Below are 53,546 nucleotides of genomic sequence, written 5' to 3'. Positions count from 1 at the left end.
TAAGATCTTTTTTATATATATATAATTTTCTCTTGTTTATTATGTATTGCTGGCAGCTGTAAAGCATTCTGAACTTTTGTAACTTAAAATATGATATATATAACTAAAGTTTTCCTATATCAATATGAAAATAACACATTGAAAACCTATTTAACAAACATGATAGACAACATATGATGAGATCAGGGCTTTATTTTTAAGTATAATAGGTTCAAAATTATTGTAAATTAACTAAGAACTATTTCCATTTCCGTTTTTATTTGGAACATATTTACAATTACATACCAGGGAGAAATCTATTAGCATTTTATCCCTCTTATAAACTTGATCAGCTTTATGATTTTTCTACTGGAATGAAAGCAAAAGACAACTTTGACTTGGATTTATGGTATATGGCCCTTAGGGGGGCAGAAGCCTGAACCAGAACAGCACCTAGTTCAATAATGGATGCCTAGATGACAAAAAAGGACACTTGAAATAATGAAAAAGTAATGTTCTCCATTATTTTTGTATTTATTGTACTGCATAGCTTTATTTTGCTGGAAAACTAAAAGCATTCGTTCCAGTTATCAATGGACTTGATAACTTGATGCAACTTTCACCTTTGAAGCATTTCCAGCTGAAAAGTTTGGGAACAGCTTTTCTCAAACAAAGGCAGCATCAAGCAGTAATGAGCAAATAAGGAGGGGGACCATCTGCTCCTCCTTCACAGCGGGTTTGAGTGGGAACAGGTACAGTTGTGAAATCCTCTCTGGATGCTCAAGAAAGGCTGACAGCATGGAGCTTAAAACAGACACTAACAGCACAAATATCTCTGTTTGGGTCCTAGACTATCAATGCTGGTTATCAGTAGCTGTGTACACCTATTTATGATCATCCTGGATTTTAAAAATGCCTCTTCAGGAATGACTGATAGAAGAGGCATTTACTTCTTTTTTCTAAAAGAATTAGATTTATTGCCACTCAGAAAATACAACTCAGCATGAGTCTCCAGGAGTCAGTTTTCATGTTCACATTGTTCACATGATGTTTCATGACTGTCCACTAACCCATAATTAGATTATATACAATCCAGGCCAGTGGAAGGATAAAAACAGTAAAGATAATCTCTTATGTAACTTTTGGAGTATTAGTTTTAGAGCTCTCTTAGAGGAAACTGTGACTGTCTAAAGCCAAAGGAGCATGAAATGTGTTTTAAATAAACGTTTAATGATGGACACTTCCAGAGGGGGGAAAATGAGGGGTTAATCGATCACGCTGGTTGGAAAAGGGAGATTTAAAAATGTCTACAAGGATTTAGCATATATTCAAACATACTGTGACTGATGAGATTAGATTGTTGACAGAAATGCAAAAAAAAAAATGGTCCAAGAACAGCATTGGTGTTCATATTATGAAAATAACCATGTTTTGTTTTTCTTCCACTGAGTGTTTTATCTCATGAACGCATTGGTTTGTCTTGTGACTGCTTCACCGGATTCTTTCTTTGAGAAACAGCGGAAACAACAGCCTCCGTCATCCACGTGCTACAGCAGATCACTAATGTATAAATCAGGCATAATACCTATTAAGAACTTCAATTTATACAGAGATATGTTAAATAAGAAAGTATGTGTTTTATACAGCACTTTAGATGGATAGAAATTATAAACTCATTCATCAAGACAGCATCAAAAATAAGTATTTCCCCTGGGTGGGGGTAGAAGTATAACAAGATAAAAGAAATACCACTGGTGTTGGCATATATGAGTTACTGGTCAGGCTATGAGCAGAAACAAAACAAAAATTTAGATTATTGCACATTATTTCAAAATGTTTTATGCCTTTAATGTGACTTTTTCTGTACAATCTACCTGTAAAAGGGCAGAAATCCCCAGAAGAGGTAAACGTTATTGCATGTATCCCTTAGATAAAACTTGATTAAAGCACTTTTTTCTGTGTTGACACCTGGCATCTTTGCTTTACGATAGATATTTTACAAATAAATAAATCCAAATTTGTCTAAATTTGGACATATCTATTTTTACAGTTATTGTCAAGTGACCCCTACAGATTTTGATCTTCAAACCTTTTTTTTTGTTGTTGACTTTTTGTGCAAGATGTCCATTTGGCCGTTCCCCCAAACAGTGCAGAATGTCTGGTCATAATTCTCAGCCAGCAAATATAACATCTGGATTGAAAAGTACAAGTTTATTCATTTCTGAACTTTATTTTATCTTTTAAAATGTGCCTAATAATAAAAAAGTCTATCATAATGATATTGCTTTTTTAACACGGGTATGTCACTTTTCATCTACTTAATGTTCAGTTTCATTTTTAAAAGATTTTACTTCACCTACTGCATCTACAAATCTTGTATCTCGATCAGTGCAGCTGCCAAAAAAAATTTATAAATACAAAAATAAAGCTCTGCCAGAAACAGCATCAAATTAAAACCCTTTTTTAACCTCATGCTTGTTTAAGGGATCCTCTCTTTAAATGCAGTCCACAATATTGTGTGCGAAACAAGCAATTACATGATTTTCCTTTTATCTGGTTCACATAGGTTCACATACTCTCTCAGAGGGAGATGCTTTAGTGACAGAGACATATGGATGTGTATAGTAAAGGCCCCATCAAGCTTCAGTCTGTCTGCCTGCAGCTTGCTGTAATCTGCCTGCAGCACAAAGCCTGCGGCTCAACACATGTTCAGCTGCATGTCTGTTTATGGTGTTTTATAAGCTCAACTAAAGCCTCAAACACAGGAAAACTACTGCTTCTGATCAGTAGCTTCTGATTTAAATAACAGAGCAGTTCATTTATTTTTTATTTATGTTTTTCATAATAATATGATATAAAATAAACATTTTGCTGATCATTAATATTTTTATTTTTCCTGAGTACACGCATGTTTCAACATAAACATAACAAAATAAGATTCATTAGTTTGCTTGACAGGCTATGGCATCGTAGGATTAAGTTGGAAAAAACTCTGAATCAGTCAATTAAGTGCTGGATCTTCAGAAGAAGTGAACTATTAAAGTTGTTTTCAAGCAAAGACTCTGAACATTTCCGTTTTTTTAGTGTCCTACAGATGCAGTTAAAATTGAAATCTTTATAATCTTTTATAAATTAAGAAATCTAGCTGTACATCACTGAATCTTTAGGCATTACTTCCAAACAGTGAGATATTGAAGTCTACCTAAAAAGGTTTTAATCAAAATGTATTTTTCTTTCTAACACAAAGAAAAGGAAAAAAAAAAAAAACGTTGGGGCTCTTTTTCAGCCTTTTTTCATTAACCCAAATTAGCAGAAGGAGTATTTAAGCTGAGGGTATTCTATTTGTATTTAGTTCAGTTTTATTCAATTCAATGCAAAACTCCAAAACTTCCTGAAGATAAGGCAGCTTATTTGTTTCATGTTTTCTCTACCATGTGAACTGATAAATCCAGGTGTGCCTGACCTTAGTTACCATGACGACAATGGCAAGACACATCTGGATTAATCGGTTAATCTAATAATGAAAGACCAGAAACAAAGAAGGTGCCTTAAGTTCAGGAATAAACGGAGTTGTTCATTTAATAATTAACACAGCATTAATTCACAACACATGTCATCTCCAGACCCTTTAAAAAGAAAGGTCAACCAGATCATGCAGTCAGATTGCTTCAAAGTATAGATATGAAGTCTAATGAAAACAAGCTGATTGCATCAAGTCACTGACTCTACAGCAGTCCTTCACACCAGTGCCGTGCTCAGACTTTTTGAAGGGCACAGGCAGGAAAAAAAAAAGCACGCATATAGCATGTCCTCACCACTATAGAGGGCACTTTATCACACATTGGCTACTGAGAGCGCACTTTAGCACACATTTTTTTTACAATTGGAGTTGGTTCCACAGGAGAGGAGCTTGATAACTAAAAGATCTGCCTCCCATTCTACTTTTAGAAATTATAGGAACTACTCTTTACTCGTAAACCTTCAGAGTACGAGTGAAGTGCTCTGTTAGGGATATAAGGAACAGTCAGATCTCTTATATAGGATGGAGATAGGCTACTTAGGGCTTTATATGTGAAAAGGAGGATTTAAAATTATTCTCTGGATCTAACTGGAAACCAATGAAGTAAAGCTAAGACAGAAGAAATACCATCTCTCTTAATTTCAATCAGAACTCTGGCTGCAGCATTTTGGATCAGCTGAAGGCTTTTAAATGCTGTTTGTGGATGTCCTGTTACTGTAGTAAAGAATTACAATAATCCAGCCTTGAAGTAACAAATGCATGGACTTGTTTTACAGGGTCACCCCAGGAGAGGATATTTCTAATTTTTGTCATATTCTGGAGATGTAAGAAGGAAATCTTAGAACCCTCTTTCATATGGAATTTAAATGACAGGTCCTGACCAAAAATAATACCAACATAAAGTCATTCTCGGATTCAATTACTGTATGAGGAAACCTCTCCACTTATTATTCTTCATTGCTAAATGTCAGTCAGATTAGATAGAAAAATCTTACAGCATGATGCCCCATGATGTTTCACTATAGTAATGGTGTATTCAGAAAACTTTTCATTTCATAAAAACAAAAGAAACAGTAAAATACATTTAAATCTGTGTTTGTATGATGATAAAATGGGTTTCCAATGTTCTATAAGTTGAATAATTCATTTAACTAACAAAGACAGGATTTACTACTTTGCATCTAACAGAAAGGCCATAATATTCCTTTTTATACTTTTAATTTCTGGTATTTCATCATTAAGTAATGCATTCACTGGATCTGGTACAATTTCATTCTCATAGGTACTGGATCATTTTAAAAGAACAGTTGACCATGTAGATATATTGGTGACAATTGAAACAAGTCTTGACAAAGACAGGCGATATCTTTGTGAATTTGCTCCTACCACCACTCAAAATTGTAAATATTTTTGGTTGTATCTGCACAAAAGCACATAGAAAAATCAATTTCAAGCTGGATCTTTGGAGATTTTTTGCTAAAAAATATTTGATTCAAGGTTGTTGGTTGAATAGGTGAAAATTGCCAATGATAAAAGAGTGCATCAAGAATCAAATGGTATTTTTCAGCAGTTACAATCCGAAAGAGCTGTTAGCAAAGTGTTAAGAGATCATACATATACTTATCCAGGTCTTTGATGGAGATCAGTTTTTTTCTGTTTCTTAACAACTTTTTTGACTATATTGTTCCTGCATAGATTTATAAGCCTAACAACACTTTACTTTCTTTACCGTTTCAGGCTAAAATCACACAACAGGAAAGTACAAACATTGCTACCTGACAGGCCAGGCAAGAAGGACAAATAAAACAGAAGCAGCCAAGATAGGAACTATAACTTCAGAGGAGCTGCAGATATCCACTGTGCAGGAATATGTTATGAGGATAATCATGATAAAGCAATCTACAGATCTGGGTTTTTGGAGGAGTAGAATGGAAAAAGAATTGTTGAAATAATAGCATAAAAAGAGTACCTTCCCATGGTTAAATGGGTTAATGATCTTTTCGGCTACTTTAACAACATTAGATCCTGGCAACATTTTAGAGGCTGCAAAGAACTTAGAAGACAGGCATGATTAGTGTTGCTTCGATCATAACATTACCCTAAACATAGAGTTAAAGCAACAATGGAACAGTTTGGATTAAAGCATATACATACTATGTTACAGTCTTAAGATGAACCCAGACAAAAAAATATTGGATAGTTTCAATTCTCTCATGTAAATTAAATAAAGTTTTTCCTTTCCTTATTTTAAACTTGAAAATTTCAACAACAAAAAAATATTAGTTAATACATCCTGTCTTTGCCTCTGCATTTAACCCATCCCCTTGGGGAGCAGTGGGCTGCCATCGTGGGGTGCCCGGGGAGCATTGTGGGGTTAAGGGTCTTTGCTCAGGGACCCAGAGTGGCAGTCTGTGGGAGTGGGGCTCGAACTCAGAACCTCAGGATTCCAAGCTCTGTGCCATGACCACTAGGCCGCTACTCCCCCTTTCTAGGCTGCCATTCCCCCTTAGGTAGCAAATTGTTAAAAGGTTCCTATGGTATGGACACTAACAAGGTAATATATTGCACCATTCTGCAGTAAACTAAATTTCTGTGTTCTTTTGTTAGACTTTGTGCATTCTTTAGTATCACCTCTGCAGTTTAATAATGGAGTAATTAAACATCTATTGATTAATTGTTCACAAGGGGAATGTTTGTCTCTGCCCTCTCACTAAGATAAAATGTTTGCTTTGAGTTTGCAGTTTTAATTAAAATGTCAAACCAAATATGAAATCTCTGATTGTTGCCATGGCACCACATCTCAGTAGTATTTTATAATGTTTAGTTAAACAATAACACTCCCAGTTATTACTATCAACAGCAAAGAACAGCCTATTCCTGAGCAAAAGGAGGGACGTTAGGCAAAAATCTGAACTTCAAGCTTCTCTGCTCTTGCCGAAATCAATGAGCCTCTAAACATCTTTTCCTCCTGCGCATTGCATCGTCTTTTAGCTCATTTGTGAATCTATAAATACCACCGCACTAACAGAGCGGTGGAGGCTGTGCCTGCAAACTATTGACTCTTGATCTGGATGGCACATAAAGACATTTAGTCTCAGTGAACATGATGAGGTTTGCTGTGTGCAGAGCTGAGTTGACAACATCTCTCATCCTGCCGGTGTGAGAGAGTTCAAGCTGTTACTACCGCTGGGGAACACTGTATTCTTTTTTATAAGCCGGGGATGAGGGGAAGCATATTTAGAGTCAGTGTTTTAGCAAGTAAATCCAATCAAGCAAAACTTTGTGCTGCACTTTAGATTGAAACTTCTGCTCAGAACAGCCTGTTCCCTCATGATTAACTGCAGCAACTGTTATTATTCTGTAAACTAGACACACATATTTAGTAGTACAGAATTTTCTATATTTAGCTATTTTTGCATAAAGTGTTTATACCCCTTCAGCATTTTCACATTTTGGCTGAGTACAATCACAAAACTCTGTTTTTTTTTCAACAAGATTTTCTGTCATAGACCACCACAATGTCTACAATTGAGTAAAAATAAGAAATATGTTATTTTATTTCTATGCTTTCTTAACAAAAATCTAAAAAAGTATTATGTATAGTTGGTAAAGTATATAGTATTGTTTTTTAAAGACCCCAGAATTAAATAAAGAGCAACTAATGGTGTGACACTATTAAAGAATGTCTGCCTCCTTTGAATTACTGTGAGGATGGTAACCATTTGCTATGGTTCTATTAAAATAGAAGTACTCTTTAAATGTGTGAGGTTAATGTATTCATGTTTTGTTTTCCCAGGAGAACTTGGGGGTTAGGGCATTGCGCTTGGAATCCAGAGGTTTTAAGCAGTATTGCACAGATACCGATACCAGTATTGAATGGGGCCCCGATACTAAACTAAAATGGTGGTATCGGCGAGCACCGGTGGGCACCGATACCATTTTGAGAGCCAAAAGTTTATTTAACTATTGTCACCCATTCCAGGTAGGCAATAAAAATTCTACTGGATTCACTTTGGTAGGCAGCAGCTTGACAAAGCCATTATTTTACATCCAAGTAATATGCAGTTCTTCATATATATAAGCATACACATCAATTTCAAACAGATGGTATCGATATTTGCCGGTACTGCACAGCCAGGCATTGGGTATCGGTATCGGAGCCAAAAAATGGCACTAGTTATAAGTTCAAGCCTCACTCCCAAAGACTGCCACTCTGGTGTCCCTGAGCAAAGACCCTTAACCCCACACTGCTCCTCAGGCGCCCCACAATGGCAGCCCACTACTCCCCCAGGTAATGGGTTAAATGCAGAGAGTGAATTTCGTTTATCTGTACTTGTGACAGTGTAATGAAATTTTTTTTTTAAGCTGAAAAAAAATAATAATTAGATTATTATTATTACTTGTTATTTGTCATCAGCCTACTTTCCATCAACTTTAACCAGTGTTTTCCCTGCTAAAAAAAAAGAAAAGAAAAAAAAAACCAGCATGATGCTACCATCTTACAGCGGGGATGTGTAGTGTTAGTTTTCCACCAGACCTAGAGGTTTGCATGTAAGCCAATTCTGAGTCCTGTCGTCTAACCAGAAAATAATTTTCACACATCATTTACATTACTTGAGGTAGGTTCAGATGCTAATGGCTTTTTAGCTATTTTTCAACAGATCCTTTTACATGAACTGTAGCTCAGTGGACCTCCCATTAATAATTCTCAACCAGCAATGCAGACCCCCAGATGCCAGTTCAAGCCTCTTTCTTTTTTTTTCCAAATAATGGACAGTGATCTGATGTGTGTATACTGTACATATGCAAACCAAACCTATCAGAATTCTTCATAGAATGTGTAAAACAATGCTAACTTCCACTTCAAAGCCTTACTGAACACCTTATGCTGAACAGTGGAAGTTAAAATAAAATCTGTCATGTCAGTTTAAAAGCTACAGCATCTTACATAGATGAGCCATCCTCGGAGTGACACTCTAACCTCCCCTGCTTTGTTCATTCATTAGCCTTCTCTGTCTGACAGTCAGGTCTGGGAATATGAAACGCCTCCTTATCTGAACCCTGAGCTTCTGCATCGAGTGCCGCTCCAAGAAGCCCTGCAGCTTTTCAAAGCTGAAGCCAAATGTGTATGAGCTTCAGGGAGCATACGCAAGGAAAGGTTTTTTTTTTTTAAGTACATGCTTAAAATGTGGTGCTTATATCAGTGGGCCTGTAGTGGAACAAAGAGAGGCAAGATTTTCCAAGGAAAAGATGTCTCGCTTCTTGGATGTTACTAATAATAGCTTCAAGAAAGGGGGTTGGGGGCTTTATGAAAAATCTCATATGAGCTGCGCTTTTAGTCTAACAGACAGAAGTGTTAGAGATAAGAAAATACATTGAAGGCACTGTAAAATATGACCAAAATAAACCCAGTTGGTGTAAATTAGGCTTTTTTGCCTATGAGAGGTCAACTTGTTTAACATTAACTGGAGTATGTGAACCTGAAAACATCCAGACATCTGTACGCACAAGACAAGCTTTTTATCTGTATGGGGACAACGACATGTGAAAGGAATTACAGGAGCAAACAGGCCAGATCATGACAAATTAAGCTGGTCTTTGTTTCTGTCTCCCATATATTCTTCTCCTCTTCAGTCACTCTTTCCTAGTTTGTCATAATTTCTTTGCCCCCTTGTTGTGAGTATTCCTGGTTCTCAGTTTTTTGTGGATTTATTTTTTTGGATATTTGCTTCTGTTACCCTTTTTTTGTTATTAAATCTTCAAGAAACCACTTCAGCTTCAGTGTCTGCATTTGGGTCCTGTCAAACCTCCACTCCACCTTGAGACTGAGGCTTTTCAGATTGAAACACATTATTCACCGCTCTCAAGGGAAATCAACAACAGATGAGATATATACTCACTGACATCCATCTGTCTGGAAAGGGTTAAAAAATAACTGTGGGAATCCAACAAACCTCAATTAAAGCCGTTTTAACACACATAAAAAAACAAAAAACATAGGACAGTGGTGAACCCTCTTAAAAGTAGCTAGCCTAACAAAATTACTCCAAGAATGAGTCAATAACTCATCCAGAAGGCACAAAAAATAACATCTTGGGGTCACTGTTAGCAATTAATCAAAAAAATCTACTGGGCAAAAATAGCATGAATGGAAGGGTTTGAAGATGAAAACCTCACCTGACAAAAAATGAACATAAAGCTCTGAATCGTATTTTCATGAGCAAATCTTGACATCCCAGGCTTTTCTTCAAATTATTGTGAATTGATGAGAAAAAAGGGAAACTTTGTGTCTGGCCACCATTACAGAAAAATAGCCGTATAGCAACAATTAAATATGGTGGTGGTAGTGTGATGGTCTGGGGCTAATTTGCTTTAAAAGCTTGACAAATTGCTATAAATGACAAAAGATTCAGTTCTGCTTCTCTGTGCACTGGGGTCAGTGATCTTAAGAACAGAAGCAAGTCCAGCTCTGAATTGCTCATAAAACAAGAACAAAGTATTTACAAATTACATACTAGTATCTGATTTAGATAAGTTTTCATTATAGGAATAAAACTAACAGGATTTGGTCTACAAAGAGGAATGGACAATATTTCCCCAGAGCAATATGATGAACTAATTGCAAGCTATTGAAAAACTTTATGGCTGTTAGGTTAAGGGGCAAGTCTTTTTAACATCTCTTTTCCTTTAAGAAATGAAACCATCATTTAAAGACTGCTTTTGTATTCACTTGAAATGTCTGCAATAATATGATACACAATTTATTTAAAAATCAGAAACATCAAAAATCTGTACTAGGTAAAAAATATTTTTTTTATTGTACTGTAGGTCTATATGAACACAAAGCAAATTTTAAAAAAGTAAAAAAGATTAGGCATTAAATTATTTCCATTTATTTAGATTTTATAGGTGTCAAATTACTTATCTTTTTTAGATGAAATTTTCTCTTTTGAATTAAGTTAATATGAAGGGTATTCATTTAAATTATGAGTTTTGTTTTCTAATTACTGTTATCAAGAAAGATGTGGGAGGATATATGTGAGGGGATAATTCAAAGATGCAATATTTCAGGAAATGCAGTGACTGTGTAGATGGTTCATCCAAAAATAGGATAAAAACATCTGTATTACATCTGACTTGGTCTACTAAAATTAGGCTCTGCGTGGTTAATCTAAATTTATATTTTCTTTGATGAATTAATTTACGTTCTAAACAAACACACAGTGTTTTGGGCTTCCAGCATGATAGAACAATGATTAAGCTGATTATGTAAGTTACAGGATGGCATGGTTTTGCAATGTTTTTCAAACTATTAGTTTGAACATATAATGTTTAAAGTCTACATAATGTATAAAGAAATGTCTGGTCATATACTGCCCCCTACTGTATATCTTGGTCAGGTTTTTATAAAGAAAACATACCCTTGTTTCATTTTAATTCACCAGGTCATCAGTGAGTCATATCTGCCCTACTTTGAGAATATTTAATATGTTTAGTAATATTTTACCATAGTTTGGTAGACAATGTTGGACAATAGAAAGAACATGTGTCACCATTATTTAGGGTTGTTTCTAGGCAATGGATCTTCTGCTCAGATTTCTTTGTAGGGGAGTTCATAGATGTTGGAGCTTGAGCCATTTTTCAGTGTAGTCCTGTTTCTCTGAATGTGACTAACTGTATGTGCTCTATTTTATCCTCTGACATGGGAGCTGGCTTGGAGCTCATCAGCCTGACTGTGTCTGTCGTGGATGGGGCTACCTGTTTAGCTAGTTGACAGTTACTTTTTGTATCTCTGATTCATTTTGAACCCCTTTCGGCCTTGAGGTTCTGGAGGTTTTTTCCTGTTAAAGGGAGTTTTCCTCTCCACTGTCTTTACATGCATTCTTGGTGTGAGGGATTGCCGTCGAGTCAGTGTATCTATGCAATCAACTGGTTTTCCTTAGATAGAAAACTTTGAACCAATCTGACTGCATGATCTGGTGGAATTGTCTAAAGTGCATTGATTTGACATGTGTTGCAAATTGTTGCTATATAATTAAACTGAATAAAAGATTGAAATTGGCACTGCTGCCCTGCAGCAAGAAGGTTCCAGGTTTGATTCCTGGCCCAGGGTCATTCTTCATGGAGTTTGCATGTACTCCCTGTGCATGCATGGGATTTCTCCAGGTACTCCGGCTTCCTCCCACAGTCCAAAAAGCATGACTGTTAGGTTAATTGGCTTCTCTAAAATTGTCCTTAGGAATGCGTATGCATGGTTGTGTGTCTTTCATTGGACATTTTGATGCAAGCTTCTCTCCAGAAGGTAATCCACACCCAGAGCCTTCACCATATCTCAGGCAAGCCCAGGGCTCTGAGCTGAATGAGCCCCACAAGGACAGTACATTTTTTTATTGTTAAAGGCATGCTGTGTAAATTTTGTACACTAGGGGCGTTAGAGCTGTAACTACCCATATTTTGCTTATACTAAACATCTGTTATAGTTCCTTATTTTCTGACCCACATGAAGATCACACCAAGGAGATAGGTAGGGCAGATTTAAGATTGTTTATTAAAAAAACACGACACACAGAGTTTCCTTCAGGGCGTTTGGAAAGGAAGGGAGCGTAATGCACACTGCAACAGATAGCTAGTGTTATGGGGGTATGTGTACGATGAGAACAACAGAATTAGAATTAGACAGAATGATCTACTGGGGGGGGGAGTGAGCGGGGCTGTGGAGGTCTGCAGGCGCGAAATGCAGGAGCTTGCAGCAGGGAAGGTGGCTGCCAAGCAGGAGGCGGCTGGAGGGTTAGGCAGGGCAGGCCGATCAGTCTGCGGGGTGGCGGCAAGTGACAGTCAGATGGGTGTTGCACGCTGTTTAAGCACTGGCATGATGGCTTCAATCTCTAAAACTTGGCAGAGATTTGTGACTGGCAGAAGTTGCTCTGAAGTGGGATTCGGAGCCGAACAACAACGTATCGCTAACGGGACAAAAACAAACAATGCGCTGGCACAGAAAACACCACAGCTCCTGACAACATTGAAAATAATAACAAAGACTGTATACTAGGAGCAAAGTGTTAACTTACCAGTCTAATAATAAAGTTGAGAAAAGACAATCAATTTGACATCAGGGTTCTTCTTTCAGGCTAGGCCAACAAATAAACTTCTTTCCATGATTGACTCTTATTTTTCCTCAGGCACGATCCCTTTTACGTTTTCTCCTTTGAGCCTACTGAGAAGGTTTAAACTTTTTCCTTGCCTCAGCCATGACCAGCAATCAAGCAGGCAGAAAATGGTAGAGCAAACAGTGTGAGCAGAGGCTTCCTGCTGCCCTCTGGGAAGAGGCTTCGCAGCATTCGATACAGGTCCAGCAGATTCCAAAACAGCTTCTTCCCCATCGCCGTCAGATAGCTGAATGCTGAAAAAACTTTCAATCATGTCGCAGTCTCTGCATCAACCTGACCATATTAATGCATTTTTTTCATCATGTTTTGTTTTTCTCCCTCAATGTTTACATTTGATCACTGCTGTACTTTAAGAAATGTTATGAGAACTGTACAAAACTAGAACATATTTCTTATACAAAATGACAACAAGATTGGTCCAAGTCTAAGTCAACTCCCAACTTAAATAGTTGGTATTTCAAGAGGGGAGCCCCGCTTGTAGCATTGATAGTGACAAGTGCTGTATATTCAAAACATCATTCAAAATAACTCATTTGTGTCAACTCCTTAGGTCACAAAATCCGCCTTTAACTATAATCATACACAATGTTACCTGTAAAGAAATGCAAACAAATCTTTCCAAAAATGAAGGTTTATTTGTAATTAAATAGGTTTGAGTCCCACATACTTCAGCCCCCTAAAGCTGGTGCTGCACAATGACAGCCCACTGCTCTCTAAGAGCATGTGTTAAATGCACAGGAGAGATTTGTTTGCAATATACAGATAAGAATTAGCAAAAATATCTGCCAAAAAAAAAATATATGATACTAAATATCTGTATCTGTTACAGCCAGTTCAGGGCCTAAAGCAGCAATGCAGCCCCTCAGGATTACACTACAAGGACCATGTTAGAGTCTCTCTATGACAATCCCTGATGCTATATTTATTTTATCCTAGATATCCGAAGCACTCGATTGAGAAGGTTTCCCTTTTGCCTGCAGTCCTCATAATATTTTTCACCCTTCTGTGTTTTGGCAAATTCCTTTACCTCTGAACTCTCTAATGGAAGCCATCCTTAGTGTTCAGAACCTTCGACTGCACTTAATTGAGGCCAGTGATATTTGCAATGATTTAGATGTCTTTCTGAGTTCTTTTGTGACTTCCTAATGATGAGGGTGAGTGTTAAAGCACTGCTTCCATTTTCACTTTAGTTGAGGAGCATGGTGGTGGAGGGGATTGATTACCCTGAGATGATCCCCTGACTGATCCCTAGGCTGGCAACATACATTTGGTTGAAATCAATAACTGCAATGACAACAAGAACATGAATTATTATTATTAAAATTATTTCAGACCCTGTTATGGCCCCTGTACCGAAAACACACTGCTGAAGTCTATTTTTCTTCACTTAAGGGTATTTTCCCTTATTTAAGCAGGTAAGTAGTACAGTTTGCCAATATGATAAAATTACTACATTTAAGGGGTAAAAACCAGTTATCTTATTTCAATTGCATCATATGTGATTATCTTATAGGGACAAAAACAGGAATTTCTTTGGAAAATCATATTTTTTAACAACTGATTAAGGGCATCGGCTTATTTAGATTCATTTTGCTGTATAAATCTAAATCAATTTCTTATGTTGATACGTGCTGATGGAAGAGACTGCCACTGATTTATCCTTTGGACCAATTTAATATATTCCCTATACTTTTTTAATTTTAATAGTTCTTTAGAAATGACAGTCAGCTTTAAGCTCCAGTCATATTAAAAAAGGATCACCTTTTTTCATCTGCTAAATCAGTGGTGTGAACCACTGATTTGTGAAGATGTTTTATTTCCGGGTGGATAATCTAAATAAGTGGTCCTCCTAATTGTTATTCTGGTGAAATGTATACGTAAGGCTTTTCTATGTGCTCGTCCCATTAGCTATCTTTTTTTGTGTATATGCGCATTTTAAGCCGCATATGTGTGGTGTGCTACGGTATCAGGCAGTCATTGAAACGTACCTTTCTCATTGCGGTTATTTGGAAATGGTCGTAAGAGAAAAAGTGTCTACGAAGTGTATGAGAAGAAAACAAAGGCATCAGAATAGGCAGATATATCCCAGAATGCTTTGCACAGAGAGATCTCCTTGCAAAGCATTATGGGAGGTGCCATAGGCTGTCTCTACTCGATAGCGGTGACTAATAACAAAGATGATGCAGGCACAGCTCGGAGGAGGAGGAGTTATGTGACCAACAGAGCAAAGAGTAGTGATCATCTATCCAAACGGTAAGTTAACTGAGATCCTCCTCTATGTGGACACAGTCAGCTTGTATGAGCTATAAGGAACAGCAAATTTTAAACAGGGCGTGCACAAAGAGAAATGGGCTCATGCATACTGTTGTACACGCATAAAAAAAAAGGAAAAGTCAGCTTTAGAATACAAACTTCTGAAAGTACTTTAAGTATGAAATTAGTACATACTTTTCAATAACTTATAGGTGTTTTAAGAGTAATTTCATTTGAATGTGCTTTACCAGAGACTTCCATGTATGTCTAAGAGCACTACTGCCACCTACTGGTTTGTGAGGTAATGGCGCGGTATTGGCTGTTGAGCAAGTCCCAATGCTGTATCTGGCGTTTGTTGCAATGCTCTAATATCCATGATGGCGACGACAGGCGCAATATGCAAAGCAGTGAATAACCGATTAATTACGTGTTTTTTCTCCGTCCAGAAGGTCGATGGCAAATCCTCCCTCTTCAAGTTGGCAATCCAACGGTGAACCCGTCCTTGCAGGATCATAAATCTGAAAGGTGATAACAAAACATTTTTAATTACTTTTACCAGATGTATTACAACATGCAACTGCCATGCACATGGGCATTGTCCGTTTAACTACAGCTCTCATGATTTTCAGTGGTGAGGTCCTCTGGAAATCTTCAGTAATTATTGTTGATTTCATGTGTGTCTTGTTCCCATTGATTTTGCTTGTAAAGCGGGGAGAATGGCCCTAGAGCCCAGGCTTACCGCACCATGACGTCACTGCCGGAAGATGTCAGGTGTAACCATATTTGGGCAAAAATGGCCATTCCAGGACCCAGTGATTGCGACGAAAATGACCCATTTATTATTCCATGCTGTGCTGACTTTTCATTTAAAGTGGAGAGGGTGGGTTTTTCAAAAAAAAAAAAAATCCTCCACAATACCTTTATTAAAATAAACTATGTGCTCTTGTGCTGTTTCTTGTGTGTGTCTGTTATTCTTTTGTTCTGTGCCCCTGTGAAGTAGCCACTACGGAAGAGGATTAGGGCCACTGGAAAAAAAAAAATTTAACGGATTTTTAGAATTCTGACTGTATTCTGTCAATAAAAAAGTCAGAATTCTTAGATAAAAGTCAGAATTCTGAGATTAAAGTCAGAATTCTTAGAAAAAAGTCAGAATTCTGAAAAAAAAAGTCAGAATTCTGAGATTAAAGTCAGAATTCTGACTTTTTTCCCAATTTAAACTGAAATGAAATTTAAAAATCAGTTAACTTTTTTTTTCAGTGGCCCTAATCCTCTTCCGTAAGCCACAACAAAAGCATAGAAATTTTATTTTATTTGTATTTTTATTTTATTCTAAATAACCACTAGAGGGTGCGGGTCGCCTCTTTCCCACGCCAGCATACGTTCAGTGTGCTCTGTGTGTGTGAAAAATCGGAGCTTCTGTTTGACTCCGCCCACCGCCTGTCAGACAACGCTCAGGGCGTCAATTCACACACATTCAAGGTCCACGCTTGTAGCCATGGAAACCTGTCGATGGCAGCATCCAGCAGTCTGCTCGGACAGACAGCCTCAGAGGTGCTGAGTGTGAGCAGCTGTACGGCGTCCCCTAAATGAAACGCTGCAAGATGGCGATGGCGAGGCTGTTGGCTTGCTTTGTTCTGTGCTCCAGCCTAGGTGAGTTGTTCGTCCTTCCCGGTGAGCTCTGCAGGCAGGCGGGATGGAAACAGAGCGAGGATGGAGCTCTCTGTCCGTTAACCGGGACGTTAGCTTGATGTGAGCAGGCTGGGGAACGCCACGAAACGCTCGGATGATCCGCCTATTGAAGCAGTTATTATTTCATGGTTGTTATAAAGATATATATATATAAAATATTTAACATTCTTAAATATAGGGTACAATTTGGATTAAAGAGCATGGAAGAAAAATTATTAAAGCGACCGTTAATGATACAGCAATGATAAAGAGCGAAAAAAAAACTGCATCATTTTACTGTAGGAGGAAGCATCATCTGTGTTTGCCTTTCTTAAGCAGATGTCTCTGAGGATTTTTTTTGTGTGTTTTTCCCAGAAAAAGAACAAATGTTTGGTTAGAAGCAGTGGGACAGGGTGACCTGTGGGTATTTGAATTCCCAGGCCTGCAAGAGCAAACAGAAATCTGCTGTATGCAATTAGAGTTTCCCATATAATGCACTCCGAGTAGATTATTATAATTACAAAAGTTGTTATTATGATTATATGGATATTATTATAGTGAATTAGAATATTATACTTGGCTTGAAACAATTTGATGTGTTTATTTTGGTTTCCTTTTCAATGATCAAGAGTTTTTGCATGTCTAAGTTGGCAAGAGATTAGATTTTGATCCAGTTGTATTAATTATGGTCATAAACAGTGACTGTTAACACCTTAACGAGTGCAGCTTTGTTATATTTTATGTCTATGTAAAAACTGAATCCAATATCTGTTTTAATACTTCCAAGCTAAAGAAAATACACAATCCAGTCAATGCATGCATCAAACTTAAAGAAAAAAGGAAATGTCCCCGAAAAAAAGTCTAGAGTGTGCATCTGTAATTATAACAGTTCTTGTAAAAACCGACCACTGTGTTTATCAAAGGGGAGCTGCATAAAGGAATAAAACAAAAAACCTGTTAAAAGTTAATTGCTTGATATATAAAGTGAACCACAGGGCCATTTGCAGCTTTATAAACCTCAGATCCAGCAGATCGAAATAATAGTTTAAATCATCAGTAAAATAAAACAGTAATACTAAAAATGTAAATTGGTTGGTGGGATCTTTCAGTTGCTGTTTATGTTCCAGGGCATATCATAGTTTATTTATCATATATTTGTTTTGCATTATGTCTTTAATACAGGGGTCAGGACCAGTTCTATAGGGGCGCTTGGCCCATCTAGAACCCCCCCATGTTTAAGAAGGATATCGGATTATGTTTTTTTTTTTTTTTTTTGTAGTATTGAATATGAGTCAATGTTTTTCCCTGAATTCATTAATGTACACCAATGTTAGAGCTGGAATGACCTCTGATCCATGTTGGGAGGTAGAGCTGGAAGCAGCAAGACAAGAAATGAACATTCATGCTTTTAAATTGAAGTAGATTACAGTCAAACCTCCAAATTCTACATGCTGAATAATGAATAAAGAGAAAATCAAGCATTGTTAAATTCATCCTTGAGGCACAGCTGGAGCTCATAAAGCATAATTGTTTTGGTTAAATGAAGCCTGAAAGATGCTCCTACTTTTCTGTTCCAATTTTAATGAAGAGGATGTAGGTGCATTTCTTTACCTACTTTAAACAGTATCCTTCCTTGCTGATTTTTTTCTTCTTTTATATTGCCTTTTAATATTAAAATTTCAATGTATCAGTTGAGGCAAGTAGAAAAATACCTTTAGAATAATTTGTTTTATGTATCTATCTTTTATTAGAAATATGTTTTATTTTTCATTCTTGTCCTTTTTTAAAATCTAAAATCTAATGTGCTGCTCTTCCATTAATCCAGACAAGGCAATCAGACCCACCATAATGTTAAACTATGCTACAACAACAGAAAAAAAAGGAGAAGCAAATTTTACTTTACATGAACCTCAGATTCTATGTATTGTTTGTCTAAATTTAAACTAGTTTTATGTTTTTAATTAAATTGAAGAAATTTAAACTGTTTTTTAAATTTTATTTATAGAGCCTAGACTCCATGAAATCAATACAACTGAGTTTCTTCACAGTTAAATTTCTCATATCCTCTGTTTGTTTCATATCAAAACTTTATTTGTTCTTTGCATCTTCTCCAAACTGTGTATGTAGATGCAGAGGTACAGAAAACTGCAGCTGCATTTTTTTGCTTTAAGCTCTCCCACATAAGTTTTCTTCAGCCCATGTCATACTTGTCGTTTCCCATGATTTAAGAAGACCAAGGTAAGGGTAAAGCACAGTTCATCTGCCCCTATCATACGCATCCCTGTAGTACTAAATAACAGGTTGACTGTCTCTGTGTAATCTACTGGAAGGAATTTTACAGTCGGTCCAGTATGCTGTGAATCCCAGTGGTCCTGGCTCTGTCCTCAGCCTTCAGCATATTTTCAGCGACAGCACTGGAATGCCTGGGAATAGGCTTTTTATAGAGGCACAGGATCAACAACTTTGTAGCAAAGGATGGGGACGGCTGGTTGTTTTCATACGCTGCATGTAAGAGGATTGCAGAATTCTGCTATTTAAAACAGGGGATGCCTTCCGAAAAGGCTACAGAACCCATTTCGTTTGCGCCTCACAATAAGAGGGGGATTAAATCAGGCTGCATTTGCTTTTTGGCGAATGCTGAGATTATTTCCATAAACCAGAAATGCTGTCTTCTCTTTAGCCTAGATTGTGACATCAAGGGGACAAAGCACATTTGTTTAGATGCTTTTATTATAAGCATGCATAAATAATTAGCTGCACATTATAGTGTTAATTGAGTGCACTGTAGTCTTTCCCACGTCCTAAAAACCTAAAAAATTTAAATTTTATAGAAGTGGTTTATTTCTTTATTCATTGTGCCCCTAATGTAATCTGCAGCCACAGATCCATTCATTGTGTGATCTAACTGAGGATTGAGGACACTGTCTTTTTGTGTCTAATGGACTTGAGGGCAGTGACCTTTTGTTAAAGCACTTATCAAAACAGATGGTCATTTAAAAACTGTAGCATACCCTGTTTTCTGTTAACAGAATGACTTATTACTCACAGTTATGTCGCAACCTGTATGACTGGGAAAGCTTGTGTGTTTTTAAGCGCAAGGGGATCGAATTATATGTCCTCATACAGCCCCCCTACGAAGGTATTCGTGCCTCTTAAATATTTTGGATTTCTTGTTTTGCTGCAGTTCAGTGTTATAGTCCTCTTTTCCGCCCTCCAATCGTTTTTTTTCCCCCTCGGGATTACCCTGGTTTTATCTCCATCCACGTTCTCATCAACTTTGACCAACTTTTATGTCCCTGCTGACCATAAGCATCCTTACTGCGTGATTTTGACACCTTCGGTTGATTAATTTGATTTTGTGTTATGTATGTAGTCCTAAAAGTTCAGTTTTAATCTAATGAGTACTTTCTTCCTGTTTGCTATGACCTCCATATAGCTTTATGTAAACTTTAAATTAGCATTTTTAATTATTTTATTTCACCATTGGCTTTCTTCCATGAAGGTCAGATTTGTAAATTAACCAATGGTTTCTAAGCCATATGTGGCTCTGTATGCCCCTACTGTGCCCCTTGAGAGCACTAGCCAAAACTGATGAACTGATTGCTGTTTTAGGTCTAAAGGTAATTAAAGCTATAGCCTTAGCTGTTATTCTACGATTTTTTTCAGATTAAGTATTAAGAAAAAACTTTGCAAAAATGAATAAACAAATGGAACATGGAAGCATTCTTCCATGAAGTCGGAAACATCATGATTCTTCCTGTCTTTTAACATATATGTTCCATTAAACGAAAAGGTCTTCATTCTGTTGTTATTTGAGCATTTTTTAATGCAATTGTTACCAATGAAATACTTGTTAAAACGAAATCTTTTAAAGGATAAGGTGGACTTTGTTAGTCATGTCAAATTTGATTTATTAAAAGCAGGAACAAAAGGACAGTATGAGCTTTTAAAGGTGGCTGACCCCTGCTTTAAGCAGAGGAGCATGATTCGGTAGTTGTACCATTTTTTTTTTTCCATTTTGAGATCATGGATAAACACGGCACCAAGAAAGTATTCGCAGAGCTACAATTTGTCAATTTTTACTGATGTTGCAATCTCATCTTATATTGAGAAAAATGTATTTACTTTTAACACAATTCTACTCACACAACCCCAGTATGACATGTAAACTGTTTTTTGTTTGTTTGTTTAGTTATTCTTTTTTTAGATTTTTGCAAAACTATAGGAAAAAGAATCCTAGGAACTCACATTTCTATCAGTATTCCCAGCCTTTACTATGGAGCTAATAAATAAGCTGAGGTACATACTGTTTGCACTTATCGTCACATTTTTCTACAGTTTAAATGGAGTCCACCTGTGTGAAATTCAATTGATTGGATTTTATTTAGCTCATCCAGTGTTCCTTGGCCAGGATAGAGTATTTAGATAGGAAAGGCACAAACTTACCTATAAAAGCTCTCACAGTTGACATTAATTTCGAAGTGCAAACGTGAAGTCAAAGGAAGTGTCTGTAGACTTCAGAGACATGATTATACTAAGGCACAAATCTGGGGACAATTGGAGAACACATTCTGCTGCTTCAAAGGTCTAATGAGCACATTGGTCTTTACTAAGCATAAATGGAGGAAGTTTGGAAACATGACTCTGTCAAAGCTCCATTTTCCTATGTGGAAAGGAGAACCTTCCAGAAGGACAACCATCTCTGTAGCAACCTACCAACCAGGCCTGTGTGGCAGAATGGCTGAAAAAAATCCACTCCCTAATGAAAGACAAATCGCAGCCTGTCTGTGTCGTGGTTTTCCCCTTTGTGGACTTCTTTTTTAGTTTCTTTTTTAGTTTTCAGTTATTTAATTATAATTGAACTTTATTGATCCAACATTGGAGAAATTTACCTCGGCATTTACCTCGGCATCGGTCTCAAACTCAGAACCTTAGGATTTCAAGCTCTATGCCCTGACCACTAGGCCGCTACTCCCATATTTATGACATTCTATTTTGTTGGTCATTCGTTTCTTTTACGTTTTGTGTTATATTTGTGCAGTGTTGCATTTTTTTTTAGTTACTCTCTGTTGCCCCCTTGTGCCAGTCTCCTTTCCCCTCGCTCCCATCTAGTTCCTTCTATCCACACCTGCTCCCTATCAGCTGATTAGCCCATTCTTTGTTCTGTCCCCCATATATACTCCTCCCGTGCAATTGCTTATTGCTGTATTCTCGTCAGTGCATCACTCCTCATGTGTATTTCTCCCTGGAATATCCTGGTTTTGGTTTTCTTTTTTTTTATTGTTCCTGGATTTGCGCTTCTGTTGCCATTACTCATTAAATCTGCAAGACACTCGTCTCTGCCTCCTCATCTCTGCATTTGGGTCCCCAAATAACTTTCACCAAACCTGACAGTCGTTAACCACATTGACCCAAAAGATACTTAGACAGGGAGAAACAAAGTCCTGATGAGGTCTGATAAAACAAAAGCTCCTTTCACACTAACAGTAATATCCAGTAATTTACTGGGTCATTTATGAATAAAGCCAGAACTGATTTACTGGGTATAACTGAACCTGGTGCTCTCCAGGACTGCATAGTTCACAGAGCAAACATTCAAGGCATTGATCAGATTAGTCTGTGAAACACTACTAAGTTAAAGATGCAAGCTAGCTTATGTGTTCTCTATCATTCATTTAATGGTTTTATGCTTTGTGCATGTGTTTTAAAAGAGGTTGGTATTTGAGGTACCGTATTTTCACGACTATAAGGCGCACTTAAACGTCTTTTTTTCCCCTCAAAATGTGCGGTGCGCCCTATGGTGCGGTGCGCCCTATGTGTGTTGTAACTGCGACTTTTGAGACCACCTCATTGAGGAGATGATGAAAGAGTGGCTGAATGTAAGGAGACCAGGTGTTTTTTTTCCACTCATCACCATTAATCTGTGACTCCATGCGTGCCCATCTCACAGCTGATGTGAAAAACATGGGGAAACAAATTAACGCTGTGTTCGCTGTTCAACCGCTCGACATCGATGTGAACCGGACCCAGCAGGTGCAGCAGAAGCAGCGAGTTTACATGCAAAGTCAATGGTTGACGCGCGTATAGGCGCAGCAAAAGGTCCTGCAGCGCGTTTTGGTGCAGCACGTCGGGAGCGTTTAAGCATCTGATGCACCGCCAACGCGCTGCTGCTGCTCAGATGGAAAAATTTAAGTTTTGCTGCTGGACGCGCCGCATCAACCAATCAGAGAAGCTGATCTGGGAGCTGGCAGCGAGACAGACAGCGCTCTGATGACATATGATATTAACGCAAATGAAAAGGCTGGGTGAACGCTGTGCTCGCCGTTATCCCGGGGGTCTGACAAAGGAACTTCCACCGCTCGACATCGGTTTGAAGCGGCCGTTTACAGTAAGGCTGCGAGCGGCGTGGGAGCGATGGATGACAGACTGAGACCACAGTTTCAGGATAAATGGAAGCCAGCGCCGGGCAAGTTACGCCACCGTTTGCGGATGGATTGTAGATGGACTGTGTCTGCTGGCTCTGTTGTTCAAGCTTTCGCAAAAGCCGGCATTATTTCTGAGGAGCTGCGCTGCACGGAAAGTGACTCTGACAGCGAAGAAGGGGAAACTGGCATGTCTGATTTAGCGCAGCTGTTTTATTCAGAGGAATGCTGAGGATAACAGAGGATGATGACTTTGATGGGTTTGATTAATACTTTGTAATAAATACATGAATAAAGCACAATCATACTCAGGTTTGCTCCCGCTCTATTTTTCTCCCTGAAAGCTTAATTCAATGGCAGCCTCTGAGCGCGTCTCCTCCGCTTCACCGCGGTGGCTGGCAGGTGTTTTTTCATCTAAATAATCTAAATCTTGCAGCTATATTTGCTGTGATCAGTGGGAATAAAGTAGTTTTAATATGTTTTTAAGTGAGAAAGTCCACCTGAAAACTTCATAATTGCAGTCAGTTCATCCAGATTATCTATTTCTGTCGGAGGCGCTCAGACCCCCACATACCAGCGGTGCGCTGACAGCAGAAATCTCTTCATCAGCAGCCTGTAGGCTGGGCAGCCTGGGGTTCACCGCGGCTGCTGGCAGGTGTTTTTCATCTAAATAATTTTAGCTGCAGGCACCAGGATACCGGTAATAAAAGCGAACATATTCCGTCAGCAGGTTTCAGGATTTTAAGTTAATTTAGGAGTGATCACAGCGCTGTGTCATCTGTCTCACGGCCAGCTGCCAGGTTTGATTAATACTTTGTAATAAATACATGAATAAAGCACAGTCATACTCAGTTTTGCCCCCGCTGTATTTTTAAATACGCAGTAGAGGTATTTAAAGGTAGTAGAGGACTTGTACCTGTATATAAAAAACGCGCCCTATAGTCCGGTGCGCCTTATGTGTGTGTTAAATACAGAAATGGGACACATAACTGAGAGTGCGCCTTTTAGTCCGGTGCGCCTTATGGTCGTGAAAATACGGTAGTTTTTATTAAGGTGGTCAGGTTTTACATCATGTCTAGACCGGAAAAGCTCTGCTCTGACAGGCCCTTCCTAAACCACCCACCCCACTACACCACTACAACTGCTGTCACACAGTTGACAGTTGTCACAAAAAGTAGCAGCTAAGCTTTGATAGTTCTCTCTTGATTAGCAGTTATCCACCATGCTAAACTAGATACACCAAAATGTGTTACTTCTTCTGAGATTGGTTTATTCCAATAATGTTATATCCTTTGCATTGCTACCACCTGCAGATGATATTAGGGCCATCTATTCCACGGTTGCTGGGTTAAGTGGCAAAAGAGTTGATCTGGTAGTTTCCTGGGATTAATTTGCATGTGTGAGAGGATTCTTGTTCAATGCGGGGATGTGTTCTGCATAAATTCCTGGGTCTTATATGTCAGAGGAGCAAAAGACTGAACCCTTTGCTTCAAATGCTAGACATCATGTTCGGAGGAAACCTGGAACTGCTCATCATAAGGCTAATACCATCCCCACAGGCAAGCATGATGCTGCTAGCATCATGCTATGGGCATGTTTTCAGTTGCATGAAGTGGCAGACTAGAGGACAAAATAAACATATCAATGTTCAGATGTTTACATCACACATTCAGGATCTTAAAGGAGTGGTTACAAAAACTATATGTGAAAGTCTGGAGTTGTCAAGCCATAGTCGTCTTCTACCTGGTTGAATATCTGAAGAGATCTGAAGCTTGCGGCACCCTATTTAAAACATGTTGCCAAAGGTGAATCCATGCAAATACTGTCTTAAATACTTTAACACTTTCCGGATTACTGTATGATAATTGGACAAACAGATGGAAAATGGGAATGTCTAAATGGGAAGAAAGTTCATGCAGTATGAATGATTTTGCTAAGGTCTACAATAGAACAAGCTGCTAGTTATTGGCTTTTTAGTTCCAAAATGTGTCCACTATAACTGCAGAGTCTGAAGCTGCAGAAGGAGCCGTATAATAGCTGTTAGAAGACAGTACAAAGATATGTGGGGGAAGCATTTGTTGATCGGAGCCTCCTCGAGTTTCACAGGACGTCCAGTCAAAGCTGCAGTAAAAATAGATCTTGATGCACAGAGTGGGAAAGTCAGCAGCAGAGACGGAAGCAGAGACCTGGGAGTCAAATCTCATCAGTGTCCTCGGCTGTGTTTATATGACCGGATACTTTAGCGGGACCTCGTGTTTCTTCATTTTCTGACTAAGCGTCACCCATCCCTGTTGTCATACCATGCAGCACATCTCAGGGTCACTCATCTGCTAACAAGGATGTGTTGAACAAATACCTCTGAGTGCACCATGCCTCTGGCAAACAGGCATGTCTTGTTGTATTCAGGAGCTGCTCGGATGATTATTATTGTCTTATTTCTGTCCTCATTTACAACCCCCCTCATTCTGCCCCCACTGCGAGCAGGAACGCATTCGTTACTCAGTGTGGGAGCTATTATTTGTTGGTCTCCCTAGCAATTACTGCATTTAAATGTGGCTTAGACATAAAAGGTTGAATGCAGGGTACCGGTAGCAAACAGAATACTGATCCATCTGTAGCACTGAACAAAGACACGCCGAATAACAGCTTTAAGATTTTATTTATTTGTTGTTGTACTGGTACCCGTTCATCCTTATCTATTTTTCAATTAAGCTGACATTTTCTTTCTGGCCCCGTTTTGATAGAACCTGTGAATTATGCCAATACAGTCTGACATTTAGAAAATAACACAAATGGCTTCGAGCAGTTAATTCAATCAGTGAACCTTAAATTTAGCTCATATCATGCATTTTGTCTGAACCAAAGTCAATCTAGATGGTTGATTATTACAATCTAAAAGGGAACAGATGTTTACAGAGGAAAATGTTTATTGAAAATATTGTTTCACATGTGATTGTAAAACCTAAAGAAAAATAAAAACTGTTGAGGTTAATACAAAAATAGGTAGTTTTAAATCTGACATAAAAAAAAAAAAAAAAAAATAAATTAAAGTATCTAACATTAACCTAAGGTATAGAAAAGAATTGGGTCTCTCAGGTTTTCATTTATTTTGTCTGTTTTTTTTATCTTAACTCAAACATTATACAATCAAATGTGTAAAATCTGTTGAGCCAATTGTCCATCAATTCCTAATTGTCTCCAAGGACATTTTTGTCATCCACACATTTGTGGGTAGTAAGAAATTATAAAAAGAATGACATTTTAAGAAACTTGTAATAAGCTGTAAATAAAATTTTGACAGTTTACCTTTATTTGTATCAGATAAACATATTACTGTACCTGTGCAAACTTCAATCTTAAAAATCCAAGCATCCATTTTCTTTACTCGCTTAATCCCAAGTGGGGTCGCGAGGAGTGCTGGTGCCTATCTCCAGCTGTCAATGGGCGAGAGGTGGGGTACACCCTGGACAGGTTGCCAGTCCATCGCAGGGCAACACAGAGACACAGGAAAAGCAACCATTCATGCACACACTCCCACCTAAGGACAATTTAGAGAAGCCAATTAACCTAACAGTCGTGTTTTTGGACTGTGGCAGTAAGCCGGAGTACCCGGAGAGAAGCCACGCATGCTCAGGGAGAACATGCAAGCTCCATGCAGAAAGACCCTGGGCCGGGAATCAAACCCAGAGCCTTCTTGTTGCAAGGCAGCAGTGCTACCCACTTATTAAAGATGCACTGATCTGAATATAATGCAGATTTCCAACCCACAAGTGTGGGGCTGAGTGGCTTCTCCATTTTTTTTTTGACTGAAAAGCTAAATTATCTTAAGCATCTTAGTTTGGTAATCAGGGCAGTCTAAAACTGTTTGCATGTGTTCCCTATTAAGAACTTAGATCCTTATATTTACTCTATCTGACAACATTTCTAAATCCAGCGTCATCAATGGAAGGTGGAGGTTGAAAATGGTAAAGAATAAGAGTTCAGCCTTCCTGTTATCTGAATTCCTGACAGGTTCTCTTGTAACCTGAATGAACCTGACATTAAGAAAAAAAAACTTCTAACCTCTCCATGCTTCCTCTGTATTCATTTTCAAACCCCTGGCTGAAACTGAAAATATTGAGATCTTAGTCTTCACTCAGTTATCACATCCTCACCCAAGGATTAAGGGTTAGTTTCTAGTCACTCAGTATGGTGACCCACTGTGTGGAAAAAGAAGAAGTATTTTTTCCTTTTTGATTTTTTGTTCAGGGCTGATTTAACTTAAGGATGGAGAATGGCATTTCCCAGCCCATTTCTCAGTGCCTCTTAGCTTATAAATAAATAAAACTAAAAGAATGCTATATACCTTAGTTTTCCTACTCGGGGTGAACTGCAAACACAAAGTACAAAGCTTGCAGTCTCCTCCTAAAATGTGTCTTGCATCACAAAAAGGCTATTATTATGCTTTTGCATTCCTCTGAATCTGTAAGCACATAACCTGTGATAAAACTTCACAATGTGTGTTTTTTTTATCCTGCTGGAGTTTAAACAGAAGCTTTTTAACATTCAGATAACTGTCATAACATTTGTACCAAGTTTATGAAAAACGTTGATCATTTAGGTTTCATGTAGCACAGCTCTTCCAGGTTCAATAATTATTTTACTATCTGTCAGGGAGTATCAAGTTAGTGGTAAAGTCAGAATATGTCAGTTTCTCTGTGTGGTCCACGTGTTCATTAAGTTGTAGAACTCCAGTGTTTTGGCCCGAGGCATTAGACTCCTTAAATATATAAATAGGATATAATTAATGAGACGTTTTCATACTGAATCAGATCCCAAGGCTCTCTCACGCTCTCCTTTTTTATCTGTCTAATCGACTGGTTATCCGACAACGTGCCTGATTATTAATGTCTACTGATAAAAATGCTTTGTCTTTCCTCTGAGGGTAACTCAGGATTTAGTATGTTCGTTGATTTTCTTTATTTCTGGTGTTTTTTCTTCCCAGTACACATTCCATCGTCGTTTGGAGTAATCCTCCGAACCACAGACAAGATTGTTTGGGCAAATGAGTTTGAGCGTAAGTTGCAGAAGAACAAGTCCAACCTTTTTATCAAGGTTACCTTTTGTTTTCCTGTTCTAAACCCTCTTTCCCTCTCTTTTGATCTCTTCTTGTCTCTTTTGTGCTGCTGTCTCCACAGCCATTGAACTGACCTGTTTGATAGAGTCCATTTCGACAAACAACCCCAGGATAGAGTGGAAGAAGATCAAAAACGGGGTTCCCAGCTATGTTTACTTTCAGAACAAGATATCAGGTAAAGCTCTTGGACAGTCCCAGCGTTCCACAGCGTTTCAAAGCATCGCCTCAGAGCTCCAAGCTGAGCCAAATGAATGAATGGATCCTTTAAGGAGCTCTGTTTTCGAAGCGTGAAGTCACACTGTGTATTTGAATGAGGAACTGTAAAGACTTTTCTTCTCTCACTAAAAGGGGACCTGGAGAACAGAGCTCAGCTCAGAGAGCCAGCCAACATTCTGATCTTCAACACCTCTCGAGCAGACACCGCAGAGTACCGCTGCGAAGTGGCCGCCATCGAAGATCAAAGAGACTTTGATGAGATACTCATTAGTCTCGCAGTTAGAGGTATGGGGAGCAAACTTACTCCAGAGCAGCTGAAGTGTTCTATGCACGTCAACTAGTTCCGTCTAAGATGAGTTTTAACAGCAAAACAGCAAAGTGAGGTTGTAGAATCCATTTTTGTTTTTCATGTGTGCCCTTTAACATCCAGCGTTGGATCAGAGGATCAATGTCACTTTGTCCCTAAAATATGAAGCTTAGTCAGGCAAAGTTTGCCAGGGAACCATTTTTGACATTGGGGATTGCTCTCAGTATGAGCTGATGAACAGCTTTGCAGAACTACCAAATGTTTTCTGATTTGGTTTAGGTTAATAGACTTGATTAGAGGCAAACTGAACAACATATCCCTCTAAAGTACTTAGCAACATACAGATGCTAAGTGCAGTTTATAGAGTTAGTTCAGCCGTTTTGAGTTTCTTCCATAAAAATAAACACTTCTATCAATAACGAACCCTTTGGGTGTTATATAAGGGCTTACTGAACTACTGCTTAGCCTCATCACAGTCACTGCAAAACTTTGTATTCCTTAACAGTAGCATTTTCTGACCTAGGCTGGCAATTCTAAGCTTATATTTAGACTCAAAATCCCCTTGAGTACACTAGACTTGGACAGGGACAACCAAAAGAATGAGCGTCAGCAGTCTTTGCTACTCTTGGTATACACAAACCGAAGACTGTGCATGTATCCAGACATACATCGACTCAGCAGCTCGTTGCATTAGATGTATTCAGTCAATTAAGCCACCAACCACCACAACCATTTAATGATATGAGTACATATCGTTGCAGTTTAATTCATTTTCTATACTATTATATTAAAACCCAAATAGAAAGTAAACAATAAAAAAGTGACTGGAATAATTTTTTTTAAGCTTAAAGGTATAGAGGACGATCTTTTATTTCCAGGTGGATCATCTAAATAAGTGGTCCTAATTGTCAATCATTCTGGTGATATATTTATGTAAGCTTTACTTAACCCTTTAGCTATCTTTTTCTGCACATGTGCACTTTCAGGCATATATCTGTGGATAGCTACAGTCTCAGATAGTCATTAGAGCTCACCTTTCTCACCGCTTTTCTTTGAAAATGGCCAAGGGTCGTAAGAGACAAAGTGTCTATGAAGTGTATGAGAAGAAAAGAAAGGCCTCAGAAGAGGCAGATATATCCCAGAATGCTTTGCACAGAGGATTCTCCTCGCAAAGCATCATGGGATTTGCTGTCACAGCTGCCCGCTGTGCTACCAGACAGTGGCAAGTAATAGCCGAGATGGCGATGGCACCGCGCTGTGCAGGAGGAATTACTTGACCAACGGGGCAAAAAGCAGTGATCATCTGTCTGAAACTGGTCAGTTTGCTTTAAAGTCCACTATATAGTCCCCGCTGAATGTGGACTCAGGAAGCTTGTATGTGCTATGAGAACAGCACACTTTATGGTCTTGCACACGCATTTTTTTTTTTAAGTGGAGAGAGGGCGGGTATTTTTAAAAAAATCCTTTACAATACTTTTAAATGTCTTTACATTCTGGAATGTACAGAAAGAGATTGCCATTTTCCTACACCGATAGCTCCTCTAAACGCTTGTAACTGTTTTAGTCACAACCCTCCATGCAGCATTGTTTCTTTCACATATATGATTTACAGTGTTTTAATAATAGTTTGTTGTTTTAATGTGTGCATATTCTTAAAGAGAAATTAGAATCATAGAGCTTCACAAAAATCTGAGATTTGCAACAAAAAAGACAAACGAAAAAGAATCCTCATTTTAACCATGGGATGAAGTAAATGCAACAATGTCCAACATTGTTGTAGTGATGGTAGTTTCTGCTTGTGTGCAGTGAAACCTGTGGTACCACGGTGCAGTGTACCAGAGTCGGTCACAGTGGGAACATCCACAGAGCTGCGATGTCTGGAAAACGAAGGTTTTCCTGCTTCTCAGTACCGCTGGTTCCACAACAACGAGGAGCTTCCTCAGGATCCGAAAACCAGCCAGAGATTCCTCAACTTCTCCTACATCATCAACCCTGACACTGGAAGCCTGGTAAAAACAAACTAAAACATTGAAAAGCCTTTTAATACCACATTTCATTTAATATCATGAAAACATTTTATCAGAAATATAGGGGTTTTTTTTTGGTTTTTTTTGGCATATTACCTGAAACAAGCTTCTTTTTTAAATCTATTTAGCTGAAATCCTTACCCCTAAACATAGTATGTCACAGCTTATGTAACATAAAAAGCTTAATCTGAAACAAACCTTTAACCAATTAATGACTAATTGCAAGAATAATCCCTCTGTGCAAAGATATCCAGCAAGGAGGCTTAATCAGACAGAGACATATGAAAGGAGGATAATGTTCCACTCAAAGCAAATCTGCTATGTTTATTATTTACCAAAAAAAAAAAAACTCTGACCAGATAAGAATAACATCTGTTAGATTTTAGATCTCTAAAAACAATGTAGTTGTTGTGGATGTAATAATTTTGGATATTTATAATGAACCTTTCTTTCATGCAACTTTCTTTACGGAAACAATTTCAATCTCTCAATTGTTGTTGTGCTGGTGTTAGAAACTAAGTCATCTTCCGAGTTACAGGGCAAATAGCAGGTAGAGGAATAAATCTGGTTAAAGCTTCAGTAGAATAGTCCTTAATAATGTGTTTTTTCTGTATCTAGATAACTGAGTCATTGAATTTAAAAATAAACAGGAAAGTGATTAAATCATCCATTACAGACACTTTGGGAATGTTTGGACGCTCAGTGAAGATCATGTCCACAATATGTCCCTGTTTGTGTTTGCTCATTGAAATGTCAAGTTAAACAAACATTTCTAAGATTATCACATATTTCTATTACACTTCTGTCTTCAGGATTGTCAATGTGAGTGTTGAGTCCTCCCATAATAATAAAAAACCAAACATATCTATATATCTTTGTTTGTCATTTTAACTTTGTAGTTTTCAGTCAAAATTTTCTGTGCATTTAACATTAAACACGGCGCTGTGCTCTAACCACGTGTCATGCTTCTCTGGATACTCTTAAGTATTCAGATTATCTGTGACCAATGGTATGATGATAATGTCAGTATGCAATATCAATATATATGACATTTCTGATATTTCAGTATACATTACAGTATACAGTATGATTACAGCATTTGTCAACGTTATATCTGTTTTGCTTTTTGAAGCAAATACTTGTTAACTGTTTTATGGGAGGAGTTTAATAAACACGGCAGAATAATTCTCATAGGTTTGTAGAGGCATCTTCCTGATGCTCTCATTTATTTTATATTCATATCTAAATTATATTATATATTGACTGAAATAAAGAAATGTCTCATGGTAGATGTTTTAGCCATATAATCTAGCCCTACTGTGTTCCAGTGGACTGAAGATTTTTTTTTTTATTATCTCCCCAGAAATTTCGACGTGTGAGAAAAGAGGATGCAGGCGAGTACTACTGCCAGGCAAAGAATGATGCTGGTTATGCACAGTGCCCTCCAAAAACAATGGAAGTCTGTGAGTTGTACCTTTAAATTACTACCTTTAAATTATTACCTCCGCCGAGGAGGTTATGTTTTTAGTCAAGTTGGTGTGTGTGTCGATCTGTGTACAGCATTAATTGAAAAGTTATGTATGGATTTAAATCGAAATTTTTTCACAAAGGTGCACCTCAGTCCGAGGAACAATTCTTTCAAATTTGGTAATGATCCAATTCATGTGCAAGTTTTAGCTATGAGGTCTGTGCTCTCTGAGTGCTTTTCTACTCATTTATGGTATTTGAACTCCAGAATTCTGTTGAGGTTTAACAGAAGGAGAGAGTTAAAGCTTTATTTTATTTTGAAGAATTTCTCCTCAGCTCATCTACAAAGAAAAACGCTAAAAAGAATCACCAAAAGAACTAAGAATAAAAACTTTATGTCTATGGGCTTTTTCTTCAAATATTCAAAATAAGGAGTACGAACCTGCTTGGGCAAGATGTTTTTGGTGTAATAATTGGGTATGTTGCTGGTTTATTCAGCTGTATTAACAGATTGCATGTTCTTCTAGCAGTTTGAGAGGGATCTTGATAGAAAGATGAGGTTCTAAGCCATGTAGTTTGAGGTAATAATAATGATAATTATTTGAATAATGATAATGCTAAATATTTATAGTGCACTTTATATAGTTAGTTTATATAGGTAGGTTTCATAGCGCTACAAAGAAACATTAAAAGTAAAAAAGTTAAGTTAAATATAAAATGATAAAATATCATAGAATATAGGAAGACTGCCTTTGTCTGTTGGTCACAGTAATGATGTGATCTAAGTCTGACGGGGATATCAATAGGTTTTGGGCTCTACAGTAAGAGCAACTTTTAGTTTAATTAGCAGGAAATCAGGTCACACCTATCTTGTCCTAATGCTTGTGTGGTATTATATCTTGAGTCACAGTGATTAGAGATGCACAGATCAGTTCTGAGGTTAATTTTGAATCTCAGGATTTAGAAGCTACTGTCTGCTCTATGCAAGACTGTTTTAGCTAATTAGAACCTTTCTTTGAGAGTCATTATTTCAGAGACTTCCATAAAGTCTGCCTACGTTTCTGGTACTAACATTTTTTTATAATAAGGTATAAACTCAAAAGAATCAAACAGAGCAACTTTCCTGAAGTATAATGTGCCTTCCTGTTGTCTACTGAATATCTCAGTCTCTCTCCCAGGCCCAGCAGTGAATGAACTGCTAACAATTGTTCACATATTGTAGTGTCTTACATCTCTGTGATTTCTCTGACCTATTTTCTAATCGCTGATTTTGAAAAAAGCTAGCTTTCACTCTTCTTCCCTCAGTAACAGTAATCACACTGAAAAGTGTTTCTTTCCGTAGGAGCTGTTAATTTTTCAAAGTGCGCTTTGAAAGCCCATAAAAGAAAATACTATATTTTAGTTACTGACTTATCATCAAGGCTAAATAGGAGGCAAAGCATCTGCATTTAATTCCTCGGTGTTTGCAAACAGATCTTGAATACTGACTTTATGGGATCCCTCACTACTCCTCTGTCTTGTTGCAGGTGACATCGATGTCCTTGGAATTTTCCTCCAGTCTTGCGGTGGACTAATGGCAGTTGTCACTTTGATTTTTGTTATTTATGTGATGAAACGTTTGTGCTGTTACAAAAGTGTTTACAATGGAAACAAGTGAGTATACAGTTTAGCTCTAAAATCTATAAAGTCCACTAAGGGAGTTTCATTTTTATTTAATTGTGTTTTCCTGTTTTTCCTTTTCTTTTTTTTTTTTAGTTACAATACTCCAGCACAGGCTCCTGCTGTTGATTATGCTGATGCAGATGAGGTAGATGAAATCCAGAAATTACAAACAGCATATAATTATAATTGAATCCTTTTTTAATATGTAATCACTAAGCTGGTTGTGATCTTTTAATGATTTTTTTTTCCCGTTTTACCTTTTTTTTTTTTACAGGGTCATTTCCGCCACAAGTCTTCATTCATCATTTGACAGAAGTCATGGGGAGAAGCTGGTGGATGAAACAGAAAGCTCTTAAGGTTACCTAGCAACAATGATGCTCAAGCTAATGACATCTAAGGTGTAACATGGCACATTACTCTCAGATGCACATCAACTCAACCGACTTGCCAAAGTACTCATCAAATTTGTGGCACCAAATATTTTTACAGCACATTTCTTTTTTATCTTGTTTCGTTAAACAACTGTTTTTTTTTTTCGTGTTCGAGTTTCTTTACCAACATGTTTGTTTGTACAACAAAAGCATTTAAAAGCTGTGAAATTTAATATTTGATATTTGGCCCTCAGTGATATTGCAAGTTACTGTAAGCTACATCCCTCTCCTTTTCTTTTAAATGGTCCTTTTTTATATAGTCCTTCAATTTTTTACGGAGCGAACTTGTATTTGAAAACTTTTACATTAGATCAATAAAACATGTCCTTAATAGTTTCACTTACAGATGAATATTGTATATATACTGTAGATAGACAGGAAAAAAGTAGCAGACTGTAAAAGGCTGATCAGATAGAACTCATAAGGCACACTTTATCAGCCCTTTTTTATATTATGTTCTTGAATATAGTAAATATGTGAGTGTACAGATAAAAACAATACATTTTAAAAGTGTATATCAAACTATGCTGAAAGTTAACATTTACCAAAAAAAAAGTGTTCAAATCATTTTTGGGGAGTGCTGTTTATAAGTGACCTTTTCGTGTAACAAGTTATTTTGTGATTATAGGACATATTGTCCAGTTGTGATTCAGTATTATTTGAACTTACATAAATACTCTTTTCATTTGAATGCACCACACTAGATAACTTATTGTAAATAGTAGAATAAATTGTTTGTTGCAAATAAATTTCACTGTATTCACTTAGTGTGTTTTGCAGTGTTGCGTCTGTCAGTAGCAACAGTTATCTCTATGCAGGCGTGTGTAAATGTTTATGTGTAACAACTCAGGAACTGTTGTAAAACGTCTGCTGTTTATTTGATATTCATGTTACACGTTATTTTGTTACTATTAAATACATTTCAACTGCACAAGCAAATGAGTGTCCTCTTGTGAATGATTTAGTAAATCTGGTAGTGGCAGTAATTTTTTAAAAGCGTAACGGTAGGAAGGGGTTCCATGGTGGAAATTATTTCTGAAAATATATTTTTTTTTTTATATCAAGGGAAAAAGCCAAATGAATAAGGAAATAAATTATGTGAACTAAAACGTTGACTGTTTTTTAAGAAAAAAAATTAGTTTGTTGCGAAACCAAAAAGAAAAATTACAATATGACTGTGAGAGGGGGAAAAATGATAACTAATAAGACTTATACCTACACAAACTTTATAGTCATTTTGTATACACTGAGAGTATACAAAACAATATTGATATGGTCAGCTTGATGCAGAGTCGGTGACATAATTTAGAGTTTTTTCAACAGTTAAGTAGCCTTATGGCAGTGGGGAAGAAGCTGTCTCGGAATCTGCTCGACCTCCATCGGATGCTGCAAAGCCTCTTCCCAGAAGGCAGCAGGGAGAACACTCCATGGTGATTGTGTGAGGGGTCAATGATAATGTTACCGGCTCGGGACGCAGCGCTGGAATGAAATGTCTTTTATGGAGGGAAGAGGATCTCTGCAGTTCTCACTACTCTTCTCACCTTCTTCCAGTCTTGGGCGCTGCAGCCCTCACACGATACAGTGAGACAGCTGGTCAGAATGAAGAACCACATACTACAGTATATCCAATGGCAGTGGATAATAATATTCCACTGCCATTGGATATCCACGCTTTTGTAAGGAAATTGAGTTCTTCTGTGTGAAACTAGATCAGATAATAGAGCTGTTCTACGTAGGCCTCAGATGTTTTGAATATTAGAGAACAAACAGCAGAAAGGTACAATCTCGGCAAGCCTGGGATAAAGTTCTGGAAAAGTTCAGAGGAAGATGCAAAAAAAGCAAAGCAGGTACTGCAGGTAGAATCTCTACAGGATAGATATCAGTGGAGTTCTCTGTAAATGTCGACTTAATTGAGGAGTTACCTAAAGATCCACACATCTTACCTAATTTAATATGGATGGTGCTATGCATGGCAATCCAGACGAAAACCTGTTAGAGGCGACAAAAGACACAAAGGTGCAACTTCCAACAGGATGACAAGTCTAAATATACAGTACAGGCAAAGCATCAATGGGGTGAAGTTTGGTATTTCTGGTAAATTTATTCTCATATGTTCAGTTAACGTTTTTTTTTTTTTTTTCTATAGGCAGGGAAAAGGTTTAGCTCATTTCATTCATTTTAACTGTATCTATTTATAATCTTTTTTTTTTTTAAATCTCAATTACAAGAACAAGCCCTTTACATTGAGCAAGTTACACAGACTGTTTTGAAAAGATTTGGTAAGAAACCTTGTTTCTTATTTTCAACCTTCTGTAAACTTCAACTTTAAACATTTCTCTTTCTGTGTGAAAAAAAATGTATGCATGACTAATTAGAGAGCTTTTCTATGACAAAACATGGTGACGTGAATATTATTGTTTTTAAATATGTGTAAGACATAATGATTCGAAAAACTTAAGTCATCAAAGTAAAACAGAATATTGAGAAAAACATGTGCTATCATAATTTTTCTATGATCATGCCTCAAACCTAATGGAAAAAAAACAAAATATAGTTTTTTTGTCTTTTTAAATAAGGCTGCTGTGTTTTAACTTAGAAACAACTTGTGATATTTCAGTTTAAAAGTTTTCCCACCGCAATTCGAGAGACAGCAAGCGCGATTTGTGGCACTGGCAGGTCGCTCTTGAACTTCCGGTGGCAGGTCGGACTGCCACGGCGTATTACTGGCAGCTGCCAGTAGTTGTGGCAGCTGCCACTAGGCTGCCACAACTACTGGCAGCTGCCACAACTACGGAGACTGGCTGCCAGACCGGTTTAAACCGTTTCGGGGGCTGCCGGCGCCGTTTTTCGGCAAAAAACTTAGTTAACGTGACTCTATAGGTGGATTTTTTTTTTTTTTTATTACGATCTTAGTTAACGTGACTCTATAGGTGGATTTTTTTTTTTTTTATTACGATCTTATTGTTTAATAAAATGTGTGAAGCCTTTCATAAAGTCCTAGAGGTAATTCGTCTGAAAATAAGTGGGAATTTACAGCTGTCACATCAGGGTGACAGTCTTCACTGACACCTGCCAGTAGTTGTGGCAGCTGCCACAACTACGGAGACTGGCTTCCAGCTGCCACAACTACGGAGACTGGCTTCCAGACCGGTTTAAACCGTTTCGGGGGCTGCCGGCGCCGTTTTTCGGCAAAAAACTTAGTTAACGTGACTCTATAGGTGGATTTTTTTTTTTTTTATTACGATCTTAGTTAACGTGACTCTATAGGTGGATTTTTTTTTTTTTTATTACGATCTTATTGTTTAATAAAATGTGTGAAGCCTTTCATAAAGTCCTAGAGGTAATTCGTCTGAAAATAAGTGGGAATTTACAGCTGTCACATCAGGGTGACAGTCTTCACTGACACCTGCCAGTAGTTGTGGCAGCTGCCACAACTACGGAGACTGGCTTCCAGCTGCCACAACTACGGAGACTGGCTTCCAGCTGCCACAACTACGGAGACTGGCTTCCAGCTGCCACAACTACGGAGACTGGCTTCCAGCTGCCACAACTACGGAGACTGGCTTCCAGCTGCCACAACTACGGAGACTGGCTTCCAGACCGGTTTAAACCGTTTCGGGGGCTGCCGGCGCCGTTTTTCGGCAAAAAACTTAGTTAACGTGACTCTATAGGTGGATTTTTTTTTTTTTTTATTACGATCTTATTGTTGAATAAAATGTGTCAAGCCTTTCATAAAGTCCTAGAGGTAATTCGTCTGAAAATAAGTGGGAATTGACAGCTGTCACATCAGGGTGACAGTCTTCACTGACACCTGCCAGTAGTTGTGGCAGCTGCCACAACTACGGAGACTGGCTACCAGCTGCCACAACTACGGAGACTGGCTTCCAGACCGGTTTAAACCGTTTCGGGGGCAGCCGGCGCCGTTTTTCAGCAAAAAACTTAGTTAACGTGACTCTATAGGTGGATTTTTTTTTTTAAATTACGATCTTATTGTTTAATAAAATGTGTCAAGCCTTTCATAAAGTCTTAGAGGTAATTCGTCTGAAAATAAGTGGAAATTGACAACTGTCACATCAGGGTGACAGTCTTCACTGACACCTGCCAGTAGTTGTGGCAGCTGCCACAACTACTGGCAGCTGCCACAACTACGGAGACTGGCTGCCAGACCGGTTTAAACCGTTTCGGGGGCTGCCGGCGCCGTTTTTCGGCAAAAAAAACTTAGTTAAGGTAACTCTAGGTGGATTTTTTTTTTAAATTACGATCTTATTGTTTAATAAACTGTGTGAACCTTTCATAAAGTCCTAGAGGTAATTCGTCTGAAAATAAGTGGAAATTGACAGCTGCCACTGGAACCTGACACTAGGTGTCCCTGGCCACTTGTCTGTGAAATACTCTTTTAAAACCATGATATTGCTTATTAATATGTGTAAAACCTTTAATGGTGTGGCTGCATTTACTTTGGAAGCCATAGCGTAAATAGTGCTATCTATGTATTTAATGTGCTGTAAGGAAAGAGGCATTCCACACACTGCTGATGTGTTACACAGAATAGTTAGTATGACATACATAGCCATACTGAAAGCACCTGGCCATGAGGGTGTCAGAGAACACTGGGAGTTGACATCGTTCCACATAATACTGGAGGGTGAAAATGAGGTTAGGTCGTAGTAATTGTAATTCTATGGTGATGATTAGTATGTGTCTCTCCTTAAATCTATCTAAAATCCAGATAGGCTGCAGCAATAAAGATATATGGTTACTTGTAAAAGTCTTTATTTACAGAAGTTATTCAAATCTTGCAAAAACTTTTAGTTTTTTTACATCCACAATGTACAAACATAACTTTTCATAATCCTCCTTCTTTTCAAAAACAAAAGTAAAATGCTCTGCTGGAGAATATTCATGATAGTCTTCATCCCATGTCTTGAGGGCCTCGAGAGCTTCTGCTTGTTCTAGCTTGTCCATATCCAGAACAACAGGAAGTGTTATTCTTCCACTAAATTTTTGTTCTCTGCACCAGTCAGCTGCAGCCTGACTATCGACAATGAACGGGCTTCCCTGCAGAAAATGATAGGAGATTAGTTACAGATTGGATCTAGATATTTACCTGAGAGAGCACCTGCTAACTAACCAAGAAATTAATGAGAACGTGTGGCAGCATAATTGTCAAAAAAGCAGTTTTTCATATTTAGGCCCGAACATTAAACAGAATCAAGAGTAGATGACGAGACGAACAGCCATGGTAATGTTACAGTACGAACTTTGGTGGATGATGAAGATTTGCAGGCATGCATCACAAGACTAGAGGAAGCCGCAGCCGATTTCTCCACCCTCCCGACCGGGCCAGTTTGGAGGCTGTCTCGAGTCAAGCATGCAGGCCATATAACCTTGTTGTTACGTTCATAAAGCACTCAAAATCTCTCTCTCTCTCTCATATATACAATATATACATATATATATTATACATATATATACAACGACTGGCAACTACTACCAGGCTGCCAGCATAAACTGGCAGGACAGCCAAACTTTCACCCTGTCGTGGCAGCTGTCAATTTCCACTTATTTTAAGACGAATTACGTCGTTCCATCAAATAAATATGACTTTATGAAAGGCTTGACACAGTTTATTAAACAATAACATCATAATTTCAAAACAAAAATCCACCTTGAGTCACGCTAACTAAGCTTTTTTGCCGAAAACCGGCACTGGCAGCCCCCAAAACGGTTTAAACCGGTCTGGAAGCCAGTCTCCGTAGTTGTGGCAGCTGCCAGTAGTTGTGGCAGCTGCCACAACTACTGGCAGGTGTCAGTGAAGACTGTCACCCTGATGTGACAGCTGTAAATTCCCACTTATTTTCAGACGAATTACCTCTAGGACTTTATGAAAGGCTTGACACATTTTATTAAACAATAAGATCGTAATAAAAAAAAAAAAAATCCACCTATAGAGTCACGTTAACTAAGTTTTTTGCCGAAAAACGGCGCCGGCAGCCCCCGAAACGGTTTAAACCGGTCTGGCAGCCAGTCTCCGTAGTTGTGGCAGCCTAGTGGCAGCTGCCACAACTACTGGCAGCTGCCAGTAATACGCCGTGGCAGTCCGACCTGCCACCGGAAGTTCCAGAGCGACCTGCCAGTGCCACAAATCGCGCTCGGCTCTGCTGGGCAATTCCTCCTTTCCGGTTTTATTTTGAAAACATCCACCCGGAAGTAGTCCAAACAGCGCAAGTAGCCTGAGCTAACATTACTGCTTGTTGGTTTGACAACATCCTCTGTCTTATCTGTCAGAGCACAAACATGTAAGAGTCAATTCCGTTTCGACAATTGAGTTCACCGAAGACTCTTCGCTGAAGGCAGTTAAATGGTTGCAGTGAGTCCGACATAAAAGAAGAGAAAAAAACGGAAACGGCTAATTTGCTAACAGACATATTCATGTGCGTTTGGGTTTAACCGTCATAGTGCTAGTTCGTCGCCAATATGGATCTGTAGCTAGTTTCCTTTTGTAAAATATTTGTTCGTTTTTCATGACTAAGTGCTTATTTGGGTCTTAAAAAAGGGGAAGTGAGCTTACTCACCCTGTAAGGCCTTATGTGTGTTTGTTTTCTGGTTTGAAACACCGTTGAAAGGAGGGGGGACATTTTTTTCCACTTTAGCTTGCTAACAAGTCAGTAGGCTACGATAACTTTCATGAGATAAGAGTTGGCGCAATCCTGCCGTTATAATGAGTTTCTTTAGTTTTGGACAAAGTGCAGAAATCGATGTTGTCCTGAATGACGCCGAAACGAGGAAGAAGGTTGAACACAAGACTGAAGATGGGAAGAAAGACAAATACTTTCTTTTCTACGACGGTGAGACAGTCAGCGGAAAGGTGAACGTGACGCTGAAGAACCCCGGGAAGAGGCTGGAGCATCACGGCATCAAAATTGAATTTGTCGGCCAAATAGGTGGGTTCAGGTATTGGTCATACAGGAAAACACATGTTAACTATTCAGTTCTTCTAATCAGAATCAGAAATACTTTAATAATCCCAGAGGGAAATTACTATGGAAGACAAGCAAAGCTCATTCAGTGAATATAAGCTTCACAGCGTCAGGCTTTAATGCATTGTATTGGGTTTTTATTGAGAGATCATTTGTTTTTGTGTCTCTGAACAGATTTATTTTGAAATCAATGATTGAAGATTTAAAGTTCTTAGCAAAATAGCTCTAATTCTGCCAGCTAAGTTGGTGGTCATCTGTGAATGATGATTTAAAAGCTTACTGGTTGTATTTTGGGCTGCTCTGATGCACTGTCCCTCAGTAGGTGAACTTCCTCCTCATTTCCAAATCGTTGGCAACATCTATCAGTTCTTTCTTTCATGTAATTCGCTCCTTCCTCTCCCCCATGACTAGTTTCCTTTTTCTGGAGAACCTAATGTTCCCAAAACTGTATTTTACAAGGTTTGTATTTTTAGGGATTTGCAGTATTGTGTATCGTGACACTTTTTGATTTCTATAGGCCAAATAGTTACATTTAGGTGTATGACTAGAGTACCTTCTTCCGTTTGGTCACTGTGTCCCATGCATCTTTAATGCTGAACTTTTAACAGAACCTATCCATCCATCCATCCATTTTCTGACACGCTTAATCCCAAGTGGGGTCATGAGAGGTGCTGTGCCTATCTCCAGATGTCTACGGGTGAGAGGCGGGGTATACCCTGGACAGGTCGCCAGTCCATCGCAACACAGAGACAAACAGGACAAACAACCATTCACGCACACACTCACGCCTAAGGAGAATTTAGAGAAGCCAATTAACCTAACACAGCCTTTTTAGGACTTATTTCCCTATAACATTTGTTTATTATATAGATACCAAAATTATATCTTATTGACCAAAATTGAGAAATATAGCATGACAGAAGTTTTTTGGGGGCATACTATCCAATCATCATAAATAAATGACAAGTTAAAATGCACGTCACATTTTCATGAGTAGAAATCTCAAGCCAAAGATGATCTTTATTCCATAATCTCTGTTTTTAATCTATTGCCTAAAATTCAAAACAATGTCATAAAGTTAAAAGATATATCCTAGGTCTATTATTATTGAAAGGGATTGAGAATGATTAAACATAAAGATTAAAAGTGCATTAAAATAACATGTACCCATGGTCTTTCAGTTGAACTGAAAAAGGTGCCTAAATATGAGCCTGAAAAGTAGTACACAGAGCTGGATGATGATTATTTCTGGAGTTTGTCCTACTTATTGTGATGCAAAATACCTTAATGGTGTTTCATTATGCTAACAGGTTGATGTGGATTATGTTACAGCTAGGAGGCTTGTCCGTAATCACTAGGTTTAGTTTTAACATGTGTCAAATGCCTTTTGAAAGTGAAGGCATCATTGGGTCAAGGCTATAGTCAAACCTGGACTGATGGAAGCACCTCATGCTAGAGATAACATAGCTGTAAGAATGGGGATAGACCAGATTATTTATTTTTTTTGTATACTGTTTATTTTTTGCTATAAAAATTTTTTTTTGCTTGCATTTACAATCTTGTCAGGCACACAACTGAATTTATTTATTTGTCCTGAATTGGTAACGCTCTATATGACAGAGAGACTGAATAATGAATCTGAATGTGGATTATTGCAATATCTCTTTCTGTATGAAATAATCTGAAAATAATCCTGTTTCTAAGACTGTGTTAGAGCTGCAAGCTATATTACAATATATTCCAAGTAGTATGACTTTTAATTTTCATTCAAATGTCGAATTTGCCCAGTTTGGGCAGAGATTCACTTCACTCGGCAGCATCTGCTAAGACTGAACACAAATGTTGAGGTTGTGGAAAATACTTAAGATAACAAAATGATGGAAGCAGATAAAGATAATGAGCACACGTTACGCCTTTATTGTTATTTTCTTTCTATTACCAATCTAGTGGATGTTTTGTTGCCTCAACACTTATTTTGGAGCTGCATCTAGAGAGTTATGGATTTAAATTTCTGTTCATGATAACAGAATCAACTATCAAACAGATCAAGAATAATTATAGTGCAAGACTCATCCTACCATTTGGTGAATTTGCATTTTTATAGTTTTGATCTTGTGCATATTTGTAAAAAAATGCCTTAGTCATTCTCTATGCTCTATTTACAATAAGTTATGAAGAGAAATGATTATGTGATTGAATGAAATGTCTACTTTTAGGTGTTAAGTAAATGCAGTTATTTTGCGTGTATATTGTCAAAGTTCATCTAAACCCACTGATCAAATACTGGATGGTACAAAAAAACCCAACTGGAAATGGTGTAAAGTCTTTTCAGTAACATTGATTTATTTAAAGATTTGGGTTTGTTTGATTATTTATGTAATTTATCCCGATTGAATCAGTCTGTAGCTCTGAATCAATTTCTTCAATATGGTGTAATGACTAAGACAGGAAACTCTCTTTAGGGGTTTATTCCTTCAAAAAGTCTTTTATAGTTTTGGTATCAGTTGCTAGTTTTTTTTTATTGAAAGTCCATTTAGAACATGGTCTCTGTATTTATGTACTCGGCTGAATATTAATTACTCACAGAATGTTTGCATTAAGATGTTGTGGACTATTAAGAACATGTCCTTGAGATAATGTGTTTTTTCCCTCATTAGATTCATAACAAACCTTGGAATGATGGATATCCAGACTTTTCTGTATTGCTCCAGAACCTTGCATCCATCTAGTCCACTTTTTTTTTTTCTTTCCCACTGATCTTCTAAAATGTAATGAAAATATGTTTTAATACTATCTTTTGATTTACATTTTTTTTCCAGAGCTGTATTATGACCGAGGGAACCATCATGAATTTGTTTCCTTGGTGAAAGATCTTGCAAGACCCGGTGAAATCACCCAATCACAGACCTTTGACTTTGAGTTCACTCATGTTGAAAAACCGTACGAGTCTTATACTGGCCAGAATGTCAAGTTAAGGTAAGTTTGATCATTCACTCTGCTTTATTGGCACTAAGACTGTTAGAGTCACATTTTAACTTGTCTCTCATGTAGTTAAATGTTTAGTTGAACATTTGACCGCTGACTTCTTTAATCCACTGAAAGCATGCATTTTCAGGTACTTCCTTCGTGCCACAGTGATAAGAAGATTAAATGACATAAGTAAGGAAATGGACATTGTGGTCCACACACTGAGCACCTACCCTGAACTCAACTCCTCCATCAAGATGGAAGTCGGAATCGAGGACTGTCTCCATATTGAGTTTGAGTACAACAAGTCCAAGTAAGAGATTGAGAATAAACAAAAAGATTTACTTTAAAAACACTAAATTCTTTCTTATTTTTAACTCCCATCTTCTAAATAACTGTAGGACTTATTAGCAGTGTCCACTTAACATATTCAAACTGAGTAAAAGAAACCCAATGTTTGTCTTAAAAAGACAGAGTGAGGTTGCTTTGCTATAAAATAGGGTTCTTACTCTGTGTTCTAGGGTCATAGCGTGGCAATTATGGCTAAGAGACAAGTTTTTTGTTTAAATTCCACTGTATATTTTATTAATATCAATGATTGGGGGTTTAGATCTGCCCCCTCCACTGGTCAAATACAGGTATATTTGTAAAAAGGTTGCCTGATCGACGGCATCGTAGAGGTAGGTCTGCCTCTTAAAAAGGCTACCAGCATTATATTAATACAACTGAATGCTGTTCCAAGTTTGACCAAAACGGAGTTGAAGACCAAAGAGTCATTTTTCATCACTGGTGCGTTAGAAGTGAAGTTATTGATCGATACAGGTTATTTTCCCCTCTTTTTTAGGCTGAGACAATTATTTTGACATCAGCTTAACTGGCAGCTGAATGCGTTTATTTTTGTTTTTTGTGAAGCTGATACTTGTTGTTCTTTCTCCATTTGCAAGTCAAAAATAACAGGAGAAAACAAATATTACACTAGTCAATAAAAAAAGAAGAAATATCAAACACAAGATTACGGTGGATAGCAGCTGGAGGGAATAGCGTTTATCTGAAGGGATGGCTGCTCAATTAATGAATGGCGATGCAGATGCTAGAAAAAAAATGCTAATATCTGCCTAAAATATTGTCCAGCTGATGTGTCAGTCTCTCTATTTTTGTTTGTTCATTATCCAATATGGCTGCAACAGATACACTTTTTATACTTACACTTATATACACTTTTTATTTGCATTTCTACCAGTTTTTTCCTCATTAATTCTCTGGAATTCTGTGTTGTGTAAACTTTATCTCTGAATGTGTTCTTTTGAGTGCTTGAAAGCAAAAAATGTTTTGAAACATTGTGTTGGCTTTTAGTGCTTATAGGAACGACACGATTTTAGATTTTAAATTCTAAAAAGTGAAATTTGAAATTTACCTTAATACATTTAAACAAAATCTAAGACATTTTCGGTAAGATGTTTTTCCTTAATAGATCTGCACCCTTTATAACTTTTGAAGGCATCTCTGTACAGCGAATGAAATAATTTTAATGAATTGGTATGTAGTTACTCTAATTTGTTTTGTAACAGATACCATCTGAAAGATGTGATTGTGGGAAAAATCTATTTCCTGCTGGTGAGGATTAAAATAAAGCACATGGAGATTGACATCATCAAACGAGAGACGACTGGCACGGGCCCGAGCGTCTACCATGAAAACGATACTATAGCAAAGTATGAGATAATGGATGGAGCGCCGGTTAGAGGTAACGTTGAATTATTAACGTAGAATTACCTGTGCTACCTTAAAAAAAAAAAAGCTGCCATTTAAACTCAATCAATGCATTTCATCTTTCAGGGGAATCTATTCCTATCCGATTATTTCTGGCTGGTTATGATCTGACTCCAACCATGAGAGACATCAACAAAAAGTTCTCTGTGCGCTACTACCTGAATTTGGTATTGATCGATGAGGAGGAAAGACGCTACTTCAAACAGCAGGTAAAAAAAAAAAAAAGAACAAAGTAAACCGTAGAGAGTTGGCTCAGTCAGATCCTTGCTTTTTAGAAGGAACATTATGATAAGTCAGACTTTTAAGCCAACAAATGGCAAAATAAGAGGTGATAACTTAAACCTCACAGAGGTTTTATGGCACTTTATCTGGAGTGGCATAAAACTGTTTCATGTTACTATACTAAAGAAGGAGCACAGTCGGCATTTATCTCCTGTTCAGCATAGAATTAATAAATATTGACCTAAAAAGTACAGCCGCTCCCCTGCATGGATACAGATTGAATTCAACAATTGATTTCCTGCTGTCCATTAACTTTTCAACTCATGACAACCAAAGTAAGTCATTAATTCACACTCATCAATATGAACCGCTGGTTTATTGAATAATTCCATTGTTCCTTCCATCCATTCAGAGCTTTGGTCATGTTCCATATTCAAAACCTGATCACTTTTAGAAGCATCTACATTTAAATCATTAGTTAAAAAAACACAGAATATTTCAACGCGGAGTCTGGATTAATTGCAGGTAAAATGCGTAGAAATTCATTATAGAAAGAGCAGCATTCAGCATGACTTGTTGCAGCTCCACCTTCTCTGCAGCTATTAGTGGCCATGCCTATGGAGCCTTTGCAGAGGATGCTCCAACTCCTGCCTAAATAACAACCGTCAGCATTCTGATGCATAATACATGAGGCTGCATCACAATAAAGGTTAACCCCTCTCTGGTGGAAACATGGCTGTGCAAGTAATGTAAAAACAGTCTTTAGTTCTGGTAACACAACACTTAACTGTTAGTGTTTTTGCAGGCTGTGAGCAGTAACTCTCTTTTTTTCCCCCCAACTCTTAAAAGTCCCAATTTTGGCCTCTGACCAAGCAGTGATCATTGTTAATCTCTTAAATTCTGATGCGTGTACATAAACATGACGACTAATCCCCTGATGTGTGAAATGTGACAGTCAGTGTCTGATGCAGTTAGTAAACAACGCCAATAAAAAAAAAACGTTAACATTGTTGCAGTGCCAAAAGAAATGGAGTAAAATTTAACAAACAACTCAGGGTGACTTGAAATTGGAAATGTGTGCAAAAATAATATGAATACAAATAAAACCTCTGCAAGTTTCTAATGAACTAAGAGAGAGAGAATACTGAACCTTGTTGGACCATTTTTTTTACCTGAATCAATTAGCATAAGGGCTGCTCAGTGGTACAGTGGTAGCAATGCTGCCAGAATGTTCTGCATTCGATTCCCGGCCCAGAATCTTTCTGCATGGAGTTTTGCATCTTCTCCATGTGCATGTGTGGGTTCTCTCCGGGTACTCTGGCTTCCTCCCACAGCCCAAAAACATGACTGTTTGGTTAATTGGCTTCCCTAGCAATAATAATAATGAATTTTATTTGTAACGCACTTTACATTTGAATTCAAATCTCAAAGCGCTCTAAATTCTCCTTAGGTGTGAGTGTGTGTGCGTGAATGTGTGTCTCTGCGATGAACTAGCGACCCGTCCACGGTGTAACCCGCCTCTCACCCGTAGACAGCTGGAGATGGACACCAGCACCCCTCGCAACCCCAGCAGGGATGACGGGTGTGACAGAAAATGGATGGTGGATGGAACTGGCATAATAGATCAATGCATATTGATTAAAAGGAATTGATGTATTAGAATGACTCAAGGTTCAGAGAGTTTACAAATGAAAGCACTTTACAACTTACAACTTACAAAGTAAAACAGCACATAGGGAAGATGCAATAACATCATTATTTTGCCATTAACATTAAATACATTCCTTCCGACACTCCTAACCTTTAAAAATAAACAGTTTTTCACAGCATGTAAATGACTAATCCTTGTTGTTGTACTAAATTGATCTGCCGTTAAACACTGATGTTTGCACATAAATATTACTGTGCTTAAACATTTTATTTCCACCCTTGCAGGAAATCACACTGTGGAGGAAAGGAGACGTGGTGAGGAAAAGCATGTCCCATCAAGCCGCCATCGCCTCTCAGAGGTTCGAGGGTTCGGCCGCTTCAGAGAGCGCCCTAGAACAGGCTGCCAAGGAGGAGAGCGGGTAGAAAAACCGGCGCCCTCCTCACAGATCGCCGGTATCTGCACCAGGCGGATGACCACCTGACAACTGTGCAAACATCTGGCGAGACAGCTGTGTTACAAGTAGCCGTGCTGGTAAAGCGAGTAATAAAGGGAGGAAAAAAAAACGTGCAGCACACTAATACCGTGTGTGAACTATAAAACAGTTTGCATGAGGCGTTCAGGGTTGCTTCAGGCTCCTTCCTCACACATGCTTTTTGTTATTTTACTGTACAGGAATCCAACTAATCACCTGTCGCATTGTCTGCTGTGTAAGATCACATTCATTACTTTCTAATACTTTTTGGATACATACATTTTCTTTTGCTTTATTGTTTAAAAAGAATGTTCATCCAAGTGAGTCTCTGACATTCCACGTTGAATGAATGAATTCCTACAAGGTCTAAGAAAAAAAAAACTAAAAAAACAGAATCTACTTTGCACTGCTTGATCTCTCTAAACACCTTTTTCTTTTTGCACAAAACACAACCGAAACTGGAATCTCTTGATCCTTTTTGGACAAGAGCTCTGAAGTATGATACAACTTTATTTTTATTTTTCTAACATGTAAATAAGACCAGTCAATCCTGTTAACCTGTCCCAGCTTGTATAGGTTGATTATCCCTTACACCGAGCTACAGAGTGACCTTGTCATGTCCATGTGCTTTACCTCAGCATTCCAGTGGTGTTTCGGAGAAGTGTTTGTATTAGGGTCTGACCGTACGGAGTCATCTGTATCCTCCTCATTAGAGACTTGAAAGTTGTGCCTATGTGTATTAAGCTAATGAAAATCTTCCTGCCTCTAACATGATTTTAGTCTTTTAACCAGAGAAAAATTACAGTAGAACTATCTATCTTTTGCAAAATGCTTATCGATTATTCCTTATTCCCAAACGTCCAATAAATTGATGCCAAATGGAAAAACTTGTTTGTTGCATGAATGTGTGAATTTATTGACTTAAAAATCTATGTGGGGAAAAAGGTGATATTCAAAGTTGGAGCAGTAATTTAAATAAAATACAACTTTTGGTCTGAGGTTTCAAAGTAGCTTTAATGGTAAACTGTCTTTAATCGACCATTACTTTCTAACTAAATTGCACTAGTTTCTAAAGCCAAACTGAAAGCACTAGTATTTCTAAAGTTCAACCTAGCAGGCATCATGATGTTCTAGTCAGCTGCACTCTGGCTAATTAATTAGTTACACCTGTTTAATTGCTTTTTTTTATATCATAAAGCAATTCAGCCGGATCACACGGCTGCTACCCTGCATTGATGCGCATACACTGAGGGACAGCAAACAGCTGAAGCTTGAAGGAAAAGGCAGTTTAACCCAGTTCTAGCTAAGTGTTCCTACTGCACTGGTTTATGAGCGTGTCTCATATTGGTTGCTTTAAAGCACATTATAGCTTTTTAACACTACATTCTGCCCTGTAGTGACACATTAGCATGGGCTCTAGCCGATTAGTAGACCATTTCTATATTATGATTGGAAAAATGGCTGGGCTTTAAACGCCAAACAATTAGCCATGATATATCCATAGTTTAGCCCCTGTGGTACAATTCAACCCTTCATCTATGGATGATGCAGACATTATCTAGGAAATGCTCAATCACAAATGTATATCTTCTCAAATGTAATCTAATTATAATTTTGTTTGCCATCTTCTTTTACTTTCATTTTTATATCACAATATGTAAGCATCCAGCTTTTATTGATTTTAAAATCAGGACACAGTATTTTTAGGGACTGGAATATATATTTTGTTACACTTGTTACAGTCATTGTAAGCGTTATTCATTGTTCAACATGTAAAAAGAAAAATATGGCCCCTAAGTACTTTAAACTTGATAATTTTTGACTAGCAGCAGTTAAAAATGTGTACACAACTGGTTTAATAAATAGTATGGCCCAGATGTCATGCTATTGCATCAAAAACTCAAGGGTGTCAAATACCAATGCAAGCAGCTCGCCCTGGAACCCAATGAAGTCCAGGAACATGTGGCTGCTGTATGCAGATGAATGTTGGTGTCTTGTTTCTATTAAAGAGATTTGGAAAGGATTTCAAGACACAGCGCAGACAAAACAGTGGAGTGTTGCTGTTATCAAAGTGTCAGCGGGTATTACTGCTGATCTGCGGGCTGACATTCAGGTTATTAAATGTTAATGCAGAGAGACAAAGGGGCTGCTGGATAACGTAGAAGAGAACCTGTGTTCCAACAGAACAATGCAGCAGAGAGATTTAGCTATGCTCTGAATTGTCTTGTCATGAGCTGTACCAAGCCTGATGAGCACATGTTCCAATGATTGCAGGAAGGACAGCCATTCTTTGAAATGAGATCAGATAGAAGTCCTAGGTAATGAAAGGGTATATTATGGACGTCACCTCTTCCAATAAGTAATTTAATGTGCTTAAAAAAAATAAATAAAAATTTTTGTGTTTGGCTTCAAAGCAAAATGTGATAATTAAAAAAGGATGAGTGCCCCTCCTATGTAATGGTATATAACCTTTAAATGCCTCCGTCCTTATATTAACTCCAGAGGGCGTGTCTTTAGGGGTCAGTCCTCAAGGGAAACATCTAAAACATGCAGGAAGCCATGCACACTCACACCTAAGGCCAATGAAGAGTGGCTCATTTATGTAAAACCAATGCCAGACTATCTAAAAAATCAATATGTGCAGTTGATGAATCTGCACAAAGGTCCTGGCCAACAATTCTTTCTGTAAGGTATATGTGCTAACACCTGCACAAACAGGCATCAATAAAAGAAAGCATGTATACAAATGTAGAGTCAAACATAATTTTTGCTGAAAATAACCTCCATATTTCAATCATTGTGAATTTGCATACGATTCATGTGCTTCTTCTCATCCAATAAGTAATAGATCATTGGAAGAAAACCTTACTTAGCCTTACCTTGCTTTACTTCCTACCCAGACACTTGATCTCTCGTGTTTCAGATGAAGAATGACCCTCTAACCAGGCACAACCCTCATCAGAGAAGTCAGTAAGTTCTCCTGGAGCCAAGCCTGCTGGCTGAGCTCTGGCTCCAATGATAGAGCATCACCTACAGGAAGGGACATCAACACCAGGTGCCTGGGAAAGGCAGGCTGATTCCATGCATTTTAAAATTTTAAATCTTCACATCATTTCAACCTTAAAGTACAAATTCAGATTGTCTCTCCCAGACACCAATAAAAAAACAAACAAAAACATGGTCAAAAGAGAAATGTGGCACTCTACTTAAGAACCAACGGTTGTTAAAAGAACAACCTAAAGCTCCACGGATGCCTTATTTTCCTTGTTTAAAAATACATGACTCAGCAAGAAGAGTCGTCCTCCCCGATGTAATAATACACAACTTGGTGCAGCTATTGCTGCATTTTTCATCATCACTTCCTGCCATGCACACAGCAGAAACTTAACAGATCAGCATTGTGCAAAGCAGTTCAATTCAGAATAGTCACTGAATTGAGACCATTCCATGATCTGAATGGTTTAAATAATAGGTTTCTTATTTGATGGGCAACTAAAATAACTTATAAAATTAGTTTAACAGAAATATACAATATCTTTAACAGTCCCACTCAGTTTGCATCTAGTCACCATATTTCACTGTACTAACACATCTGACACTATGGGCCGGATCTATCAAAGGTTTGCGTGTATTAAAACGTGAGCTATTTCACTGCGCACGCTAAAAAATGTAAAAACTGATCTATCAACAGCGTGCTAAAAGGATTTGGTCTTTAAAACGTGCTAAATAGCGCCTCTTATCTATTTAGTACTTTTTCTGCAATGAATATGCAATATGGGGCGTTTACACGCTAAAGTGCGTCTTGTGGGAGGAGAACATGTAAATATATTAATTTAGCACTCGCAAAGTGATTTATCAAACCTGAACGCAATTTTGCTAACGGTATCTGACTCTATATTTAACACGTTTCAAAAGAAGGTGCAAATGGTCTGTATGCGTAATTGCGCACACATGGCAGCGGTTATTGTCGCAAGAAGGAGAAATGGAAATGGAAATAAAGCAAGGAGACGCAGAGAACGCATTTTTTCACTCCGTGTGAATATTTTTGCAATGAACGAGGAAACGATCATCAAAACATATCGTTTATCCAGCATTGCCATTTTGGAGCTGTTGGGGGAACTCCGAATGGATTTGGAGCCAGCCACAAGGAGGACCCACGCAATACCAGATATCACAAAACTCCTTGCAACATTGCACTTTTTTGCATCTGGGTCATTCCAGCGTACGGTTGCAGCGAGAGCTGGGATCTCCCAATCTCGTTTTTTCAGAAGTGCTGTCCGACGGGGTCGGGGTTCTCCCCCTGCGCCTGTGGAGCAACGTACCAAATGCTGCGGGGATCTCATCCACAGTCACAGGCCAATACAAAACACCTGTTTTTTTTTTGTTTTTTTTTTACTGCAGCACATACCACCTTAGGGAATAAAGGTTGCCAATTTATATATATATATATATATATATTTACTTATTTATTTTTTTTGTTGGGGGTCACTGTAAGATTTAAATTTCTTAATGCACTAGTTTGTACAGACTACAAACTACTTTGCCGCAAACCACAAAACGCGCAAAACCATCATTTAAATAGGGCGTCTCCAACAGTTTTGCACCTGCCACCAGTTACGCAATCACTCTTGTTAAATCACCCGCAAACCATGGTTCAGCCCCTCGCGCAAAATTCCAGTTTGCGAGCGCAAATTACTGCACGCAAAATTGGATCTTGATAAATCCGGTGTAGGTACCAGATTGACTCGGGCTGCCAGATTGACTCGGGGGCCTGCGCCTTTTGATGACGTCACAATACATAATTGTTTTAACGTTTGCACAATTGCGCAAAACATTTTGATTGGTCTGGACAGCTTACTAAAGTAATTATAGCGGGGTGTAGGTTTTATTCGAAAGCGGGATTGCTGTTTGTAAACGGACAATTTTACGAAGACATTCTCCATGGTCCCTGCGCCTTCTGATGACGTCACCGAATTCGCCATGGGCCTTGCGCCTCCCGATGACGTGACATTATGGCAATGCCACTCAAACAAACTACATTGAGCCCGCGGTCTGCATTTGTAACGAGAATAAATTCAGGAGAATGAAGCTAAAGGGATACAAAAAATAAACTTGTAATATTACAAAACCAAAAATACTACGAATACAAAGTATATTCAGAGATTAAAGTCCCTCTGATACTGTTTAAGTGACTGAGAAACTGCAGATTTGCCACATTTAAGATGGCGGACGCTCTGACGCATCTCAAA

The 53,546-nt window shown here is 38.0% G+C and overlaps 2 protein-coding genes across 2 annotated transcripts; both read left to right on the top strand.

The window, feature by feature from the left end:
- Positions 1-16,347: 16,347 nt before the first annotated feature.
- On the top strand, positions 16,348-35,174 carry jam3a (junctional adhesion molecule 3a). The gene is made up of 9 exons (XM_038303277.1): positions 16,348-16,569; positions 27,994-28,065; positions 28,187-28,300; positions 28,474-28,626; positions 30,455-30,657; positions 32,039-32,138; positions 33,669-33,795; positions 33,898-33,949; positions 34,079-35,174. Exons 1-9 carry the CDS (start codon positions 16,506-16,508, stop codon positions 34,112-34,114), a joined length of 921 nt encoding a protein of 306 aa, XP_038159205.1. The 5' UTR covers positions 16,348-16,505; the 3' UTR covers positions 34,115-35,174.
- A 5,264-nt stretch (positions 35,175-40,438) lies between these two features.
- vps26b (VPS26, retromer complex component B) lies at positions 40,439-49,187 on the top strand. Its single transcript, XM_038303381.1, has 6 exons — positions 40,439-41,179; positions 44,035-44,191; positions 44,331-44,495; positions 45,751-45,926; positions 46,019-46,161; positions 48,110-49,187. Exons 1-6 carry the CDS (start codon positions 40,957-40,959, stop codon positions 48,245-48,247), a joined length of 1,002 nt encoding a protein of 333 aa, XP_038159309.1. The 5' UTR covers positions 40,439-40,956; the 3' UTR covers positions 48,248-49,187.
- The last annotated feature ends 4,359 nt before the right edge of the window (positions 49,188-53,546 follow it).

The sequence above is a fragment of the Cyprinodon tularosa genome, unplaced genomic scaffold (genome assembly GCF_016077235.1).
Source record: "Cyprinodon tularosa strain WSP-4 unplaced genomic scaffold, ASM1607723v1 ctg51, whole genome shotgun sequence".
NCBI lineage: Eukaryota > Metazoa > Chordata > Actinopteri > Cyprinodontiformes > Cyprinodontidae > Cyprinodon > Cyprinodon tularosa.
Note: the sequence above shows the minus strand (reverse complement) of the source record. Positions and strands in the feature narration are given on the sequence as shown.

What these genes read in the sequence shown, in the direction of transcription:
- jam3a (XM_038303277.1), top strand. Translation starts at nt 16,506, where the DNA reads ATGAAACGCTGCAAGATGGCGATGGCGAGGCTGTTGGCTTGCTTTGTT. An exon ending in CATTAGTCTCGCAGTTAGAG is followed by an intron (nt 28,627 to 30,454) that starts GTATGGGGAGCA and finishes GCTTGTGTGCAG; the next exon opens with TGAAACCTGTGGTACCACGG. An exon ending in TCCAAAAACAATGGAAGTCT is followed by an intron (nt 32,139 to 33,668) that starts GTGAGTTGTACC and finishes GTCTTGTTGCAG; the next exon opens with GTGACATCGATGTCCTTGGA.
- vps26b (XM_038303381.1), top strand. Translation starts at nt 40,957, where the DNA reads ATGAGTTTCTTTAGTTTTGGACAAAGTGCAGAAATCGATGTTGTCCTG. An exon ending in TGAATTTGTCGGCCAAATAG is followed by an intron (nt 41,180 to 44,034) that starts GTGGGTTCAGGT and finishes TTTTTTTTCCAG; the next exon opens with AGCTGTATTATGACCGAGGG. An exon ending in TTTGAGTACAACAAGTCCAA is followed by an intron (nt 44,496 to 45,750) that starts GTAAGAGATTGA and finishes GTTTTGTAACAG; the next exon opens with ATACCATCTGAAAGATGTGA.